This window comes from Crinia signifera, chromosome 1 (assembly GCF_055691185.1).
Source record: "Crinia signifera chromosome 1, ASM5569118v1, whole genome shotgun sequence".
NCBI classification, from domain to species: domain Eukaryota; kingdom Metazoa; phylum Chordata; class Amphibia; order Anura; family Myobatrachidae; genus Crinia; species Crinia signifera.
In genome coordinates, this window is record NC_139217.1 from 55368190 (window position 1) to 55419643 (window position 51454).

A 51454-nucleotide genomic window follows, 5' to 3' on the forward strand; every position below is an offset into this window, starting at 1 on the left:
GTAAAAGGGGTATAAATGTGCTGGCTCCCACCCATCTCTACCCTATTGTGCTCACACTCCAGCGTCCCCTATGGACGAAATAAATTACCAAACCACAATCTTATTAATATGCTATTACCCAGTGATAACCCTACCACATATTTCAGTCAATGGACATTTTCTTTCTATACTTTAAACTACTTAATGTTCCAAAAAACAAGTTTTGCTGTACCTGGATCATACATTTAGGACACTGGCACACCCTAAAGCCAGTGTCCCATTTAGAATGAACACGCCTTGGGTTAGAATACATACTACGTCAAAGCCTTAAAAGCATAGCCATTCAACCACAATGGGTAGGGGGACCTTTCAGAAAGTCAATTTTTAACTTAGAAAAAAACACAAGTAAAAACTAGCTAGTATACCCAGTTTTGGAATTAAATTCAATATTTAATACATGTGACACTTAAGCTGGGAATGGACCAGGTTGACAGATTGGGTAAGAAAATATAGAAAGTGTGGGGTGCGCAATTAGCAGCAGCCGGTACTAGGGATTGTCAGTCCCTAATATTTATGGCACGCAAAGAAAAATGGTCTGTACCGGCGCCGGCTGAAACATACACTTGAGACGGTATATTGTTATAAATTTTACTAGTTAAATCACAATATTTTACAAATAAATAAAAAGATATACATTTATAATAAAATTTTAAAAAGATGACTAATTTGTAGGGCTCAGTCTCTTCATACAAATTGATATCCGGCTTCCTCAGGAGCAAGTGGAAGCCGGATATTTACTTTACCGGGTAAACGCGTTGAGCACCAGCAATTGACCAGCTAAGGGGTAACCCATCCCAGAGACCTACACCAACCATCCCTGCTACCAGCACACCACATATTTGGATCCAGGAATAAAGCTGCGGCTGTGGGATTCAGTATAATCCCTGAATTGGATACCTAGGTGAGCCATAAGGGAATCCTGAGCTCATTGAAATTCAGAGCACTGGGAACAATTGGTCAAAATTAACTCTTGGAATACAAATTATATCTACAAGGATGGTAATATATATCTTACCTTATTCAGCTGGTTATAACTTTCTCATTCCTTATATACCACCAATTTGTATGAAGAGACTGAGACCTACAAATTAGTCATCTTTTTAAAATTTTATTATAAATGTATCTTTTTATTTATTTGTAAAATATTGTGATTTAACTAGTAAAATTTATAACAATATACCGTCTCAAGTGTATGTTTCAGCCAGCGCCGGTACAAACCATTTTTCTTGACAGATTGGGTACCTAGCTGATTTAATGTGCCGTGCCTCTGGTATTTACAGATATATCGCTGGTACACCCTTCACCAACACACCCAAAATATATCAGCCGTTAAATTGACTGGAAGATATTTCAGTACTTGTGTATTAGCAGGGTGCCTGGCTATGCTGACAACGTACCTTAGGCTATGTTTGTCAGCGTAGCCGGGCGCCCTGCTAATATGTGCCTTTATACTTACTCGGCGTGGCTTAAGCGGCGGGTGGAGATACCGCCAGCACCAGGCGGGGAGAGACGCGTCCTGGGCTAAGGCAGTAGCAATGTACGTAATTCAGCGTACTGCCGCTGGGGGAGCATCACATGGTTTCCCTGCTCCCCCCGGCGGCACTACGCTAATTGCGTACATGGGGGAGCGGGTATCTGTCCCCGCTGCACAGTGACCGGTCAGCATGGCAGTGACAAGCACTGCAGGAGGGGGAGCGAAACGCTGCAGCCGGGGACATGCAAGTATAAAGCACCACACACACTGACATCATACCCCCAGTATCCACGTGGGCGTGGAGTTAATTTTATAAAGTGTGGCGAGCACAGCGAGCCCCGCCAGGGACCGCTTCCGCTCGCCACACTTTATAAAATTAACTCCACGCCCACGTGGATACTGGGGGTATCACGTGGATAGTGGGGCTATGAACCATTGTGTATTATCACAGCTCCTGAACAAGTTACGTAGTTTATGTAACTTACGTACTTTACATAGCACAGCACCTGAACAAGTTACGTAACCAGCATAGTGGTGTATTGGTATTCTAAATACACCACTACGCAAACTACATAATGGGCGCCGTGATAATACACAAGTACCGATATTTATTTTACTCTGTAACTCACATTTATTAAACGATGGTTCTGCTAATGACTAAATGTATTATGCCCAGTATTTTATTTACTTAAATTAAAGAACTGTAACTTGATAAAAAAAAAAAATTAGCAACAAGGGTTGTTTTTTCCGTCTTTTTATTTGGTGTTAAATAAGTTCACAAGAAAACAAAAAGTTACTTTTGGTGTACATGAAATCAGAACAATACAACCACTTGAGGGGGAAATGTAAAAACAGAATCTCAGTCCGTGAATGGTAAACGGATCTTTTTAATGTGATGGATAAGCAATGCGCTTCATACCACTATGCGTTCAGCGTTTTGCCAACCTTAGAATGAAAACAATGCAATGGGGGTCTGGTAGGTAAAGAAAAAATTCACTACAACTCCAGCTAAGAGGTTCTATTGCATGATTCTGTGATGTAAAAGCAAATAACGGATTATTGCCTTGATCTTCTTAGATATCATTCCAGACACTATTTACTGGAGCTGGAAATGTTACACTGCTACGATTGGTCTGACCATAGAGTAGTAGGATGCTCATGTAGGTAAAGTCTCTTCGCGATGTGTGATCTCATGAAGGAGAGGACGTGAGCCGTGTGATATTACATTTACATTTTGATGGCAAAGAGATGTATTAACGCCCTTCTTAGTTGCTGCAGGTGCTCAAATGTGCACCCGGCAACAGAAAGGTTTTAGAATGTTATGTCGATTTTTTCAGTGCAGGTTTCAGGAAGCTCCAGAAATTCTTAAGTTTGATGAACAAAAATATATAGAACATTTTATGTGTACAGTTGCTGTATGAATATATGTTCGCCAGAAAGTGTTCAAAACACTGTTGGTAAGTTACAAGGATATCAGCAATCTCTATATGCGGATGATAGCAGTTGTGAATTATGAATCCAGAAGTATTTTTCAACGGGAACCGGAATAATCCAAATAGTCAACACTAGTAACTCCAAAAAAAAAGATAAAAGTTTGTATTGAAACACCCGTATTTGTACAGGGGTAACTGAGAAGTTTGATTCAAATTTAAAGTTTTACTATGGGAAAGAGGTCACTTAAAAACAGAAGAAAAACTATTGAATGCAGACTGGATTAGAAAACATTAACTATTCCTGAAAATGTAAATCCCATCCATTTTATCATCAATCTCTCCCGAAGAAAAAAAAAAAAATCAGGTGACTGGACTTTTTTAATGTCACAAACTTAACTACCGTTCAATCACAATTTGTATTGCCTTTATAATAACGCTATTGTCCCAAAGCAATATTAAACTTAGCATTTCCTGGTGTTATAAGCATGCTGCAATTTTTTTTTTCCTTTTATCATTTTTTTTTTTTGAGATTTGTTTTGGTAAATTGTTTTCAAATATTGCTCTTACTGTGCTTTATCAATCTGCATAAGTTTAAGAAGCACAAAGAGTTCGATAGTTTTGAACAGTTACACTTTGACGATGTGCAGAGTTTAAAGTACAACAAAATTATATACATGGATCATTCGCTACTTCAGCCACGCTTTTGTTGAAAAGGTTATTCAACATCACTCACACACTTGCCCATAGCGTCCTTTCAAAGCACAAAAAACAAACAAAATTAAACTACCAAGACTAAGTAACACCAACAGTACTTCAACATAGCTAATGGTAGAAGCCAAAGGATTTTGTGTAATTCGGTCACTGCGTATAGCAAAGTGTAACCATTGTGAAAATTATCTCTATTAAACCATGAGGGCAGTCAGCCTGTACAATGGACACCTCCCGGAATAGCAAATTTAAATCCCAAACAGGCCATCTACAAAGCAGTGGCAGCAACTACTATATAGCACGAACTAATATTTGAGTTCAAAAAGCTACAGCCTAGGAGGAAGCCTTTGCTAGTGATTTTGAAGGGTAGTCAGCAGCGACTGGTACACTAATCACTATGGATTTAAAAAACACAATTATAAACTATTAGTGATCGTTGTAAGTAAACTTTAGTTGTTTATAATAAACATGAGAGGTTTTAGCTGTCAGAATTATATAGTCCAGCTAAATCCTACAAATTTTAGTATTGAAGTTGAGTTTACAAGACAAAGCAAAACACAGGGACTGTATGGACAACAAGAATTACCGCTAAAATGATTACCTACAAAAATCCTTGGCTTTAACCATTATCAATATGAAGTTTTGTTAACGGGAGCAAAATATAGAATAGGAAACACAGTATTCTTAAAGTCTCTAAGCACAATCTCATTGCTTCTACTTTAGCTATATATAATTTTTTTTTTATTTAATTTTATATATATTTTATTTTTTTTACTTTTGTTTTCAAAATGAAGACTGGGCAAGTCATTCATGCTACTCTCCTGCATTCAGAAAGGCACTGATTGATTACAGTGTAACAAGAGTTATCTCTCAGCTCTTAAAAGAATTATCGCCAGATCCCAGAAGTCTCTGAATGGCAGAAGGTAGCTGTAGATTCTACAATGTTCAGATGGCAACTCTGGCTACAGCGCAAAAAAAAAAAAAAAAGGGAAACAAAAATAAAAAAGGGGAAAAAAAAAAAAAAAAAGTTAAAATGTATTGAAAAAAAAAAAAAAAAACACAACAAAAAAAAAAGAATCCCAAAAAAGGAAAGTAACCACGAAAATAAAAATAGAAAAAAAAAAAAAAAAAAAGTACAGTTTAGATGCAGGAAGCAACATTTCTACAAACACAAGCACATCCATTCTTCATCTGACAACACAATCTAATTGAGCTATAACTAGGCAAAGTCTAACTGTATGCCAGAAAAAAAAAAAAAGGAAAATAAAAGAAAGAAGCCATTGCCGAGTTTGTTTACTCAACTGCAAAGTAGAAAAGAAAGAAAAGTAGAAAGAAAAGAAAAAACACCACACAGATTTGAAGTGGTAACTAGAGGTTAACTATAAAGTTAGAGAGGAAAAAAAAAAAAAGGAAGGGGGGGGGGTTTCTCTTAACACACTATATATCTTTCACAGCTACAGCTAAAGATGCTTGTTCACAGCTGAGTGCGAGAGAAAAGTTCCTCTCTGCAAATATCGGCCCACTCGTGCCCTCCTCCATTAGATGCTGTGTCAGAACTTGAACTGTCGCTTGAGTAGATCTTTCTGAAGCAACTGGATTTCATTCCGGCACCATATCCAATGGAAACTTTGGCATCATTACACGCAGGCATCTACAAATAAAAAAAAATAATAATAAAGTGTTATTGGTTACAGAACTTGAAGATGGAGCTTATCCCATGTTTTCAGATGTTATGATTGTTACATGAAATCAGGCTTGCAGACATGCAGACTAATTCATGATAACTTCAGGCATGCTGTCCAGGGTATCACCAAGAATTGTAAGCATTGCTCACCCTTGGGATTACAAGATTATTATTAACTGTATTTACCGACATGGGTTTTATAAGACCAGTTACCAATTAAATACTATGTGACTAAACGGAATAACTCCAATTAAAAAAAATTGTAACGTTTAATTTTTTTTTTCTTAACTGCAATCATAATTCTTCAAAGTACACAACAGGTGTATTTTGAAAAATACCTGTGTAATGGGGCATACACACGGAACGATTTTAGCCCCATTTCTAAGCATTCTGACTGCTTGCACTGTCTTTCCTGCTAAGGTCATGGGATTTTGCCTATAAGCATAGGCGAGCTGAGGGAGGACAGACACCTCCATTGAGCAGAAGGGCAAAAGCATAGGCAAAACCCTGCTAAGAGCAGATCGCTCAGCACACACCATGGGTGCAGGTGTCCGGAGCGATCTTGCTTAAGCACCTACAGGCTCCAGTCGCCCTGTGTGTACAGGGTGATTCAATGACTGGATACCTATACCCTATGCACAAGAAGCAGTAATTTAATTGTTTCTCTGTTCGGGCATCTGCTTACCTGAAAGCACCGACTTTAACTGCGCAAAGCAGCTAAACCCATCTAAAGCAGTGGCCAAACTCCCGTTTTGTTGTCCAAACAAAGGACTTGGCCCATATTTCTGCTTGCACCTCAGTAGGCTCCGAAAAAAAACCAATGTGTTTGGAGCAACAATTGAATTGGGCTGCTGGTGGGAAAAGCTGTAGTCACAGTGCAGGAAATGCTTGGGCACAACACATCATTTAACTGCTGAGCATGCGCCATGTGACACCACAGCCCTTTTTTTGAAAACCAGTGCGCCAAACTGCCCTGCCCTCTGTTCCCCCCGGAATGCACACTAAAAAAGCATGGGAAGAGTGTTCACCAAATTAAAAATAATATATGAGAAACCATGGCAAAACCGAATTACTTACTTTCTCGCTGTCTAGAGGATGCCATCCAGTACTGGGAATATCCTTCCCACTTGTGCTATCTGTGCGACTTTCCTCCTCAACATTTGTGTAGAGAGCTGTGTTAATGGCAAAAAAATAAAATCATTTTTTTTTTTTTATAAAATAAAAAAAATTATAGGATTTTTAAATAAATAACTGAACACTTAGGAACAGATTTTTATATTTCAACTCCAATAGGCCTCTGTCATGAAAAGGAACAATCCTTAACAGAACACATCATGGCAGTATGGAACACAACCGTCGAGGCAGTTACATTATACAGACACTGAAAACTTTTGGTGTTTGGATCTTGTTAAGCTGAACAATATATAGGGATATAGTTTGCTGAGATTTGTATGTATAGGACAGAATTCTGCGGCATCGACTACATTAGAATGTGTGTCATATGGTCACTTTACTTACATAATGCCAAAGAGATTTCCATTGTTTATGGGGCAGAAGAACTTAGTCAGGTACTTGTGTATTTGCAAAGCTCCCACTAACCTATTTGCTTAGTGGGCTATTCTGCGTAGTGAAATCACATTGCATCAATTGACACGTTTTCGTGCCGTGCGATGTGATGCGATCTCACTAGTTAATTTATTTACTGCACCCTGACCGCAGAACGCATCACACACAAAATCTTATGCGTCTATGTGATGCGATTTAGCACACCCCCACTATCCACGTCACCCCGAAGCGTGGCGAGCCCCGCAGAACGCGTCCGCCTGACCTTTTCATACCCCCACTATCCACTCTGTGTTATAGGCATAGCTATAGTCATCCCTGGTTCAATGTATTGGTCGATGGCGGCCATCAGGGTACTGGCGTGTACAGGTGTCACAAAGCATTCACTGGTGTCTCTTAAAATGACACTGAATAGCCACTGTTGAGGCAGCATCCATCACACGTGACTTTTTCTCTGTACAAAGAGGCTCTCGTCGACTTCAACGATTTTCCCTGGACCGCCAATATGGCGTTGGGGCTGTGACATTAGGTCCACGGTGCAGGCCTCCCGCATCAGGTTATTGTATAGCACCGTTGTTTTATTTGACAACTTAAGTTGCAGCTCACAGAAAGATATACTTGTGAGCTCCTCCGCACATGAATAAATAAACCGTATAAGTGTAAGAAAAGGTAAACCGCAACCCGGGAACCAATGTGCCGCACGGAGGCTCACTTTCCGACTCATTTTAATATGGCAGCGCCACTTCCACTCCTTCATGTTTACCGTATATACTCGAGTATAAGTCAACCCGAATATAAGCCGAGGCACCTAATTTTGCCACAAATAAATGGGAAAACTTATTGACTCGAGTATAAGCCTAGGGTGGAAAATGCACAGGGTCTAGGGCAGTCATTCCCAACCACGGTCCTCAAGGCACGCCAACAGTGCAGGTTTTAGTGATATCCAGGCTTCAGCACAGATGGTTTAATCAGAATCCCTCAGATACTAATTAAGTCACCTGTGCTGAAGCCTGGATATCAACAAAACCTGCACTGTTGGTGTGCCTTGAGGACCGTGGTTGGGAATGCCTGGTCTAGGGGCACACTGAGACACACTGTACAGGGTCTAGGGCATGGGTCTTCAACCTGTGGCCCTCCAGCTGTTGTGAAACTACATGTTCCAACATGTATTGCCACATTTTTTCCTATAAGAGCATGCAAAAACTGTCAGGGCATGCTGGGACATGTAGTTCTACAACATCTGGAGGGGCACACTGACACACACACTGACACTGAGGGGAGGTGTAAGTTGTGGGACCCATGGTAGAGGGGTTAACAGTGAGGAGAAAGTGATTGATCCAAAGATGGCTGCTGTCACTGTGAAGGAAGCAAGTCTTTCACAATGCCTCTTGCCTCTCTCCAGTGCCCAGCAGCTTGTACAGGGATCCAGGCACAAGGTAAACCTTAGAAGGGTAGTCAGACCCTCAAGGTCCAGGGTCAGTAGGTGCAGCTCCAGCTGTAAAAGTCCGCGATTTTCGTCATGGAGCCCGATTCCCGGCCTGGCTCCGAAATTTAGGCCCCGGCTTACCAGTCATGGTAGGCCGCAACCTGAAAAACTGTCCGTGTCTGCAATGAACAGCGCTATGCTCAGGGGACATCTGGCTATCGGATGGAGCCCAAACTGAGCAGGAACAGCGCAGTTAGAGGGGAATAGGACTGTGGGAAGGAGTCTGGATCCACTTCCTCACAGTCTAAACTACAGTTACCGTATTCACCCTAGTATAAGCCGAGGAGGTGCTTTTTCAGCATAAATAATGTGCTGAAAAAGTCGGCTTATACTCGAGTATATACGGTAAGCAAATTGGGTGTCCATTAACACAAGTTTGTATCACTGGCAGCAAATGGTGCTGCTGGAAAAACAGTGACTCCTCCTCTGTCTGCGGCAAGTTGAACATTGTGACAGGTTCTGCAGCCATTATGCAGCCACTCCACCTCTGACTGAATCTCACAGGGAGCAGGATCACTACGCTACTTCTGACTGACTGCGCTATCTACGCTTCCCGCATGAACACTATGCTGATTCTGACAACGCTGCTACGCTAAATGCATAACGGGCGCCGTGCTAATATACAAGTACCATATTAACTAGTGAGATTGCATCACATGGCACGAAACCATGCGATTTCACTACGCCTGTGTACGTATGCAAATTAGGCGGCCTGCAAATACCCAAGTACCAATCATCAATACCCATTTTAGTGACTGCTTGTGTAATCTTAATTTAGCTGTAAAATTATAGGTCAGATTTTATTTTATCTTAGGCAGATTGTGTTGTGATGCTAAACACTGATGAGCAAATGTACTACTGGAGAGAGAAAGTACCAACCAACTACTAAAAGGTCAATTGTCAAATACAACCGTAACATGGCAGTTAGGAGAGGATTGGTTACATTATCCTCTCCCTTTTGTCTCTACAAGGCTTAGTACACCACCACCTAAAAGAGGAAGGATCGGACCTCTGTTGCTGACAGATCATTTAGAACTTGCATTATTTTACTATATTACCAAAACAGTCAGATAATGGATTACTACACTTAGGGGGGGGGTATTCAATCTGGGGTCATGGCTGTCGAGCTGGCACGACAGCCGTAAACCTGTCCCGTTCTCGGTCTGCTCAACCGAGAACAAGCAGGCAGGATTCAGTGTCCTGCCTGCCGCGGGATGAGAAGGGGCCGTGAGTTGCGGTCGAGAGCTCGTCACTTCCTGGCCGTTCTCGGCAGAGCGAGCCCGACTGCTTGTAAAGTCGGCTCATTCTGCCGAGATCCCCTGTTTAATGCTGTCGGGAGATGGCTGCGGGAGGTGAATACCCCCCCCAAGTAACAGCAGGAGTTGCTATGTTCTAAAACAGGAAATTAATTTAAGTAGAAAGCCCGCTCGAAGCAAAAGCTATGAAAGCTAGTCAGCTACGTTCTGTGTGTTTGTGCAGGTGTTAAAAAGATGTAGTTTCACTCTATGCCAGCAGATGGCAGTGTTTCGGACGCTCACAGACACTATATAATGGTAACATAACACTGCAATATGTCATGTTACTATATGAAATACTAGTTTGGTTTCAAAGTTTGCTGTTCTGAATAAATCTATGTACTATTATAGAACCATTATGGTAAAAAAAAATCAAACATGTCTTACAGTCACAGCACGATCCAGAATGTAGTGAGGAGTACAACGCCTTCTGCCACCAGCACTGTTTCTCGGTAACGGCATTCACTCCCCACAGGTCAGTGCTCAAACTTGGATACTGAAAGCCAAAATATTTAAAAGAAATACATATTTAAAAATATAGAAGTCAGTGTTACAGACTGTGGCAAAGTTAAAATTATTCAATTCCTCAATAAAACAGACTTTTAAAGCTTGCCCCACATCTTTAGTGAATGGTCTTCATAGGAACAGGTCATAAAAGGTATAGGCTGGAACCTTCAGGTCTACTGTGATAAGTCTTCCCCTGTCCATTCATCAAACAAAACATACAGAAAGAGTTCTGCAAAGCAGGTTGGGCAAGCCAGTGTTTCCCTCCCCTGCAGCAGCTTATCAGGCAAGGGGTATGTCGGAAATGAGTGGAAACGCTCTAGTTATTCCATGTATATCATTCACCACAGAATGCCAAATAGCTTTACTCTCATTCTAATAGGGTAGTTTTAACAACTTCCATAAGCTGTAGTAGTTCAGGTGCTCAGGAAAACATGAAGAATTTAGTAGAAGGTCTAGTTCTATTTACTTTCACTACGCATTTAAGGGGGTGGAATTTACTAAGATGGGCGTTCTATTTCACATGGGATGTTGCTATGGGTAACCAATCGGATAATATCTATTATCTTCCAGAAGGTGCTAAACAGATAAGTAGCTTCTGATTGGTTGCCCGTAGCAATAACCCATGTGAAATAGAACTCGCATCTTAGTAAATTTCCTCCAGGGTGTCAAAATGTGAAAGAGTTCAACCTTATTTTTTTTCACCCAAGGATAGAGCACCACACTGAGGGGTAGATTTATTATAGCGGCGCCTATCGCGCCGCTATAACAGTTCCTGCTTCGCCTCATTAGCGAGGCGAAGCAGGAGGGGACACCGACAAGATCTACTAAGATCTTGCCGCCGGAGTGGGGGAGCGCTAACTCCCCCCTCCGGCGATGTCCCTCCTGGAGACAGCGCATCAGTTAATACTGATGCGCCGTCTCCTTCCCCCCCGGCCGGCTGACTGCGCATGCGCGGGATCTCGCTAGTCTCGCGAGATCCCAGCGCAGCTCAGCCCCAGCAGCAGGGACAGCGCTGTCCCTGTTGTTAGGTATAGGCATCGCCGTCTGCAGCTGGCGAAGTCGACAGCTGCAGGCGGCGGAACGGTCAGCGATGCTGACCGTTCATAAATCTGGCAGGAGGCAGGGGCGCAGTGCAAAACATCGCCCCTGCGCTATGCCTCCTGCCCCACACCGCCGGCGTTAGAGTAAACGCTCGGCGGGTGTGATAGATCAGGGGAAGCGCTATCCCCTGCTATAACGCACGGGGATAGCGCATATTCCCCTGATCGACGTTTATTAAATCTACCAGTCAGGGGCAGATTTATTAAGCTCGGTGAAGTGATAAACTGATTTTTTTTTTTTATCACCAGCCAATCAGCTCCTACCTGTGAAGTTACAGGCTTGGTATAAAGAATTATAGGTAGGAGCTGATTGGCCGGTGATAAAAACCAACAAGTTTATCACTTCACCGAGCTTAATAAATCTACCCCTGAATACCCACCATACAGAGTTTACCAACGAGGGACCTCTTATGACTGGTATGGATCATTAGGTCTCCACCAGTTAGGTCGACATGCATTAGGTGAACATTGGCAAGGTCGACATGGTTTTTTTTTAGACCCGAATGTCAACAAAGTGGCTACGCTCGGCACACAATTTTATTAAATACCGCCTGACAGCTCAAAAAACATTGAAAAACCCCATGTCGACCAAATGACCGTATCCCGTTATGACATGTCAGCCAAACCAACTTGGGCAACTTGTCCAGTTTGAATGAGGCACAGGCGCGCACACATTGATTTACTACTACACTATGAAGAAAGGTGGAAAACCTTCAAGTTGCTACAATGTTCATTGTTTAGCAATAATCACTGTGCAACCACCGCTGCATAGTACTGGATGGCATCTGATGTGCAAATAATAATAATCTATTACTAAACAGCTAACACAAAAAATATAACGTACTTACCTCTCCTAGCTCAAGTTGAGATGTAGAATTGTATCCAGTAGTAAGGTTGCCCTTTCCATCCTCTTTACTTTTCAACTCCAATGTTTTGAAACTGGTTTTGGAGTTCTCCGGCACATTACTTTCAAATGACTCGAAATCCTTAAAGTCTAGATTATCTGGTTTCTCTGTAGACAACGTGCCAAATGATTCTTCTTGACTATCCAAAGAAGTCTGTGCACTTTTCTCCATGCCCGATTTCTGTAATCTAGGGAGAAACTTCCCAGATTCGAGCTCAGACTTTCCATAAAAATTACCTTCATTTTCTGCATCTTCTTCTAGCGGTTTAAGATCATCCTGTGGATCATCAAACACCTCTCCTTCCGACAGAGTAGGCACGACTACCTCGTCTTTTTCAGACTCCGAGTCGGATTCACTTTCTACTCCGGGAGTCAGTTCAGATGCAGGTATTGGGCGGAAGTGAGTGCGTGGAGAAATTCTTATCGATCTATACGGTGCCCTATCCACACCACAAATTCTTGGATGACCGACATCACTCTCAGAGTCAGAACACAACGCTTTTGTTTTAAAGTTAGGACTACTGCTAGTGATATTTCCAGGTTCAAACGAGCATTCCACGTGAAGTACTTGTGAAAATCTATTGTTCAACTCAAAAGAAGAGAAAGAGTATCCCATCCCTGGATCCTCCAACTGGAAATTATCGCATGTTCTAAGCAGGTCTTCATGCAGGATGAAGGAGAAGCCCCTGTTTGAGCTTTTATCTTCACCTTGCTCTTCATCTTCAAAAGAAACAAAAGGTCTCCATATTTGCCGATGGCCTGGAGCAAAACTATTTCCGGGAGACATGAACACATCGGTGCTCGCAATCGTAACCACATCTGAGGCAGCGCATTCCAATAAACTTGCTTTAGTAGGACTCTGGGGAACCACAGCCCATTCATCTTCACCATTAAAGTTTTTGAGCTCTCCATAAACTCCTCCAAGAATGAATGAATTCTCGTTGACATGGTTTATATCCCAAGGTTTGGACGGCGTCATATAGTCACCACCGTCAACCTTTGATGAATCATACGTGAGAAAGGCTTTCTTTTCTACGGGGTCTTTTTGACTTTCCCAAAGATGGTATTCTGACCTCTGAACAGCCTTGCTGGGCTCTTGAAAGGTTTCCTCCATATCATTACTATCATGACAAGTAAAAGTATTTACATCTATGGGGAATAGCTGATCATCATCATCAATATTTGTCCATATGTCTTTAATGACTCCTGAGCTGTATCCGTGTTTATGGCGGCTGGTTTTACACTCGACTTCTGTAGTGTCAGATATTTCTTCAGTCTCTTGCTCAAGCTGAATTCCACAAAGGGACTCCAACTTAGATTTGTTACCCAAGACCAACATGGATTCACCACCCAAAATTCTATTGTGCAGGAATGAGCTTTGAGATTTGCACTCTTCTTGGAAAGTTAATGTAACTCTGGGAATTATGTAATTTGTTTGTTCTGAATTCAATTGAGTGTAATCTTCTACGTGACTGTTGAGAGCCTCTGTATCGGATCGAGTTCCATCTGAATGTGACCATGGACTGCACGTTCTTGTTGAAAGATTTGAACATTGTTCATTCTCATCAAAGGCACTATTTTTGGTCCATATAAGTAACCGCGACTGGGTTCTCCCAAACCCATATGTGCTGGAACAAGATTCGGCTCTACCTTTCTCATTCAAAACCCTCTCCTTGGGCAACGGGAATACAGAATTACTGCATTGCACTTCAAACACTGAAAAATAAGAGTTATTTCCATCCAAAAATAAATCTTGATTGCCTGCGTGCGTGTTTGTACTAAGCGTTGTGCTGTCTAAAAAAGGGGAAAATGTATTTGGAGAGTCTCCTCCCAAACTCTCCCCATCTGCATCAGCGGAGCTTGAAGGTGAATAAGACTCCCAAAATTGAGCTAATCTGCTATGGTCTTGCAAGAAAAAATCTTCAGCACCAATAGAACTGGTTGATTCTGTCCATATTGCACTCCCCCCTTGCAAATCCTTATCTAACACTTCACAAGGTTCAGCCTCAAAATCGCTTTTCACGTTGCTTTTTTGTCGAATCATATTCAAGATGCGACTTTCTCCTTTCATCTTATCTGAGGCACCAGGATCCAACATGGATTGATCAATTTCCACTTCATAGAAGTGTGTGAGTTCTAGAGGATGAACATCATCCAAATAATTGTCCTCTGGAAGAGAACAGTTTGAGGTCCTTGTGTGATCACTTGTCTCAGTTACAACTGCAGGCATTTCAACAAAGTGACCTTTAATAAAGGTACCCCCGGCGAGGTATGTTTCGTGGATATTGTGGTTTAGACGAAGATCTTTTACGATCTCAGACAACTCTTCAATCTCTTCTGGCGTGCTATACCAATTTAGATTCTTTTTGTACGCTGTCTCCAGTTTACTTTTACTGTTTAGAGGAATAAAATATTCTGTTATAGGTTCAGTGTACCACAATGGTTCCTCTCTGAATTTAGTTTCATTTTTGCTCTCGTCAAAGATGTCATTTCCTTCATCGTCCAAATCTTTCCATACATATTTCTTCCCGGTACATTTTGCTCTCTTGCACACTGGCTTCACCGAGCCTGCGCTGCTACTTGCAACAGCCTTTTTCCGCTCAATCTTGTTTGGTGGAACTTTTGGGCCGGTTTTCCCCTTTTTACTCCGAACCTCCCTAACTTTATGCCTAACTTTGATGAATCTTGCTTTCATGTCATCCTGATTGCCACTCGAGCTTGAGCCTGCTTCGCTCGAACCAGATGACCAGGAACGAGGGCGGATCTTTCCGTTTGACTTGTGCCTCACACTTTTTGATGCAATATTTTTATCTTCATTTGCGCCATTACTTGTCTTGCTTTCTTTCTCGGTTTTGCCTCTCTTTTGTTGAATTCTTTCCTGTACAGTGTCAGAAGCTCCGTTATTGTTACTGGTCAACAATGTTTCAGTTTCGCTATGGCAGTTCTTTGGTGATGGTGTTTCGGTGCTTGTTTGTGGGGCAGTGGAAGATGAGGAGGAGCTAGAATAAGAGCCGATTTTAGACTTGTTCCACACGGTCATTATTTCTTGCAAGCAAATTGGCTTTTCTGAAAGAGGTGGAAAAGCTTCATAATACCTATCATTGGGGAGAGAAAGAAAGAACAAAAAATTATCATTAAGAAAGCCTCATTGCGATTATATCTGCTACTATAAAATATGGTTTTGTTAGCTGTATTTTAAATAACAAAATTAAATAAAATTGAAAGATACTACACTGGTCATTCTGCGGAGTAACATTTAAGGCCCCCCTCATACACTATACAATTTGGGGCAGATTTCAGTGGATCTGGCTGAAAAATCAGGTAAATATCGGCCTAAACAGCATGTGTAACATCTGATCCAATGGGCAGTCACACACGCAAGATCTCTGGGTTGGAAACCCTCCTGATGGTGGGGAAAGGAAATTGCATGCAATAAGGTCCTGGGAGGCTGAAGGGGGATTGGAAGAGACTTCTTTAACCCCTTCCTGACAGAGCCAGTTTTTGCGTTCCTGACAGAGCCCTTTTTTTCAAATCTGACATGTCTCACTTAAGTGGGGATAACTTTTTTTTGCTTTTACTTATCCCAGTGATTTTGAGATTGTTTTTTCGTGACACATTGTACTTCAAATTAGTGGTAAATTTGGGTCGATACAGTCTGTGTTTTTTTGTGAAAAATACCAAAATATCGTGAAAAAATGGAAAATTTAGCGATTTGCAAAATGTTAAATTTTCTGCTTGTGAGACAAATAATCTTACCACTCAAAATAGTGAATAACTAACATAGACCATATGTCTACTTTATGTTGACATCATTATTTCAACTTCCTTTTAATTTTTTGGGACACTAGGAGGCTTACAATATGAATAGCAAATTCTCAAATTTTCAAGAAAATTTCAAACACTGATTTTTTTAGGGACCAGTTCAGTTCTGATGTGACTTTGAGGGACTTGTATGTGAGACACCCCCATAAATGATGCCATTTCAAAAACTGCACCCCTCACAGTATTCAAAACAGCATTTTGGAAGTTTGTTAACCCTTTAGGTGTTTCACAGGAATTAAAACAAAGTGTAGGTGAAATTTCAAAATTTCGTTTTTTTTGCAGATTTGCAATTTTAATACATTTTTCTAAGGAACACAGTACATTTTACTAGAGAAATGTGACTGAAAATTGTTTCCCCCAATTCTTTTGTTTTCATAAATATCCTATATGTGGCCCTAGTGTGCACGGTGACCAAACCACAGGCTTCATAATAGAAGGAGCACCTACTTGATTTTGGAGCCTCCTTTTTATGAGATTATTTTTTAGGCACCATGTAGGTTTCTAGGCACCATAAGATGCTAAAAGTTAGGAACCCCCCCACAAGTGACCCCATTTTGCAAACTACACCCCTCAGGGAATTCATCTAGGGGTATAGTGTACATTTCAAACCCCCAGGGGTTTCACCAATTGTGGTACAACTGGGCAGTGAAAATGAAAAATTATTTTTTTTACACAAAAATACAGTTCTGGCTCCAAATTTGTCATTTTCAGAAGGTATGAAGGAGACAAAGCACCCCAAAATCTGTGCCCCAATTTCTCCCGAGTACGGCAATGCCTCACATGTGACCAAAAAATACCAGTTGGGTGCATGGCAGGACTCAGAAGGGAAGGAGTGATTTTTGGATTTTGCAGCTCAGATTCTGGTGGAATTTTGGTGGGTGCTATGTCGCATTAGCAAGACCCCCAAAGCACCAATACAGTGGAACCCCCCCACAAGTGACCCCATTTTGCAAAGTACACCCCTCAGGGAATTCATCTAGGGGTATAGTGTACATTTCAAACCCCCAGGGGTTTCACCAATTTTGATACAAGTGGGCAGTGAAAATGAAAAATTACATTTTTTTACACAAAAATGCAGTTCTGGCTCAAAATTTTTCATTTTCAGAAGGTATGAAGGAGAAAAAGCACCCCAAAATCTGTGCCCCAATTTCTCCCGAGTACGGCAATGCCTCACATGTGACCAAAAAATACCAGTTGGGTGCATGGCAGGACTCAGAAGGGAAGGAGTGATTTTTGGATTTTGCAGCACAGATTCTGGTGGAATGAATGGTGGGTGCTATGTTGCACCAATACAGTGGAACCCCCCCACAAGTCACCCCATTTTGCAAAGTACACCCCTCAGGGAATTCATCTAGGGGTATAGTGTACATTTCAAACCCTCAGGGGTTTCACCAATTTTGATACAAGTGGGCAGTGAAAATGAAAAATTACATTTTTTTACACAAAAATGCAGTTCTGGCTCAAAATTTTTCATTTTCAGAAGGTATGAAGGAGAAAAAGCACCCCAAAATATGTGCCCCAATTTCTCCCGAGTACGGAAATGCCTCACATGTGACCAAAAAATACCAGTTGGGTGCATGGCAGGACTCAGAACGGAAGGAGTGATTTTTGGATTTTGCGGCTCAGATTCTGGTGGAATTTTGGTGGGTGCTATGTCGCATTAGCAAGACCCCCCAAGCACCAATACAGTGGAACCCCCCCACAAGTCACCCCATTTTGAAAACTACACCCCTCAGGGAATTCATCTAGGGGTATAGTGTACATTTCAAACCCCCAGGGGTTTCACCAATTTTGATACAAGTGGGCAGTGAAAATGAAAAATTACATTTTTTACACAAAAATGCAGTTCTGGCTCGAAATTTTTCATTTTCAGAAGGTATGAAGGAGAAAAAGCACCCCAAAATCTGTGCCCCAATTTCTCCCGAGTACGGCAATGCCTCACATGTGACCAAAAAATACCAGTTGGGTGCATGGCAGGACTCAGAACGGAAGGAGTGATTTTTGGATTTTGCAGCTCAGATTCTGGTGGAATTTTGGTGGGTGCTATGTCGCATTAGCAAGACCCCCCAAGCACCAATACAGTGGAACCCCCCCACAAGTCACCCCATTTTGAAAACTACACCCCTCAGGGAATTCATCTAGGGGTATAGTGTACATTTCAAACCCCCAGGGGTTTCACCAATTTTGATACAAGTGGGCAGTGAAAATGAAAAATTACATTTTTTTACACAAAAATGCAGTTCTGGCTCGAAATTTTTCATTTTCAGAAGGTATGAAGGAGAAAAAGCACCCCAAAATCTGTGCCCCAATTTCTCCCGAGTACGGCAATGCCTCACATGTGACCAAAAAATACCAGTTGGGTGCATGGCAGGACTCAGAACGGAAGGAGTGATTTTTGGATTTTGCAGCTCAGATTCTGGTGGAATTTTGGTGGGTGCTATGTCGCATTAGCAAGACCCCCCAAGCACCAATACAGTGGAACCCCCCCACAAGTCACCCCATTTTGAAAACTACACCCCTCAGGGAATTCATCTAGGGGTATAGTGTACATTTCAAACCCCCAGGGGTTTCACCAATTTTGATACAAGTGGGCAGTGAAAATGAAAAATTACATTTTTTTACACAAAAATGCAGTTCTGGCTCAAAATTTTTCATTTTCAGAAGGTATGAAGGAGACAAAGCACCCCAAAATCTGTGCCCCAATTTCTCCCGAGTACGGCAATGCCTCACATGTGACCAAAAAATACCATTTGGGTGCATGGCAGGACTCAGAAGGGAAGGAGTGATTTTTGGATTTTGCAGCTCAGATTCTGGTGGAATTTTGGTGGGTGCTATGTCGCATTAGCAAGACCCCCCAAGCACCAATACAGTGGAACCCCCCCACAAGTGACCCCATTTTGCAAACTACACCCCTCAGGGAATTCATCTAGGGGTATAGTGTACATTTCAAACCCCCAGGGGTTTCACCAATTTTGATACAAGTGGGCAGTGAACATGAAAAATTACATTTTTTACACAAAAATGCAGTTCTGGCTCAAAAATTTTCATTTTCAGAAGGTATGAAGGAGAAAAAGCACCCCAAAATCTGTGCCCCAATTTCTCCCGAGTACGGCAATGCCTCACATGTGACCAAAAAATACCAGTTGGGTGCATGGCAGGACTCAAAAGGGAAGGAGTGATTTTTGGATTTTGCAGCTCAGATTCTGGTGGAATTTTGGTGGGTGCTATGTCGCATTAGCAAGACCCCCCAAGCACCAATACAGTGGAACCCCCCCACAAGTGACCCCATTTTGCAAACTACACCCCTCAGGGAATTCATCTAGGGGTATAGTGTACATTTCAAACCCCCAGGGGTTTCACCAATTTTGATACAAGTGGGCAGTGAACATGAAAAATTACATTTTTTACACAAAAATGCAGTTCTGGCTCAAAATTTTTCATTTTCAGAAGGTATGAAGGAGAAAAAGCACCCCAAAATCTGTGCCCCAATTTCTCCCGAGTACGGCAATGCCTCACATGTGACCAAAAAATACCAGTTGGGTGCATGGCAGGACTCAGAAGGGAAGGAGTGATTTTTGGATTTTGCAGCACAGATTCTGGTGGAATGAATGGTGGGTGCTATGTTGCACCAATACAGTGGAACCCCCCCACAAGTCACCCCATTTTGCAAAGTACACCCCTCAGGGAATTCATCTAGGGGTATAGTGTACATTTCAAACCCCCAGGGGTTTCACCAATTTTGATACAAGTGGGCAGTGAAAATGAAAAATTACATTTTTTTACACAAAAATGCAGTTCTGGCTCAAAATTTTTCATTTTCAGAAGGAATGAAGGAGACAAAGCACCCCAAAATCTGTGCCCCAATTTCTCCCGAGTACGGCAATGCCTCATGTGTGACCAAAAAGTGGCAGGACTCAGAAGGGAAGGAGTGATATTTGGATTTTGCAGCACAAATTCTGGTGGAATGATGGTGGGTGCTATGTCGCATTAGCAAGACCCCCAAAGCACCAATACAGTGGAACCCCCCCACAAGTGACCCCATTTTGCAAACTACACCCCTCAGGGAATTCATCTAGGGGTATAGTGTACATTTCAAACCCCCAGGGGTTTCACCAATTTTGATAAAACTGGGCAGTGAACATGAAAAATTACATTTTTTTACACAAAAATGCAGTTCTGGCTCAAAATTTTTCATTTTCACAAGGAATGAAGGAGACAAAGCACCCCAAAATCTGTGCCCCAATTTCTCCCGAGTACGGCAATGCCTCACATGTGACCAAAAAATACCAGTTGGGTGCATGGCAGGACTCAGAAGGGAAGGAGTGATTTTTGGATTTTGCGGCTCAGATTCTGGTGGAATGAATGGTGGGTGCTATGTGGCATTAGCAAGACCCCCGAAGCACGGTGAAATTATGAACCTAATATTCCATAGATGTGTGGTATATTTTAAAACACTCCTTTATACATAGGCCGGGTTTGTCGGGGCAAGTGTCACACTGGAAAATAGTTTGCTTTCTTATTCCCTTTTTATAGCAAACTTTGCACCTTTTTTGTGTCCTGCCCTTTTTTCCAGTGGAGGGGATTTCATCAGGAAAATGCTGCCCTGGTACAATACGGGGGCCAGTACTAGAAGTACTGGGGCCCTCTGCCTGCTGGTTCCCAAATATTAGGCCCTTTATGACTTCCTCTTGAAAGTGCATAAATGTCCCCCTCTGGCCGGTAGAACGGAATAGCACGTAAGCGTTATACAGTGCCATCTGGATGATATACACGGCCACCTTCTTGTACCAGATTTTTGTTTTCCCCAGGGCACTGTACGGCTTCAGTACCTGATCTGAAAGATCCACTCCGCCCATGTACCTATTGTAATCCAGGATACAATTAGGTTTTGAGGTGTGGGTACTGGTACCTCGTACAGGGACGGAGGTGGTACTGTCTCCGTGAATTGTTGTCAGTATAAGGACATCCCTCTTGTCCTTATATTTGACCAACAACATATTTTCGTTGCATATTCCCCTGCTTTCACCCCTTCTCATTACTTGGGCAATGTGCGTTTTTGGGAGGCCTCTTTGGTTCTTGCGCACAGTACCGCAAGCTGCTGTACCTCTTGAACCAAGGGCCTTAAACAGGGGGATGCTAGTGTAAAAGTTATCCACATAGAGGTGATAACCTTTATCCAGGAAGGGGTGCACTAAATCCCAGACAATTTTCCCACTAACACCTACGAGGGAGGGGGGGCATTCTGGCGGTTGAATTCTTGAATCCTTCCCTTCATAAACCCTAAACCTGTGGGTGTACCCTGAGGTGCTTTCACACAGTTTATACATTTTTATGCCATACCTTGCCCTCTTACTGGGAAGGTACTGGCGGAATTTAACCCTTCCTTTAAAATGTATAAGGGACTCGTCGATACAAATAAATTTTTCAGGGATGTACACCTCTTCAAATTTGGCACTGAAATGATCAATGACCGGCCTGACTTTGAATAGCCGGTCAAAGGTGGGATCATCTCTGGGTGGGCACTGTGCATTATCGGTGTAATGTATAAATTTAAGAATTGTCTCAAATCGAGTCCGGGGCATGGCCATACGGTAAAATGGAGTACTGTACAGAACATCTGTACTCCAATATTGCCTAATTTCTGGCTTTTTTACTATGCCCATATGAAACACCAGACCCCAAAACGTCATCATCTCTACTGCATCTACAGGGGTCCACCTAGCAAATGATGACGTGGGGTTTTGAGCAATAAACTGCTGGGCATATAAATTAGTTTGGTCCACCATTAAATTTATAAAATCATCAGAGAAAAATAATTTGAAAAAGTCAATTTCTCTGAGACCTGTGGAATCAAATTGGATTCCTGGCATGGCCAAAAACTCAGGAACCTGGGGCTCAAAATTGTCTGGTGGTGGGGTCCATACTAGATCAATTATTGGGGGGGGAATCTCAGCTGATCTACGGGGGCGTCTTTGAGGGGGTCCCTCATCACCAGAGGAGGAAGAGGAGCTTAAGACGAATCCTTCAAATTCCCCGCTTGCATCACTGCCTGTGTCAGAGTCAGAGGCAAGCATGGCATATGCCTCCTCCACTGAATACATTCTCCTGGATGACTGGGAGGACATTTGGGAGGACATTTGGGATGCCATTTTTATTTTTGTGTTACTGGTAGTGAAATGTTTCAACACGTGTATAGTGTAGGGGGGGGTACAAACTTTATTTCAATCCGGGGGGTATGTAGTGTGTAGTGTGTATGTGGTGCAGAAAAAAAAAATACTTTATACCAATAAAAAAAAAAAAAAATGAAGGGGTTAAAAATAAAAAATTGAAGGGGTTAAAAAAAAAAAAAAAAGGTCCTGCGCCAAAAATTGAGCACAGATGTTGGTCAGTAACGTCTGTCACTGAACAGCGCTCAAAGGCAACAGGAATCTGATCAAAAAAAAAAAAAAAAATTGATCAACCCTGTGCCGAAAAAGCTGATCAGTGATGTACGTCACTGATCGGCGCACAGTGGCCACAGGACACCCACAAAATCAGTGTGTGTAAAAAAAAAATTAAAAAAAGACCCCACAGCACTCACAAAAAAAAAAAAAGGTGATCAGTGATGCGACACTGATTACCAGTGAGGGACAGCAGGTGCACAACCTTTGGTGCAACTGACAGTGCAACTGGCAGCAACTGACAGGTATATATATAAAAAAAAAACCTCTGCGCCCCCAAAAAGTTGCTGATCAGCACAGATATACTGATCAGCACAAAAGGGGGGGTAGCAGACACAAAATATACACTCTCTATCACTCTCTGTCACTATCTCTCTCTATCTCTCACTATCTCTCACTATCTATCACTCTAGGACACTGCAGCAGCAGCACTGACAGTTATATGTATAAAAAAAAACTGCACCCCCAAAAAGGGGGGGTAGCAGACACAAAATATACACTCTCTATCACTCTCTGTCACTATCTCTCACTATCTCTCACTATCTCTCACTATCTCTCACTATCTCTCACTATCTCTCACTATCTCTCACTATCTCTCACTATCTCTCACTATCTCTCACTATCTATCACTCTATGACACTGCAGCAGCAGCACTGACAGTTATATATATAAAATAAAACCCCTGCACCCCCAAAAAGGGGGGGTAGCAGACACAAATCTCTCTATCTCTCTACCTCTCACTATCTATCACTATCTATCACTATCTATCACTGTATGACACTGCAGCAGCAGCACTGACAGTTATTTATATATAGAAAACCCCTGCACCCCCAAAAAGGGGGGGTAGCAGACACAAAATATAGCTCTCTCTGTCACTATCTCTCTATCTCTCTCTATCTCTCTCTATCTCTCTCTATCTCTCTCTCTATCACACTGCAGCAGCAGCAGGAAGTCTCAGGAAGTCAGATCCAGGAAGCGTCCAGCACGCTACAAGCAGTGATAAGGTGATCAGGTAAGGTATTTGCAAGGATCAGGTAAGTATTAGCAAGGATCAGGTCGGTATTCACGGCAGGCAGGCACGGTGACCGTTCTGCACGCTATTCCAGACCGGAATGGCGTCTGCAGCGCAGTCACCGTCAGTTTAAATGTCGCGCCTTGGCTGTGATTGGTCCGTGGGTCCCACGGACCAATCACAGCCTTGGGGGCAGGTGGGGTGAGGTGTCATCGTCACCGATGACCCCCTCATGCCCCCTGACGCCCGGCGGTGATTGACACCTGTGTTACCGAGCGTCCGATTCGCTGGTAACACAGGAAAACGCTGTGAATGGCTGTTCACACTGAACAGCCAATCACAGCGATCGCCGACGGGGGGCGACATCGCAGCCCCCCCTGGGCATGCAGGGACATGTCTGCTGTCAGGGACAGCAGACATCGTCCCTCTGTCACTGCGTCTCGAGACGCAGTGACAGTTTAAACTCATGACGTACATTTATGCCATGTGTCGGGAAGTACCTCCCGGCCATGACGTAAATGTACGTCAAATGTCGGGAAGGGGTTAAGGGGAGAAGTCACAAGTGTATAGGTGACTTAATTACTTTTGCAGGTTTGTATTTGTGATATAAAGCTCACCACACACGGTTTCATATTAGGTATTCAAAACTACATATTACAGGGGCTGTACATTTGCCAACCAAACCACAAACTGTACCCTTCTCCCGAACAGCCCTATGGCAAACTTTCTAGCATTAACTGAAAGCCTTATAGCAAGCCAAACCTTCCTTTCCATGGAGACAAGATCACCATATTTAAGTGTGGCCGAGGACGTGCTATAACTCGCAGGGTGTAAGTGATTTGTTTGGCAAATTGCTAAACCAATCATAGCAAAGCAATAGGTGAGTAAAGGCCTCTGCACTCAAGTTTGGAAAAATAAATGACAACTGGCGATCATGTGAGAATTTCCATAAACCCTAAAAACATAAAAAAAAAAAAAAAAAAACCTTGAATGGGTAACGGGGCTTTGTGGGGATGTTGTTGGCGAAAAAAAAACCCGAAAAAAAACAAACAAAAGAAAACCCTTATGAGAACAGGTATTCGCTTACATTTCCACCTGATCCTTTCTTGCTGGAGATGATGTTGCCTCTGGTGACAGCGAACTCTCTACTTTGTTACTCTTCTCTTCTGAAGAATGAGAAAGAAGATCAAGTTGAGTACAAAAGAACAAGTTCAAGGGATTATCCTAAAGTTAAACAGGAAGGGATGCGGTCAATTTGCCGGCGGTCGGGATCCCGGCGTTCAGAATCCCGACACTGGAATCCCGAAACTTTCTCCCTCCGTGGGTGTCCACGACACCCATAGAGGGAGAATAAAATAGCGTGCCGAGCGTAGCGAGGCACCGGGCCCACTGCGTGGCGAGCGCAGCGAGCCCGCAAGGGGGGGCGATCCACGTCCCCCCCATGTCGGGATTTCAGCGGTCGGGATCCCGACCGCCGGGATTACGTATCGGATCCAACAGGAAGGGAAGACACCCAGGTATTAAATAGTAAATGTATGGTAGTCAGTTGCGTACTGTAAGGCGTGGATGGGGATGCATGGGTTGCTCACCTTTAGTTATGGGCAGCTGTTCACCTTGGCTGCTCTGGAGATCTTTCAGCTTGGAGCAGAGCTCTTCCACTAAAGTTTCAATTCCAGAGCTCTAACAAAATAAAAAGGAGATTCAACATACAAGGTTTGCATTAACTGAATAGGTTGCATACTAAGCTAAGTTTAAGGGAAACAATAACATTAGAAACGAACGCAATTACTGCTGCATTTTGGAGCCAGAGCCTGGAACAGTCCAGGGTTTCACCATTTGGGAGGGGGGGGGGGAATAGTACTTAGGGGTAATGGCATCTGTTTTCCATGTGTGTGTGTATATATAATCTCTAACAGTAAAATGAAAGCAACAAAAACCATTACAATTCGTAGCATAAAATCGTGGACAGAATAACAGCCCCCACATTTAGACCTTAAGGATCCAATAAATAATGGGGAATCCCAGAATCCCTTATGGTCAACTCGATTGGCCAAGAAAATAAAAAACTCAGATTAACAGAAAAATACACGTTAAAAACCCAGACATGCCTATTCCTGTAATCTTTGTCTTGGAATTGGCAATCCCGATGATTAGAACAGGTTGGATTTTGCGGATTTTTAGGCATTCATTGGCACAATGCAGAATTGTGCTGATTGATGATGTAAGCCCTACACTAGTCACTGGATGCAAATCCTGATGGTCTATATATAAAATACTTCCACCAACCAGCAGCAACAAAAATACTTGCATTCATTCTTACTTTGAGACCTGAGATTCCCATAATCAAAGATGGGCATATCTGTAAACTGAAGCCTAACCCATGATGGATCAATATTAAATCCGTAATATTCGATCTCCAGACCACCAAACCCCCCCCCCCCCCCCCCAGCAACACCGTGTTCTAGGTAGGACAAAGGTCATAATGATAGTAATAATAATAAAGGTCTTATTTACAATGTCCAGGCACAAACTAGTTTGTTAAAATATGAGTATCTTCACAACGAGGTAGACAAAAACCATTAGTGGATAACAATGATTATACACATACTATATAGCTTAAATGACTTCCTCCTCATCAATTACACCAGTGCTAATGGGATTACAGCATTTGACACTTCATAAAACAACAAGTATGTGACTACAAACATAACATACAATTTATCTTTGATTACTCTGATATATATATTTATAAATAAATAAATAAAAAACACAATGCATTTATCAAGGAAACTTCCAACATCACAATCCAATACACAACTTCTGAAAAAGTTACAGAACCAAATGAAACCCAGATTCCCGAATAACGAGAACCCTATGCATTAAATCAGAGAAGAATGTATGCAATTAATCTTCTTCCCTTTCTTACCATAGCTCAGGGAGTGAAGTTTAGTAAGCAAACGATTTGTTCCTGCATGACGCACATCTTAAACCAGTTGACATTCCGCATGTTGTTGTGTGGGGGGAAACATTGTAGCAAAGCGAGGTCGGTAAAAAAACAAAAACAAACAAAAGAAAACCGCAACCACAGCGTAGAATACCCTAGAGATCACTCCGGCATCTTGCAGCAGAGTAACTGTGCCCGGAGCAGAATTGGAGAGTATTCAGGAACACTGCAAGTCAATTAAAAATGAATATTTCATTGTAGCTGCCTCAACACGCGGCACACACAGAAATACATTATTCTATGATTGCTGTCAAACGACGGACCATGGTAGGATGATGAAGGGAGTCTACTCTTAATGACAAAAGGTACCAATGAGCCTATTCAGTTTGTGTTACACAACGGCCCTTGGCTTCCCGGAAATAAAGCAAAACATTTATAAAGATCGTCTTGTTCCATGTTCCTCAGGACTAGCTCAGGGTATCCCAGGAAAATTAAGAGTGCACTAAAAATACAGTGACACGCTAGCATAGATCATCTGATATAGACGCCACCCACAAGTCCAGCTACTGACAAAACGGCTTTCTGTAAGAGACCTTTGCGGAGAAGGAAACAGTTGCTCTAATGTTACATGTATGATTCTGCAATCTGCACATCCACAACCCTTCATAGACTGAAGGGAGTGTAAAACTAAAACTGTATGAAGTTGAGGAACCCGAAAACCAGGACTGGGCACAAGAACAAGAAGAAAAAACCTCCCCTAGCCGGGGGCCTGTTACATACACAATTACCCCAAATAGCAGTCATTTTTCTATAAGTCTTCATAAATGCACATTTCCGCTTCAACTTTGCTCTTAAATATCCTCGCCGCCTTAAATTTCGAAATTAGATACATCGGTTGTTCTGTACTATATAAAAACAAACAATGATTGTAAAAAATTAAAAGCATCCAGGTTAAAAAAAAAAATTCATAATGTAGCCGCCTGTATCTCTACAAATAAAAACCATGATGCATTCAGGATCTTCCCAACCGATTGGGCTGGGAGTTGTAGTTCCACATGAGCAAGGAAAGTTCCATAGCACTTCGTCCACGTTCTAGAACACGACCTGCACTTCGCGCAGCTGAACTTACGGAGTGCATTTATTCTCTCCAGAAATTCGGCATGCTCGGCTCACACTTCTGGAGGGTAGAATAATGGAGGAAAGGACTGTTGTTAGGGACATTCAGGCACAGGGCATCATATTGCTGTTCCTGGAATGTGGGCTGTCAGGGTGAAGGATTAAGCAGCTGTTGTGTGCAGTCAGCTGCTCAGCCACGTGAGGTAAGGCACAGGGTGAATCACCCAGTACAGTTTATGGCACCGCATATTTACACTTCAGATGCAAAGAAAAAAACTAGAATGATAAAAATTTGCATTAACAATTGCAATACCCATACATTTAAAACCATTTACTGCAGCATTACTGGCAACTTGCAGCTAAATTGAAAACTGCCCTTTCCAAGAAGCATAAGGGGTGCATTTCTGCAGAGACTAAAGTACATGTACATTGTGCTGGAGGAAGGCTGCTCAGTAAATACAGTACTTTGCATTTTTGAAGCTGCTTAATATAGTAGAGCAATACACACACAAAAAAATGGACATTAAGGACGTACTCATTGCACCATGAGGTAAAGCTATGCAGAATAAAATAGCAGCTAATCACCGACTTTCTTGCACATCTCTATGGGACTCAAGGACAATTCCATCGGCACTTCACAGATATTGCCAACAATGGAACACACATATACTGGTAGGTTAATTGGTTCATAACAAATTAACCCTAGAATGTCTGTGTGCGTGTACATGTGGTAGGGAATATAGATTGTAAGCTCCACTGGGGCAGGGACTGATGTGAATGTTCATATACGGTATTCTCTTTACAGCACTGCGGAATATGTGTGCGCTATATAAAATGAATAAGAAATATGCATAATAGCTTCATTAACTTTGGGGGATTCCCCTGTGCATGGTGTACTGCAAGTTCTTCACCGGACAGTTACGGTAGTGACATCATAAGCTCACCCTTGTTCCTCTTTGTTGGTACCAAGGAACTGAATGTACCAATGACGTAAAATAAAACAATTCTACAGAGCAGACCTTAGGAAAATGTTTAACCGTGGGTGCCAACGTTAGATTTAGTGCTTTATTAAAAATGGAACACTTCTGCCTTAAGACCAAAGGAGCAGGCAGGTCCAAATACTATGAAATATATATGGCTCACTCACTTCACACCACATTGACATCAGGGGGGCCAAAATGTGTCAAGACTATTTGGGGTTAAATTTAGCTTAAGCAACAATTGTATATGCATTTTGGAATGATTTGAACACCTAGACATTCTATAGGAGGAGGATCGATATTTCTTGCTCCATTGGTCTTTGAGATAAACTCCCTCGAATATGATGCCAAAGCCATCTGCACAGGCCCTTATCGAAAGCAAAACTGCTCATTTACAGATTACTTGTAAGGAGTTGCAATGTTTGGGCATCTGATCAATTTTGCTCACAAGCACTGCCACAAGGCAACAGGTTAGGTTCAGGATTGTGGTTTCGAGAAATTATTTGACCAAATTCAAACTTATTAAAAAGACTGTTTGAATACTTTGCTAGACATGGTACCGACCATCTTGAGGCCTGAGCAGTCTTAATTCACATTTCTAATCATCTGGAACTATAGGTTGACAACATACGGCTCTTCAGATTCATGGTCCTATGTTGGGACTTCTAGCTCCACAAACACTGGAGTGCTACAGACTGTCAGCCAGCCAGGGAACATGCATCTCATTAGGCCTGCAGATAACTTGCTGACTATATCACATGACAGTTATTTGGCTAAAGGTTTAAGCTATAAATAGTATGAACAGTTTCAAGAAAGAGGAAAGGAACAAAGCGCACCAGGACAATGCAGAGTATACAATGGAGAGGAGACAAAGCATAAAAAAAGTGATAGGGTTGGCCTTGTTTATTTAGCTAATAAAGGAGGATTATGAGTAAAACATGAAATCTGTCAAAATAACAATGTATTTCACATAGAGAGGCAGATAAAACACACACACAAAGAAAAAAGTGCTTAGTAAACACTGATTAGGACAGGGGTGGCCAAACCGGTCTATGTGATCTACCAACAGTTCATGCATATCAGGCAACCTGCGGATCTATAGTAGGGATGAATGCAGCAGGTTTGAAAATGTGACAGTTCGTAATGACTACAGCTGTGCACCAGCTAGGTGATTTGGAAATGTGGACCGTTGGTAGACCTCGAGGACTACATGCAGATTAAGACCTAGTATAACAGACCAGAACAATTTAAAAATAGATCAATGAGTTGTGACATGCAAAACATGGATGTTAAAGTTCTTTTGGAAGAGGTGCGATTACGTGGTACGCATTTCTTTAGATTACATAGGCAGCAGCCTTGCATATACAGATCTGTCCTCACACCATTGCTGCAGTGCACCCCCAAACCACCCTTATCGGTGCACCACATCTTGTGCAACTCTGTCTGTTCAGAGTATTTTTCACTCCAATGTGCATCTCCGGTGCAAACGACAAACTTCACAAGACTGCAGCGATTCATTGGAAATGGGAAACTTGTGGGCGGATTTGAGTCAGTTTACACGGTGCATTTTTTTTCTGTAACACCAAGTTCCATTGTGCTTCATATACCAGATTCAGACAGTTGCATAGTTACACAAGCGACCCATCTAAAATTAACCATTGCGTTCCAATGAAGTGATTTTTTTTTTGTTGCATTTGATTGCGACTAAGATGCACATTTGCGCAAAAAGACACTATACTACAGCACAATAGCCATTTAGTAACCTTTAACAATCAAAAATATGCCAGGTACTTAAAACATAGAGGGAAGGGGGGGGGGGGGGGGGTGTTTGAGTTGTGTGTCCAGGCAATGCTTTGAAGCACAAGGGTGTGGTCCCTTTATTCTAATTAGGTCTAGTGAGAATTATGAAAGAAGAAAATATGACGAGGAGGCTGTTCATACGAGAAGTCACTTAGAAAGTTAAGGCTGAGGAAGTTAGTTACTGCCCAACCACCCATCTTTACATTAATGTCCCTTTCTGTCAATCAGCATGCACAGGATAGAGAACACATACAATATGATGCAATATCAGGACATGGGGAAACCACTCACTTCATCAGAAGCTGAAAGCAGACATTGAACTGCAGCCTGTTTCTTCATTTCCTCCATCGAGAGATCCGAGCTCTTTCTCTTGGCTTTTCCCCACTTCTTGCAAGCTCCCTTTTCCCAGCCCAAAAAGATGTCATTTTCCTGCAATACGTAAAAACAAAACTTTAGTAAAAGACGACAGTTATTTTTAGAACCTCTAACATAAATTATGAAGGCTTTCAGCTTGCACGTGTGAGTGGGGGATAGATTTGTACACTTTGTTTGCAAACAGAACCCCACAATAGAAGTCTGTCTCATCATTGGTTTCATCATTAACTGCTATGGGGGGGGGGGGGGGTCGGATTCGATGTCCGGCCTGCCAAGCGCCGAAAAGGGGGCGTGGACGTGAGATGTGGCTGGAAATCGCCGAGCTGCGGCCGGGAGCTTGCCAATTTCCGACAGAATGTGCCTGACTGTTGTAAAGTCGGACACATTCTGCAGAGATCCCTGTTCAATGCTGTCAGGGAAGACAGCATTGAATAGGGCCCCGCCAATATTTCCCCCGCCTGGAATAGCGGTGGGAGATTGAATACCCCCTATGTCTGTATAAATGTGATGGTGCGTAAGGACTTGCACCAAGGCAGATCTTTCAATGTCCAAAGCGGGTGTAAAGAAGTAAGATCCCTACCTGTTCCTGAAGGTCGTAGTCATAGCTGTCATGCAGCAGAAGACTTAAGACGTATCTAGTGTAAATCATGGCATCAATGCCACATTTCTCCAGCTCTTGTCCCAGCCAAGTCTGGACTGGGTCTAAAGCACGAAGCATCGACATTTCGAAGACAGAAACAGGGCCAGGAAACGAGCTTAAGGTGCCTTCCGATGGTAAGCCATCCACAACTGTACAGATAGGGCGCATGAATCTAGGTAGTTGGCATTCCTAGAACATGAAGCATTTTTGTTAGGACGTTCCTTTAGAAGGTGGAGAGGATCTTCATTCCAGGAATCTGGGGAAACGCTTCAATTTCTGGAAGATCATTTATCATTGCTGACATTTAGTCTTCAGGAGACTTCTTATTCCTCAGGCACAACTGATGAAATACATCTTAAGATAGATAAGGAGATTTGATCTCTTTACTATTCACATTGATAGAAGGATAACCTCTATGACAGAACCTAAAAAGAAAGAAAAAATACAATTTACTAACATGGCAAGAAAAACAAATGTGTGCGATTTAATCAAATCTAATCTCCGTTACAGCAACCTATGGCAATTTCACAAAACGTTCCATGGCCCTTATTCAGGTCTGATCGCAGTACAAATTTGTTCTAAAAAAAAAAATGGGCAAAACCATGTGCACTGCAGGTGGGGCAGATGTAACATGTATAGAGAGAGTTAGATTTGAGTGGGGTGTGTTGAAACTGCATTATTTTTTACACTACAGTATAGATTTCAGTCAGTATTTACCCTGCACAGAAACAAAATAAATCGCACAAATCTAACTCTCTGCACACGTTACATCTGCCCCACCTGCAGTGCACATGGTTTTGCCCATTTTAAAAAGGAATTTGTACTGCGATCATATCTGAATAAGGACCCATGGGAGAATGTCGATGCCCTGACTTTTAAAGGACATGGAAGTTAATTTTGCTGAGCGCAAATCTGTAAAAGGGATTTCCACTGACTGGTTGCATGCTTTATATAATGTGTGAATGTTTCTGCCTTCAAGGCTCTCACAACTACGCAATACATAAGAAGCCATGGCCTGCATATCAAATTAGTATATATGGTGTGGGCAAAGGATATAGTATTAGTTTGGATTAATGGGTGATACAAACAGACGCAAGGTTCTAGCAGGTTATCAAGGCAGGAAAACATTGCTGGTCTATGCTCACTTCAGAGAGAAATAATGCCTGACAACTGTAGTAACAGGAAATGGTTATGGTATAGGGCAGTGATAGCTAACATTGCCTACACATCCCAGCATGCCCTGCATCAGTTTTAGCATGGCCAAATCGCAAAACTGTAGCAGGGCATGCTGGGATGTGTAGGTCAGCAACAGCTGTAGTGTTAAGGTTAGCCATCACTCCCCTATACCAGTCAGTAACATCTAGGTTAACCACTAATGGTCGACACTGACTATGTCAACATACCATAGGGTGACATGGACATGGTCAATTCAAGTTAATCACGTTTTTGGTGTCTGTCGACATAGGTTGACAAAGACAGCATATCGCTACGCTCGTCAGTCATGCTATGGGCATAGAGCCTCAATGCACTTGGCACACTATTATATTCCCACTCTATGCCCAATTAGATTGTAAAAAAAAACCACGATACATTTGTGTCGAACATTTCAGTTCCGGCCGTGTCAACCTTGGCTCATTGTCTACCTGAGGTGTCCACCTGGTGACTGTCGACCCAGGGAATGTACGCAGGCAGAAGCTCAACGCCAATAAAATGTTTCTTCTGTCACAGATAGACCCTACATTTTTCACACAGCCTATTACAACTCGTAAAAGGTTAAATAAAAAATACCCAGGGCTGAAATAAATACACACACACAGATGCCTTTTCGTCATACCCTCACTCAGCAAGCATGGCACGTGCGTGCAACATACTTTGCCGCTATAGGGTGCGCAACCGAGCTATTCCACCGTAGCCCTGCTCAAGCGAATCCATGTCAGCTGGCTCCGACATGTCAGCTGGCACGACCCAAAGGCGGTGAGGCGAAATGAGCCAAGACTCTTGGTTGAGTGCTCAAACAGAATTTTTGCGGCACACCCGTTATTTTGGCCGGGTTTAGCAGTGATGCTAACTGGGGCTTAATGAGAGTACATACAGTATATATTGAGACTGATCGGGCACGATATAGCAATTGAGCACAGCCCTGACCACACACTTTGCGCTTCTAGCTTACTTTTTACTACTAGATATCCCAATTGCTGTTTTTTGGATTTAATTTCAAAATACGGCTCACAGTTAACCAAAAATAAAATCTAATTGACACTAGTAGTGTTCTACAAAAGGTATTTTTTAATAAGCATATTGTTCAATTATGCAGCCACAAAATGCAGTCAGGTCCCCACACTTCTGCAGCGTTCCTGCTGAGCTGTAACATTGCCAGCAAATAGAGATTGCACGCATAGGGTTGCCATCTACTAGAACACTCAAAGCTAGGCTTACTACATGGCATAAACACAAGTATGGGGCACTGGAATACCTGTGCCTGCAAGTTTTAAATCAGCAGCTATTGTTCCTATCAAAAGAATTTCAACCAAAGGGGACGTAAATGTGGGAAGCAGAGGTATGGACATAATGCAACTGCTATGTGTGCTGAGCGATCTGTCAGGGCCAGTACGCTCCAGTGAGAACACTGGTCCCATCTGATTAATAACCAGTGTATCACTTTCGCCTCTATACACACACACACACACACACACACACACACACACACACACACGCACGCACGCACATTTTCTGAGCGATGCAGTTAAATTGAGTAACAGCACTCAGAAAATGCCTGTGTGTTATGCCCATTACATGAGGGTGGACGTAGATTGCTTCTTAAAAACCAAGGATGATTTGCAGTGTCTTTCTAAGCAATCTGATAGATATATACTGCATGTAACATGTTTGAATGCTCCAGATGAGCGATGATTTGTGCTTCATTTCTAAGCGATTTGGCCGAAAGCAGAAATCTCGCCATGTGTATGGACCATAAGCTTTACCAAAGCTAATCATTTTGGTACATTTTCTTTGTGATGAGATATTAGAGAATCTTTTTTTAAGCAATGCTTTAAAGATTATATAAGGTTTTACGGACAAATCATTTGTAAAAAAGCCAGATACGCATACTGTTATGAGTATACCTGGTGCTCATGATAAAATGGACCATGTCAACTTGGACCAATGAGCAACTAGTTAGTGTTACAGCCCATACACGCTAGGTGTTATTGGTCACCTCAGTAGAGACCATCTTACCAAAATGAGCATGCAATGCTTCCCACTCTCTCCGGGAAGCTGCCAGCTCAGCAACCAATAGAGTGATCACAGAAGAGAAAGTCACCTGGTGGAGGCTGTAGAGGGGAAACAGAAGAATACTGGTCCTCACTGTAACATGATACACGACACACTTCATGTGCTGTGTGTATTGCTCTTTGCAATTCTTACAGGAGAACACTTTAAGTGCCCCCTTAGAAGAAGCATCATTCCCAGTCATGCTGCAGGAACACACACAGGGGGAGAGGAGCAACAAACCCCAAATTCACACTCACCATAAACTTTTTCCCCAGCCAAGACTTACAGTACCCCCGAGTTTTCTTGTGGGAAAGAAATGCGAGACTGCACAGGGACCCTCGAGTACTGGGAGTTGCCGCTGTCTGAAGGGATCCAGCAGTGTGGGTAATATGGGGCCTGTAGCTGAAAGGACGCCAGCAGCCAGGAATAGCTTCCTTGAAAAGGTCTGCCCACACTGCCCGGCAGCATGTGCGCACGCCACTGCCGCGGGATTAAAACCGGGGCATCGCTGACTGATTACCGAAGAGAGCGCTCAGACGCGACTCCACGGCCCGGCTGCTATTCTGCTGCTCCCAGTCCCCGGTCCATGCGCAACGCTGACTGGATGCCACTTGGTGCAATACGCCCTTACATGACCCCTGGAGTTGTGGCCACCTGATGTATATCCCTAACGCAAGCTGCGCGGGGTTCCCGGAGCCGAGGCCACAGTGGCTGAGTCCAGGAGGCACGTTGTCTGGCTTATCCTGTATATAAAATTAAATAAAAATAAATGAAATTCTCCCTGAAAATTCCAGTCCCTAAGTACCAGAGCTCAGGGATCGGACTCCTCTGGGCAATTTTTTCTAAGACTGGGGTCTGGACGGCGGTAAACGTTAAAATGCTGACTCCTCCAGACCACGTCTCTATCTCCATCGTAGAAGACTGCAGTGTCCCCTGCTGGATGTAGGAGAAAATCTATATTATATTTAAACAAGACCCAGGTTTCAGTTTGACAAACACAAAAGACCGCAGAAGTGAAAGGTTACTACAACAGTCATTCAGAGCTTTAAACAGAATTTCTAGTAATGCACTAGCAGCCAACTAGTGAAACCTAGAACTATACAACAATTATGGCCATACAAACACAGATTTACCTGTCCAGTCAGTCTGGTGGGAACAAAAACCTGGAAATATATGGGAGAAAACGACAATAAAAAATTTGCTTCCAAACGGTGGAAAGCAGACAATGCCCGTTCATACAAATTGGTTAAATCCGTTTGATACAACACATTTATCCAAGCAATGGTTTGTCTAATTTCCAGCATTTGGGAGCAAATTTTTGGTTTTCATTTTTCCCCATATATTTCCAGGTTTTTGTCACCCCCCCCCCCCCCCCAGGGTGTATGGCCAGAATATATTAAATATTCTCCTAAAATCAATACTTAATACCAATTTAGTAATTCAATGAAAACATCTCTAAATGAATCCACAAGAAATATTATATACAGTACAATGGAAATGGCAGCTCAGGCGATACGGCTCAAACCTTATGCACAAGCTCCATTAAATAAACACTAGAAAGCTCAGAATGGCGTTTCTATGAAGTGGGCGCGTGTAAGTAGAGCACATATAGAAAGTGACAGAGCTATTCTACACACAGTGTACAAGGAAGGGTATGGAGAAAAGCTAAAGAAAGCTTATATGTAATTATGGTGGTATAAATAGCACAAGTAACCTGAATGTGGGTCATGAATTCTGTATGTGAAAATGTAGTTACAATAGTCCAACTATAATATATTTCTGATCTAATATATTTGATATTCAACTGAACAAAAGCAAAACAAAAACCCATGTAATGGAAATCCCTTTAATTAATCCCACCATAAAATGTATTACAGACAATAGCTCTGCCGTTCAGGAGTGACCTCTAATCTATGCCTCTGGCCAAATCCATAATCTAATTAGAAACCTACAGCACTAGAAAAAGAACATATGCTGAAGAATTGATAGAACTGTCCGGCCACCAGGAAACAAAACATGGCTGCAGCTCATAATGGCAAGACCTGCTATAAAAGTATAAATAAACAAATAGAACACCTGAGTATCTGCCGTCATTAATTCATAGGGGAGAATTCAATTGGTTTCCCGGGTGACTGTAAACGCAATTCAAATGCTGTCCCAACTGGGTGGCCTTTATTTTACACATGCCTAAAAGCACTAGCAGACATATCTAAAGCATGCATTTCTGCTTGCCACCTCAGTGAAAAGTTGTGTCCTTCCTGGGGCAGCACGGATGGTGTAATTGGTAGCATTACTGCCTCACTGGGTTTGATTCCCACTATGGCCCTAACTGTGCAGAGTTTGTATATTCTCCCCATGCTTGCGTGAGTTTACTCCGGTTTCCTCCCACATTCCCAAAAATATACTGGTAGGTTAATTGGTTCACCAAAAAAATTAACCCTAGACTTAGCTTACCACAAGCAACAAGAATGTGGAACAACACCAGGGATTCCCTTACAATAGCCTTTTTTTTTTTTAAAGATGTCATCGTGTTGTGCCTGTAGTCAAAACATAGTAAAAAAAACCCAGAGTAGTTATTGGACAAAAAAACATTTGGTTTACACCAGCAAACCCTGTTTAGGGCACACTAGATGGTCTCCTTGAAATTACACACGTCGAGTGACCCAACATTTCAGCCTGGCTAGCAACCTGTGTTGAACACAGAATTAACACTGATTAAGTCGATGCAACCTGGGACCTGTTTACAGCCCAGGAAAGCCGTGTTTGGAGATGAACTCATCCCCATGTTCTGCCACTGCACAACACAAGACCAGTGATGCGACTCAATCAGATTATTGCCAGGTCCATCTGGTCAGTGAAAGGTGTCTAAGCCAGGTCAAACCCATACTTGACCAGTATACAAAATAGGGATGACCAGCGTCAAACCTATAATATCCATTGGTGGGAACAATAATGATTGAAGATGAGACCCACCAATGTACAAAAGCAGGAATAATCCGAGTGGTCTCCCATGTCTGAAAAAGGTGCAAGTACAGAAACCACGATTTTAACCCATGCTCATTGTCCCAGATCTGAGCTGTGTTTCATGTCTGAAAGGTGTAACACTAAATACTTACAGAATTATCAGAGAAAACATCCAGTAATTACCTACATGAATGATCCAATATTATTCTAATGATATGGAAAGGGAAGCATCATAACTACAATGATGTACAGCCGAGGTCAATTCAAAAACTTTAATTACAAAGCAAATCTAGAAAACGGTTACTCATTGCAAACTATGCAGTCACTACGTATAAGAGGTGTAACCAGTAGCAACCTAACCCTGCAATAGTATACAGCAGATGAATGGCCCACCGGGACAGGAACCCATTTACACAACAATTCCACAATAATGCATCTCCAGTACCACATTCAATGTCTTGCTAGAAAAACTTACTAATTGTACCCAAACCAGATTAGTTAACACTACAGGACAATCACTGGAATTCAACATCTAAAACTAAAAGTGTAAACATGTTCTAAGGTAAAAAAAAGCCAGAAGAATTCAGCTGTACAACCCAAAACTAACCATGCCAGACTTTGCTGCTTTAACGCATTCACATTTTTAAAGGATGGAGACCTGGTAGTAGACAATTTAAGCAAAATGTAATGTTTGTGTAGTGTTTGGCAATGCAATTTGAAAGAGGGGATGCCACATCCTGCAAACGAGAGTGCACCCAGCTAGTAAGAGCCAGGTCATAGGTCTGTGTGAACGGATCATCCTCAACTATGTGACCCTGCTCACATAATCACAGATTATTCATTCCCACACACGACCTGGGTTTCCCTTGGTCACTGCATCAGTGTGAAAGGGGTATAAATAGATAGAACTTACATCGTTTCATCCTGTGTTTGTCCTCTCTGACTTTAGGTATGTATTTGAAAGTGGTACAATAGCACCACCTGATGTGGTGACCTGAGGTAGACAGCTATGGTCTAAAATGACTTGTGGACAATACAGTATGTGACAGAATCATTATATCCCAGAAGCAGCAGCTACACATTAGAGACTCCATCATACTTTAACAAAGATCATTATTTATACAATGGCAGCACTTTCTAAGCAAACGTTAAACACTGGAACAAGTCAGTCAGTCCATACATGTAGCGCTCTCAATCCTATTAACCACTGAATAATCTTATTACTTGCACAGCTAATAGTGAAACACAACAGGATACCAGGATTATTAATCATCATTTAACATGTGAGCGACAAAACGCTTCAGGTAAGAAAGGAAACCAATGTTTTTTTTTATAGAAGAGAGGATTCAATAGACTTAAATAAAATGTGTTTTCCTACAATAGCAGCGATGGCAGACCAGTACGCCAGAATGCACGTGTCATACAGCCAGGCTGGGTGCATAAAGCATTTTAGCGTAACACAGGAAATCTCTTGAATAAAGAAAATATTTAAAAGCAAGTTAACAGTTTACTGCCCAGCATTTATGACAATATATTAACAGTGATTGGTAGTGGAACGCTGACTCAGGTAGAATATTAGCCTCTGAGAACGATGGGAAGTACAGAATGTTTCCGCACCTCTCCAAAAATGGAGATAGACAGCAAATTCCAGCACTCTTGCAGCAATATGGTTGAGAAATAAGAGACAAAAGCAGCAGCCTCGTGTACTGCATTATGGCTGAAAGGCACGCAGACCCTCTCCTGCACCTCCTGTACTCTCTCCTCAGTAGCTCACCTCACATGAACCGAGCATGCAAAACAAAAACACAAGATGTCTGCTGCTGGCAATGCAGCCCCTCCCTCTGTGGGCTGGGGACAGGCGGAGGGGTGACCTGCAGGAGAAGGCTGGGAGAGGCTCACAGATGAGACGGGGGAGGGGAGACTCACCATGTGATGGAGATCTCGTTCACACTGTCAGATTGCATCAGCCCCTTGTACTTAGGGGGGAGGCAAAAGAATACGGCAACCACCCCATCACATCACATCACTCCCTCCCAACCACATAAAGAGATATATCCAATAAGGGGGGTGGCAGACTAGAGGGCGGACAGCCCACTATAAGACAGCTGTATACAGGTGATCAGGCCAAGGGAGGTGGGAAAGGGGATTCTCATGCCATAAACAAATGTATAGTAGTGATATTGTGGGCAATAAGTAACTCACATACATAATGGAGCTACACTGCAGTAACAGTTGATATGTACAATATATGATACACATAAGCAGTGTATTCACACATCAGACAAAGCCACACCACAGGAACAAAAGTGCCAGCACAATCTGGGATGGCTAACTAGCAGTCATATAGTACAAAAGCTGCAGTACTGAGAAAAAAGCATCACAGTGTAGCAGTCACTGATACCATTATAAAGAGCATTACAATGTAGCAGTCACTGATACCACCATAGAGTGTAGAGAGCATTACAGAGTAGCAGTCACTGATACCACCATAGAGTGTAGAGAGAGCACTACAGAGTAGCAGTCACTGATACCACCATAGAGTGTAGAGAGAGAGCATTACAGAGTAGCAGTCACTGATACCACCATAGAGTGTAGAGAGCATTACAGAGTAGCAGTCACTGATACCACCATAGAGTGTAGAGAGCATTACAGAGTAGCAGTCACTGATACCACCATAGAGTGTAGAGAGCATTACAGAGTAGCAGTCACTGATACCACCATAGAGTGTAGAAAGCATTACAGAGTAGCAGTCACTGATACCACCATAGAGTGTAGAAAGCATTACAGAGTAGCAGTCACTGATACCACCATAGAGTGTATAGAGCATTACAGAGTAGCAGTCACTGATACCACCATAGAGTGTAGAGAGCGTTACAGAGTAGCAGTCACTGATACCATTATAGAGTGTAGAGAGCATTACAGAGTAGCAGTCACTGATACCACCATAGAGTGTAGACAGCATTACAGAGTAGCAATCACTGACACCACCATAGAGTGTAGAAAGCATTACAGAGAAGCAGTCACTGATACCACCATAGAGTGTAAAAAGCATTACAGAGTAGCAGTCACTGATACCATTATAGAGTGCAGAGAGCATTACAGAGTAGCAGTCACTGATATCACCATAGAGTGTAGAGAGCATTACAATGTAGCAGTCACTGATATCACCATAGAGTGCACAGAGCATTACAGAGTAGCAGTCACTGATATCACCATAGAGTGTACAGAGCATTACAGAGTAGCAGTCACTGATACCTCCATAGAGTGTAGAGAGCATTACAGAGTAGCAGTCACTCATACCACCATAGAGTGTATTACAGAGTAGAATAGTCACTGATACTATTAGTAATTGTCAGACCATTCCATGTATATTGTGTATTAGCAGTATATAGAGAAATGGGTACTTATTTCCTAGCACGGTGCTCCCGATTTTGATTGTATTACATCTTATACAATCGCATTGCATGCAATATAGCGGCATGCGATGCAATCCGATTTTTAATTGTACAAGAACCCTGATGGGTGCTTTTAATGTTAAATGCACCCCCATTGGCAACGCCACCCCCACTATCAACACCAACCCGAAGCTTGGCGAGCGCCGCGAGGTGCGGCGGTACGCGTCCTCCGACCTTTTCATACCCCCACTATCCACGTCGGCGTAGAGTTGATTGTAGATAGTGTGGCGAGCGCAGCGAGCCCCGCAAGGGGGCACAGATTACTTTACATGTATTGCGCTTCGCTCGCCACGCTTTGGGCTCGAATTCCGCGTCTGCTCGCCACGCTTCAGGCTCGGTGGCTCGCCACACTATCTAAAATCAACTCAGCGTCAACGTGGATAGTGGGGGTATGAAAAGGTCGGAGGACGCGTACCGCCGCCCCCTCACGGGCTCGCTGCGCTCGCCACGCTTCGGGTTGGCATTGATAGCGGGGGTGGCGTTGACAATGGGGGTGCATTTAACATTGTAAGCACCCATCAGGGTGCTTGTACAATTAAAAATCGCATTGCATGCCATTTGCTATCATGCAATGCTATGCGATATTTCATTGTACAAGCACTCCTGTTAATTTACCATGAATTTCGCATCGCACACCACTAAGTATGCTATGCGATGGGCGCCGTGCTAGGAAACAAGTACCGAGAAATGGTCAGGCAACGGGTAAATTGAAATGAAACTGATGGGGGTAATGGACAGTCGCGCTGCCAAGACACAGCCGAGCATGCACATGAATCTATATGCATTCCCCGGCTGTATCTCGGCAGTGCGACCGACCATTACCCCCGAGCAATTTAATTTCATTGCATACAGAATCTATATATAGATTCTATATGAATGCCCGCTTGTGTGTTACAGTACTGTAGCGTACAAGGACCTGATGCAGTGCCTCATGCCCTTGTATATAACACGCTTCCCTGCATGATGCCCCGGGCCCAAGTCCACCCACTTCATCAGTACAGTTGACTAGTTGCAGTGCCATCTTGTCAGAACACACAGCTGTACATGGTAATCATCATAATCAAGTGCTGCCAGGCTGTGTACAGGCTGGATATATCATCCATTTCCTTTCTTTGAAATCAAGGGGGTAACGTCTGCATATCTAAATATATTTTGGAATAAAAGGTAAAAAAAAGTTCCCTGATCTAGAGTAACACTGTTAATGATTGGCATAAACAGTCATAGCATTAGTAGTATAGTCAAATACCACTAGAGAGCAGCACATACACATAATTAGTCATACCATTAGTATTAAATCACCAATACATAACAATAATAAAATAAGTACTGTAATAGAATTAGCAGTGTATCAAGTGATACAAAAACAGATTAGTATAGTCACTGGTAACATTACAGGATAGTAGTATAGTCAGTGACAGCATAACATTACAAGTTAGATCATTAGCAGTATATACGCAATGACATCATTAATTGATGTATCTATAGTTACTGACGCCACTAAAGGTTACGCTATGCCACTAGACCCAATAGAGCGCATCAGCAGAAGTATGCGCTGTTGACTACTATAGCCAGTTATTGCATTAGTGAGTATAACCGTGAGGAGTAGTATAATCGCTTATAGAATTATTGAGTACAACACTGCCAGATATCCTATTCAGTGATGGCAATGGTGACTTAAGAGTTCTAAGGAGTATAGCTGATAGTAGTATTGTTGATATTATAGTCAGTGATTGCACTGGTGATAGAATAGTGGTAGGTAACATGGCAGGTAGTATAGTCAGTTACAGTATATCAGTGGCGGGCAGTATAGTCATTTACAGTATCAGTGGCAGGCAGTATAGTCATTTACAGTATAACAGTGGCGGGCAGTATAGTCATTTACAGTATATCAGTGGCGGGCAGTATAATCAGTTACAGTATATCAGTGGCGGGCAGTATAGTCATTTACAGTATATCAGTGGCAGGCAGTATAGTCAGTTACAGTATAACAGTGGCAGGCAGTATAGTCAGTTAAAGTATAACAGTGGCAGGCAGTATAGTCAGTTACAGTATAACAGTGGCAGGCAGTATAGTCAGTTACAGTATAACAGTGGCAGGCAGTATAGTCAGTTACAGTATAACAGGAGCAGGCAGTATAGTCAGTTACAGTATGACAGTGGCAGGCAGCATAGTCAGTTACAGTATAACAGGAGCAGGCAGTATAGTCAGTTACAGTATAACAGTGGCAGGCAGTATTGTCAGTTACAGTAACAGTGGTGGGCAGTATAGTCAGCTACAGTGATGGTGGTATAATAGTGGCGGGCAGCACAGTCAGTAACAGTATAACAGTGGCCGGCGGTATAATCAGCTACAGTGATGGTGGTATAATAGTGGCGGGCAGTATAGTCAGGGATAGCACTGGTGACATAACAGTGGCGGGTAGTACAGACATTGGTAACTACACCGGTGTGCGTGTTCCGGGCCCCAGCACCATAACAAGGTCACATTTCCGCGGCCCGGCGTAGTGGATGAGCAGGAGGCCTCCAATACAGGTAAAGTGCCGCTGTATGGAGAGGGCGGGGGTGACCGGCACAGGCCCGGGAGCCATGTTGGAAAGGCCCCGGGGAATGAGGAACTAGAGACGCGCTGGAGCTACGAGAAACTGCCCGGCCTTACCTGCCAGAGGGAGGCGGTGGTGGCGAGTGACCGTGTGATGGCGCAGAGGAGGGAACGTTGAGCCCGAGCTCCCCGCACGGCTCCCTCCGCTGTACTCTACAGCCCGCTCCGGGAGTGACGGAGACAATCTCCTCCAACACGGACACGCCCACTCAGGCCCCGTGACTCCCGGCCAGCGGTTGCTGCGCATGCGTGCTCCCCTCTGCCTTCAGAGAGGCGGGAACTGAGCCAGCGGCGGTTGCACGCACACAACCGAGGGCGCGCCTGCTTCTTCCCGCCCGCCTCTTGCTCGTCCCCGCTCAGCACTGGCTGGGCCACTGGCGTCCTGTCAACGCCGGCTGTCGCCTTGTGGTTTCTGTAGGAAAATAACAGCTGTACTTGTATCAGAGGCCTGTACACATGGATGGCCATCGATGGTATCATTGACGGACAACGATGGTGTAACTGTAACATCATTTTGGAAGCGATGGGTTTAGCAATCGAGTTCAGCAATCGATGGTCACTTCCTGCTTTAATTTTCGGTGAATTGCGGGCTCATGAGAGTCTGGGGGTACGGTGCTATGCTCCATGTCTTAACATCTTTGAAAAAAAAAATCAATAGCTCTACATCGTTATAACATCGATGGTGGAAAAAGTGGGAGGCCATTCCCAAGCCGATATTTCAATCCCCAAATTGGGGTTTGGAAAGTGCTCAATTCCAGGAATCCCCAGGATTGAGTTGGTCAAGGAGAATTTTTTTCTGTACTTTCTTTTTTTGATTACTAATTTTTGTTTTACCCTATGGGCCTGTGCTGCTGGGCTATAAAGGCTATTGTATTCCTGTGGTGTTAGGGCTATTTCACACGCTCCGGCTCCTGCCTGGTGGCGAAATCCCGCACGGCCAGGAAGCCGTGCCGCATCATCTTTTATGGCCCCCTGCCTACAATAAAATGAATTTTAGGCCCTAGACAAGGCGCTGCAACCCCCCCCCCCATCCCCATCCCCATCCCATGGATCTCAGGTTTGCCTACCCTACAAGAAGCCATCTAGTTATCTGCCAACATAGGCTCCTTTAACACGCTCCGGCTGCTGCCGGGCGGCGAAATCCAGCACGGCCAAAAAGCCGTGGCGCACTGTTAAGTTTACAATGGTAGGGATTGCCATAGCCCAACAGCAGTCCTTTCTGGTGGTGGGATCCGGCTGCAGCCGGGCCATGGCCGTCCTGTGTGAATGGACACAATCGTGTTCATTATTAACTACTGTGTGCGGCACGGCTGTTTGGCCGTGCAGGGTTTCACTGCCCAGCAGGAGCCGGAGCGTGTGAATTAGCCCATAGGGTGTGAGCCGGACTGCCATTGCTAGTGTTTAAACACCTGAACAATGGCAATTCACACCCTTCACTCACAATTGAATTTAACCTTATGCCATTCAATGGGGGGGGGGGGGGGGTGTAGCATACTTGCCTACCTGACCCTCTCCATGCGGGAGAAAATGCTCTGTTTCTCTGGTAATGTATGATTGCCATCACCTGTGGGGAGCTAGGTAAAGGTGTTTCACCACAGGTGATGGCAATCATACATTACCAGGGAAGTCCAGGAGCAGAGCATTTTCTCCCGCATGGAGAGGGTAAGGTATGCAGGTATGGGATGTAGTTATTATGCCAACTGTGGTTAGGACGACCATCAATATGTCAACCCCTATTAGTGAACACACAATAGGCTGACACATGAGAAAGGTCAACATGAACAAAAGTTCGGCCTGAGTTTTTCATGATTTTTGTTTAACCCGAAAACAAACAAAATGAAAACTGCGCTAGTGAAGAATGAATAAATACACAGTATCACACAATGGCAGGTATTCAATGCCGGTGCGAGCGGCCGGCGAGGGGGTTAAACTGCGAGGATCACAGAAAACCAGTGATCCTCGCAGTTTAACCCCCACGCCGGCCGCTCGCACTATGCAACGTTTCGGGGGAATCCTCGCAGTCACAGAACGGCGAGGATTCCCCTAAACTGCGAGAGCCGAGGCTAGTGCAGCAAACTCGCTGTAATTAGCCTCGATTCTCGCAGCTTTTGGAGGCACATTCGCAAATTCTCCCTCGCTCAAAAAACGGAGCGAGGGGGAATTTGCGAATGAGGGGGGTCAGTTGAATACTGACAGGGTGAGCGGTGACTGCGAGCAAAAAGTCCTGCTCGCAGTCACCGCTCGCCCACGGCATTGAATATATGCCATAGGGTAAGATGTATTAAGCCTGGCGAGATAAAGTGGACAGAGATAACGCACCAGCCAATCAGCTGTGTTTGAAATATGACAGTTGGGAGTTGATTGGCTGGTGCGTTATCTCCTTCCACTTTATCTCCAGTTTATGTCTTTGCCAGGCTTAATACATCTGCCCTAGTGTAAGTAGCAATAAAAAAAACAAATACACATTTATTGATACATAATAAAATTAAAAAAGGGATTATTAAATTTAAAAGCTTATTGCTGGGTATAGGAGAAAGGCACCCCTTCTTAGTTCTTCATAAGAGGGTCCTGTTCCTATATTGGACTCTGTATATAACAGTCAGTGGACGGAGGTAAATGGTAGATGGACAATCTTTATAACCACTCCCGATTCTCGGGAAGTTCTGCACCAATAACAAAAAAAACAGAAACACTAAAGCTGCCCATACACTAGCTGATTTTGGTCCGATTTCGGCCAGATCTGTCGGATCTGGCCGAAATCGGACCAAAATCGGCTAGTTTTGATGCCCCCTCAGATCCGATGCGCGGTCCCGTGCGCATTGGATCTGCGTCGGGTGGTCGGACCTGCTGCACGTCCGATCACCCGACTTGGGACCTAGTCTGTAGTGGTAGTGGGGCGGCGGGGTGGGCGGCAAGTGCAGGGTCCGGGGCGGCTCTGCAGAAACACTGCGCTGGTCAGCGGCGGCAGTGTTTTGAAAACAATTCAAACGATAGGCCTGCCGCTGATTGGCTGAGGGAGAGAGCGCTCCCAGCCAATCATCAACGAGGTCGCTGATTGGTTGAGAGCGCATCCTCTCTCAGCGGCCAGCCTATAGTTTGAATTGTTTTCAAAACACTGCCGCCGCTGACCGCACGGTCTCCGCAGTGACCATCCAGCTGGACACTGTGGAGACTCCTGCCCGCCCTGGACCCCATCCAGTTCGGACTCCAGACCCCCTGCAGCTCCCCGGGAATTTACATGGGATAAATCGCATGCAATTTATCCCATGTGAAAAATGGCACATCAAGTGCCAAATCGTAGTGAGCTCTCCCGGGGAGCTGCCGGAAGAGCTCAGAGGACATTAGGTCCGACTTGTCTTTCAGACAAGTCGGCCTAATGTATGGGGGCCTTAAGGGCTGATTAAAGTGGCAATTGCCAAAGCCCGACCGGTCACGTGGTCCATTGTTTACAACATGTGATTGGAATCACCTACTAATGAAATTAGGCTATAAAATGTATCTGGTATTTTATTATGGGTTTTTTGTCTGTCTTCTATTTTTATCTATTATGATTGCTGTGTGCATTGAATTGTTCCTGTGACAGAGGGCCATTCTAGTTCACTCTTTCTGACAAAATCCTTCATAGATGGACAAAACCATGTGCACTGCAGGGGGCAGATGTAACTTGTGCAGAGAGAATTAGATTTGGGTGGGGTTTTACTTGAGTGAGATCTATATTGCAGTGTAAAAATAAAGCAGCCAGTATTTACCCTGCAAAGAAAGAAAATAACTCACCCAAATCTAATTCTCTCTGCACATTTTACATCTGCCCCCCTGCAGTGCACATGGTTTTGTCCATCTAAGAAGGATTTTGTCAGAAAGAGTGAACTAGAATAAGGCCCAGAGTTACTTGCCCCTGTTAAGCCACGCCCCTCAAAGGAGGCCAGACCCCTTGTTTTGCGCGCACGGCTTCACCACGTGCAAATCCATTGTATATAGTCTGGATCCACCCATTAGCTTATTTCTAGATTCGCCTATGAGCAGGAACTGATGTGCGCTGCGGAATATGTGCAAAATCAAACCGCTTTAAAAAAAACCTGGAGATTTCTTACCAAATTTCACCTTCTATATGCGAGAACTGCCGATATTTGTGACGTTTGCAAATATCGGCAGCGATTGGCCCCCCTTTGTCTATTACTGTTTTTTTTTACACATGGATGGCCATCGATGGTATCATTGACGGACAACGATGGTGTAACTGTAACATCATTTTGGAAGCGATGGGTTTAGCAATCGAGTTCAGCAATCGATGGTCACTTCCTGCTTTAATTTTCGGTGAATTGCGGGCTCATGAGAGTCTGGGGGTACGGTGCTATGCTCCATGTCTTAACATCTTTGAAAAAAAAAATCAATAGCTCTACATCGTTATAACATCGATGGTGGAAAAAGTGGGAGGCCATTCCCAAGCCGATATTTCAATCCCCAAATTGGGGTTTGGAAAGTGCTCAATTCCAGGAATCCCCAGGATTGAGTTGGTCAAGGAGAATTTTTTTCTGTACTTTCTTTTTTTGATTACTAATTTTTGTTTTACCCTATGGGCCTGTGCTGCTGGGCTATAAAGGCTATTGTATTCCTGTGGTGTTAGGGCTATTTCACACGCTCCGGCTCCTGCCTGGTGGCGAAATCCCGCACGGCCAGGAAGCCGTGCCGCATCATCTTTTATGGCCCCCTGCCTACAATAAAATGAATTTTAGGCCCTAGACAAGGCGCTGCAACCCCCCCCCCCCCCCCCCCCATCCCCATCCCCATCCCATGGATCTCAGGTTTGCCTACCCTACAAGAAGCCATCTAGTTATCTGCCAACATAGGCTCCTTTAACACGCTCCGGCTGCTGCCGGGCGGCGAAATGCAGCACGGCCAAGAAGCCGTGGCGCACTGTGAAGTTTACAATGGTAGGGATTGCCATAGCCCAACAGCAGTCCTTTCTGGTGGTGGGATCCGGCTGCAGCCGGGCCATGGCCGTCCTGTGTGAATGGACACAATCGTGTTCATTATTAACTACTGTGTGCGGCACGGCTGTTTGGCCGTGCAGGGTCGCTCAAAAAACGGAGCGAGGGGGAATTTGCGAATGAGGGGGGTCAGTTGAATACTGACAGGGTGAGCGGTGACTGCGAGCAAAAAGTCCTGCTCGCAGTCACCGCTCGCCCACGGCATTGAATATATGCCATAGGGTAAGATGTATTAAGCCTGGCGAGATAAAGTGGACAGAGATAACGCACCAGCCAATCAGCTGTGTTTGAAATATGACAGTTGGGAGTTGATTGGCTGGTGCGTTATCTCCTTCCACTTTATCTCCAGTTTATGTCTTTGCCAGGCTTAATACATCTGCCCTAGTGTAAGTAGCAATAAAAAAAACAAATACACATTTATTGATACATAATAAAATTAAAAAAGGGATTATTAAATTTAAAAGCTTATTGCTGGGTATAGGAGAAAGGCACCCCTTCTTAGTTCTTCATAAGAGGGTCCTGTTCCTATATTGGACTCTGTATATAACAGTCAGTGGACGGAGGTAAATGGTAGATGGACAATCTTTATAACCACTCCCGATTCTCGGGAAGTTCTGCACCAATAACAAAAAAAACAGAAACACTAAAGCTGCCCATACACTAGCTGATTTTGGTCCGATTTCGGCCAGATCTGTCGGATCTGGCCGAAATCGGACCAAAATCGGCTAGTTTTGATGCCCCCTCAGATCCGATGCGCGGTCCCGTGCGCATTGGATCTGCGTCGGGTGGTCGGACCTGCTGCACGTCCGATCACCCGACTTGGGACCTAGTCTGTAGTGGTAGTGGGGCGGCGGGGTGGGCGGCAAGTGCAGGGTCCGGGGCGGCTCTGCAGAAACACTGCGCTGGTCAGCGGCGGCAGTGTTTTGAAAACAATTCAAACGATAGGCCTGCCGCTGATTGGCTGAGGGAGAGAGCGCTCCCAGCCAATCATCAACGAGGTCGCTGATTGGTTGAGAGCGCATCCTCTCTCAGCGGCCAGCCTATAGTTTGAATTGTTTTCAAAACACTGCCGCCGCTGACCGCACGGTCTCCGCAGTGACCATCCAGCTGGACACTGTGGAGACTCCTGCCCGCCCTGGACCCCATCCAGTTCGGACTCCAGACCCCCTGCAGCTCCCCGGGAATTTACATGGGATAAATCGCATGCAATTTATCCCATGTGAAAAATGGCACATCAAGTGCCAAATCGTAGTGAGCTCTCCCGGGGAGCTGCCGGAAGAGCTCAGAGGACATTAGGTCCGACTTGTCTTTCAGACAAGTCGGCCTAATGTATGGGGGCCTTAAGGGCTGATTAAAGTGGCAATTGCCAAAGCCCGACCGGTCACGTGGTCCATTGTTTACAACATGTGATTGGAATCACTTACTAATGAAATTAGGCTATAAAATGTATCTGGTATTTTATTATGGGTTTTTTGTCTGTCTTCTATTTTTATCTATTATGATTGCTGTGTGCATTGAATTGTTCCTGTGACAGAGGGCCATTCTAGTTCACTCTTTCTGACAAAATCCTTCATAGATGGACAAAACCATGTGCACTGCAGGGGGCAGATGTAACTTGTGCAGAGAGAATTAGATTTGGGTGGGGTTTTACTTGAGTGAGATCTATATTGCAGTGTAAAAATAAAGCAGCCAGTATTTACCCTGCAAAGAAAGAAAATAACTCACCCAAATCTAATTCTCTCTGCACATTTTACATCTGCCCCCCTGCAGTGCACATGGTTTTGTCCATCTAAGAAGGATTTTGTCAGAAAGAGTGAACTAGAATAAGGCCCAGAGTTACTTGCCCCTGTTAAGCCACGCCCCTCAAAGGAGGCCAGACCCCTTGTTTTGCGCGCACGGCTTCACCACGTGCAAATCCATTGTATATAGTCTGGATCCACCCATTAGCTTATTTCTAGATTCGCCTATGAGCAGGAACTGATGTGCGCTGCGGAATATGTGCAAAATCAAACCGCTTTAAAAAAAAACTGGAGATTTCTTACCAAATTTCACCTTCTATATGCGAGAACTGCCGATATTTGTGACGTTTGCAAATATCGGCAGCGATTGGCCCCCCTTTGTCTATTACTGTTTTTTTTTACAAATGTAAAACACAACAGAATATGCTAACACTATATATGTAAATGTTTTTAATAATAATAATAGTAATGCCAATAAGCTGTATAATTTTTTCAGGATACTTGGCGTGGCCTCCAATTTCCCAATACCCACACTGCCATTTCAATGAATTTGGAATATTAAACATGTTTAAAGATCTTGATTTTCCAATCTCATTCGTTAATGGAAAATTCAGCCTGGTCAGGTTAAAAGGGCTAAATGTATGGGGGCTTAAGTAAACAATTTAAAACAATTGTAAACAATTGAAGGCCAAATCCATTATACCATACTTATTGATTTTATGTTTCGGCTCTCCAGGATATACAGGGGTGGATGCAGTTGACCATTTTGAGAATGAGGATCAGCACTTTACATCATTAAATGAGACAAAATGCAGAATTATATCACCATCCCATCAATATGGTATGACAATTCTCAGTATTATCTCCTTACAGTGCCCACTTCATTTAGTAGTCCCCCAGATTCCCTTACAGCAATCTGGGGGCTTTTCCTGAAAAATTGGTAATGTTCCACACCTTCCTGGAGAATAGGTAAGTATGAGGTCAACACATCTATATTTACAACATTCAGCTAAGCATTCCAGTGGATAGAGAAATCTATTAACAGGCCGGTATGATTTTTCCAGTCTTGCAGGGTGTTCTGATTCAGAGGCATCATCTGTTTCTCCAACGTGTGGGAA

At 43.4% G+C, this 51454-nt stretch overlaps 1 protein-coding gene across 2 annotated transcripts; it reads right to left on the bottom strand.

Moving 5' to 3' along the window:
• Nucleotides 1-2251: 2251 nt before the first annotated feature.
• KIAA0232 (KIAA0232 ortholog) lies at nucleotides 2252-43831 on the bottom strand. Of its 2 annotated transcripts, XM_083155278.1 has the most exons (9): nucleotides 43667-43831; nucleotides 31263-31747; nucleotides 30599-30736; nucleotides 25057-25147; nucleotides 24555-24633; nucleotides 12138-15288; nucleotides 10070-10178; nucleotides 6416-6510; nucleotides 2252-5305 (listed from the first exon to the last, which is right to left on the bottom strand). In XM_083155278.1, the coding sequence occupies exons 2-9, from the start codon at nucleotides 31488-31490 to the stop codon at nucleotides 5129-5131; spliced, it is 4068 nt and encodes a 1355-aa protein (XP_083011404.1). In that variant the 5' UTR covers nucleotides 31491-31747; nucleotides 43667-43831; the 3' UTR covers nucleotides 2252-5128. The 2 variants fall into 2 exon arrangements, with proteins under 2 accessions (XP_083011404.1, XP_083011414.1); XM_083155288.1 differs by lacking the exons at nucleotides 30599-30736; nucleotides 31263-31747; nucleotides 43667-43831 and adding an exon at nucleotides 26394-27324.
• Nucleotides 43832-51454: the final 7623 nt, after the last annotated feature.

Coding starts and splice junctions, on each gene's coding strand:
- KIAA0232 (XM_083155278.1), bottom strand. CDS start 31,490: ATGCGCCCTATCTGTACAGTTGTGGATGGCTTACCATCGGAAGGCACC. Junction 10,179..12,137: donor CTCAACTTGAGCTAGGAGAG/GTAAGTACGTTA, acceptor TTTGGCTTTCAG/TATCCAAGTTTGAGCACTGA. Junction 6,511..10,069: donor TTCTGGATCGTGCTGTGACT/GTAAGACATGTT, acceptor CCATTAACACAG/CTCTCTACACAAATGTTGAG.